General features: G+C 34.1%; 1 protein-coding gene, 1 long non-coding RNA gene and 1 pseudogene across 2 annotated transcripts; 2 read left to right on the forward strand and 1 right to left on the reverse strand.

Annotated features, from left to right (window-relative positions):
• Window positions 1–28,541: 28,541 nt before the first annotated feature.
• Window positions 28,542–47,593, reverse strand: LOC149532396 (spermidine copper dependent amine oxidase 2-like; annotated as a pseudogene).
• Window positions 47,426–56,209, forward strand: LOC149532397 (Ubiquitin-associated/translation elongation factor EF1B protein). The gene is made up of 2 exons (XM_089807149.1): window positions 47,426–47,608; window positions 53,867–56,209. The coding sequence occupies exon 2, from the start codon at window positions 53,912–53,914 to the stop codon at window positions 56,000–56,002; it is 2,091 nt and encodes a 696-aa protein (XP_089663275.1). The 5' UTR covers window positions 47,426–47,608; window positions 53,867–53,911; the 3' UTR covers window positions 56,003–56,209.
• Window positions 47,617–53,858, forward strand: LOC149532398 (uncharacterized). Its single transcript, XR_016357994.1, has 2 exons — window positions 47,617–50,524; window positions 53,255–53,858. It is a non-coding gene; the product is annotated as an uncharacterized LOC149532398 (long non-coding RNA).
• Window positions 56,210–72,089: the final 15,880 nt, after the last annotated feature.

The raw sequence follows: 72,089 nt of genomic DNA on the forward strand, positions 1-72,089 counted from the left end.
AAATAATGAAAGAAGATGGCATACCTTAACATATGTGTCATTGCTATGTTGCATAAACCATTTCTAACCTTCAAGTTCACTAACAGCAATACAGTAGCAAGAATAGTTGTTTTGGAGCCTTCATATAGGGACTATTGTGCCTTCTCAAGTAAAGGTACATCAAGCTCTGTGTCAACATCATCATCATCTTGATCATCGTGATCATTTTGATCATCGTGATCTTCATCATCCTGGTCTTCTTCCATGGTATCATTACCTTCTACTTCAATATTCACACCTCCATGTTCCCTTGTTTGAAAATCCGCATTCTCTGAATTGTCATGGTCCATAACATGAAACTCAGGGACGTTGACCTACATGAAAATGATGACCTTATATTAACCATGACCATGATTTCATCATCAAATCATGTCTTATGTAATTTATAAACTATTAAAATACATACCAATGGGTGATATTTGTTTCCCCCTTCAATGTGACCATGTTGCCTACAATGTTGCTTAGCTGTTGTGATTAGATATCTTCGAGTCTTTAAGCCCTTACACATTTTGCAAGGACAATAACATTTTCCATCACCTTTTCTTTTTAAGTTAGACCACAGTCTAGCAATTGTCTCCCTATTTTTTTGTGCGTTGATATTGTCAGACATGGTATTTCTTGAATGGAATTACTCATTGGTGGAAGAAGGATGATTTGTTTGCAACCTATAGATGGAGTAGTAAGAGGAAGACACATATAGAAAGGAGTTAGGTCTGTGAACCAAGTAGGAGTTAGGACATGCTAGAGTGGGGTCAGCCCAAGATATTTTAGAATCTTGAAGAACCTAGTAAAGGGTATCTTGAAAGGTGAAAATAAACAAGTATTTTTATAGCTACAAAGGAGGAATCGAGAGCATTATAAATAATGAAGAAGAAACTTAAATCCATACAGCTTCACCTCTATTTACAATTTGACCTTTCTGCATGTGAAATAGGACAATATACAAAATTTCCAGTCACATTTTCACTTTAAAAAGAACACCAAATATACCTTTGCTACAATATCTTATTCAAATTCTTTGCTATCAGATTCTTTAGAACTGCAAGCTCCTATGTAGAAAAAAGATGAGATGTAGTAAGTAATTTTTGATGGGAAATATTTAAACAAATCAACTATCAAAAAAACAATTTATGAAATTCAGTTGCTTTATTATGTACTGAAGACTTGGCAAGATGTTCCCACGTCTATCTATAGAATGCCTATCTACATGGTTGTTTGCAAATAGTCTAGTATGGTGCCGCTTTTGAACAACAACAAATGTCACTGGGGCTAGTAATTTGGCTCAAGAGATGCAAAAGCCTGTTGACACCACAGAACTTTTAGTTTGTATAGCATTTAGTTGTCTTCTTTAACAAAATCCAAAGAGAATACAAACAAACTAATGAGCTGTATCTATCTCAATTGAATAACAAGTACTATAGTTCATAAAGTAGAACTTGGTAAAACTATCCTTCACTTACACCATCACCTCAAAACCAACTTGTATCGAGAATAAATGATCAAACTTGGATCACCTCAATGTGAAAATTCATTTAAGATATGGTGATTAAAAGTTAGGTTTTAATCTCAAAATCGTTGCAACTCAGAGGACCAAATCTTTGCTAATTAGTTTAACATAGATTGGTGAACAGAAAATTCATAATAAAAATCTGATTTTTTTCCACACTTGTTCAAACCATATAATGAATGACAAAAAATGAATTGTATATGAGTCACTCCAAATCCTTAGCTTTTAATACACTTCACAGATGAGATTGCATTATATGATTTGAACAAAATGTGGAAAAAAATGAAATGGCATAGATATAAGCATTCTCACACCATGAGTGAAGCACCAATTGCACAAAGCTTTATTGCAAAAAAATTGTCAATATTATTTACATTGTACATACTTGTTTATATAATGCTTCAATTCCTAAACTAAGAAACTATAGCTAGTGTTCTAACCATGCATAAAAATAAAATTACAGTGCAGATGTATGAAATTATATGCATAACTACTCCTATACTAGTTTATAACTACTATGCACATATTTTTATCCATTTACAAAGTGCATCTAGGTGTTACAACTCAAAAATCTATCAAAAAATAGAAGAAAATGGATTGCACAACAAAAATTGGTCTCCAACTTGAGCTCAGTTTGATCTTCTAAAAATATCTCTCAACATGTGCCCATGAAGCCTCTAATTGAATGCAACTAATTGAATTACCAACACAAACAAAATGCACATAAAGCAGAAGAAGCAAATACAGAATGCAAATGATGGACCTAGAACTTCTCGATTTTATGATTTTTTTTCTATCCCCATATCATCATAAGCTCCCTTCCCCTGTTGATCAACTCTCTTAGCTTGGGGAAGAAAGTTGAAACACATCCTGAAACTATAGTAATTTGCCACACAAACAGTTATCCATGTACAGATACATTTTGAAGAGATTTTTTTATTAAATGATCACTACTCTTCAATAGAATCTTATTATTACTCTTAAGTAAGTTTTAATCATTATTCTTATATTGTGAAGGGTGAAGTATTGGCGAGAGTTGTATCTAGACTTTGTGATATACTAAGAAGTACAATATTTTATCTAATTAGAGTGGACTTGATGTTGGCTTAATTTTTTAATAGAACAAGGATTATTATAGTTCTTAATCATCTTCTAAGTTCAGTTTGTTCATTGATAATATCAAGACAATGATTATCTAAGGAGATTTCTAAATATCTATCTCTTGAACATGCAAAGAAAGTACTCTGCCTACTTGCTTGGATGGAATGAGCATAAAGATTTGTATCAACCCAGCTTGCTCAGGTCATGATGGTAGATTTGGCAAATACAAATGTAACATCAATTTGAAGATCTCAAAGGATGAGTAAGCAACAAGCCTAGTTTATTTGACATACAATCATCAAAGAGATAATTTGAATCAAGGAGCTTGGGAGGGAGGAAGAGATTGGTGTGAATTTTAGGACAGATTTGTCTTATAAAAGGTTGTAGATTTAAATGAGACTATCTTGGATGAGTATTAAAGGATTCTGATGTGTGAAATTTCATACTGTCTTGGGATCAATTTCTTGTAAGCAAAGGAGATGATATTTAGAGGTTGTTCATGTCTAGAGATCTTAGATATCTCTGTGGCAACAAAAATCAAGGACAAGTTATGTGTAGAAGTTAAGATTTCAATTAAGATGATTATGGTCTTGCAAATCCAAGTAGCTTAATATTAATAATTTTCAAGTAGCCCAGTCCAGTGAGAATTGGCAGCTCTTCAAGCTCAAGACACTCACCAATGCACATGTTTATTAACTTTGTAAGATTGCCACTCCATTCACTGCAACTTTTTTGAGCCAAAAACAAGAAAAATTTATCCATGTCCATAAGAAGGGGAACCTTGCTAAAGGTCATCAATCTAGGTGACAGCAGTTTTTTCTTTTTCTAGACATCTGGCTATCCCATTCCCAGAGTAGTGGAAATACCATTAGGATACCAAGGCAACCCTAGTGCGGTTGAGGGAGGGTCAGAATGCCAAGGCACCCTTTGGCATTCCATAATGGAGAGGTCTCCACAGAAACATTCTCGAATTATGGGCATGTCCCATTTTTTGCCTTTTTGATGGGTGAAGCGAGAATGTTCTGTCCCCATCTTCAAGCTCCAAAAATTATAGACATATGGTTTCTATAATTCATAATGCTGAAATGCACGGAATCAATTTTAGAAGTTACATATTTCAGCTCCAAAAATGTTCCCATTACTCAAGAAAGGCTGGAAATTTACAAGAAAGACTATATCTATCTTAACATGTTGACATTAATAGCATAATAGTACAATAAAGGCTAAAAATTTCTACCTAATTGCTACATGTGCTTTATCTTTGGAATTATTATATTATATGAAGATAAGTTCTAAGGGAATAGATTCAATATTTGAAAAGTCAATCTTCAAAACAATACCGAATGGCAATCCATTGTCTTACAGGTGTCTCTGTTGAGGGCACATTCAAAGCTTCCATGCTGTCGCATAGATATCCATGTTCAAGATCACAACCCTGAAGATGTACATTCACCTTCCAGACTTCATCCTTTTGTGAATTTAATACATTCTGTGTACCATCAAAGACCTGCAAATTAGAAAAGTTGTGGAAAAACAACACCATTAGGCATTTATATTCCGTGGGGCTTAAATAACCCACCTCTTTGCTCCGATTTTCCATTTTGTTCCCTTTTTTCTTGGTTTCTTATGAAACTTTCACTATTTTCTTAAACTCCCTCTTCTTATTAAGATGGATAAGTAGTGATATGAAGAAATGTAATTTGTGATGAAGGGGGGAAATGAGGAAAATATATGGGAATTCTTTAGATCCTCCCAATATTGGGCATTAATATTTCTCACCTTTTTCAGAATTGGCAGTTGTAAACATTGCTTTGAAAACATTTTCTGTGTAGTTAAGTTGGATAGATGGATGCTTGCTAACAAAGTATACGTTGTCTACATTGAATTTGTGGACACATAACTACCATAAATTTAATTAGTCATGCTAGGTATCCAGACAAATCTTAATCTCTCTTCAAATTTTTGAAGGACCCTAAAGGGGAAAAGAGTGTTTGAGCTTCAACTTGAAGCTGCGTAGATAAATAGTAAGAAAAATAGGCAGCATTTTGTGTACCCATCTCATTCCCAATTCGGTGCAATTTTATTCCTTAGATACTCATATTTATTTACTTAAATTGTTACTAACCCTGAATGACCTAATTATATTGTTAAATGTTCTTTTAGGAAATAATAGTTTTTTACCTTTTAATTTTTTACTTTGGTCGTGAGTTTTTTCTAAACTTTTTGTGGTTAGTTATTTCTAATTTTGTATCATCATGGCATATATTTCTTTCTCGAATAATTTGAGGTTCCCATTCAAAATAGAGGAAGAATAACAAACTAACCATTGCAATTCATATCAATATTTTAACATACCACAATAGATAATCTAAGCGTGCACTACCAATAAAATGATGTGACTGATTGTATTGCTAAGAGGTTATAGCTGGATAGAGATGAGAAAAATATAAACAGTGAATTTGGTTCACATCTGTTATTTTTTACCTTCTTCATTCTGCTATTGGTTATTGTTATTGGAAGAGCAACCATTTCCCTCACTGATTTTTCATATAATTTTTGTGATGTCTTCTGCAATAAATGAATCCATTTGGCTATTGATTAAATTTGTATTTTACCAATTCGGATTATACAAAACCATCTTGTTAGGCATTTTTCAATTTCTAGAAATCGGTTTCAGCATTCCCTGTATTTTGTGTAGTGTAACCCATATAAGGTAGGACCAATATTTGGATTAAATGTTGTCAGCTATTGTTTAAATTATTTGAACTATAGTTCATTCTATTCTTTATGTAAACATGACAATAGACGTCGTAAGGATGGCCCCCACTCTACCAATATAGGGGCTACACAGACTAAACTAACCTAACTTGCAATCTAAGTTGCAGCTATAGTTGTTTAGCTCAGCTCCATGAAGCTATAATATAAAATGCTAGCTATTTAGTGGTCATGGTAGGTCGGCTATTTTGTTGTTTATCTTCTTGGTCCTATCTATAGCACTCTATTAGACTGGTAATATGGATATAGTATTCCAGTAAAGGAGAAAATTAATTATCTTCTCACAGAAAAACATTAAGGTCGATAATATTCTATGAGAGATTTCATATGAAAATAATTTATAGGAGAGATTTTTAACCATTTATTTGATGTCATATTATAGATATTACGAGATATAATTCGATTCAATTCTTCAAAAATCTGAAAGTAATTCCCAAGAGTCACGATGTTGCTGAGTATGTGATTAAATAGGCCATAGTACTGTAAAAGACCAATCGGAGGCCATTCCATTTTCATCCACAGAAAATATAGTGCAAGACAATGTCATCTGCTACATAAAGTGTGAAATCGGTCAAAGATGGCATATATACATATAATATCACGCATGGACCCTGCACAACAAGGGCTGCCGTGTTTTGCTTTCATAAGCTCCATATAGTGTTCATTTCTCAATTTTTTTTATCAAAATCCTCCAGTGTTAGAATTGGTCAAAGGTAGCCAGTAAAATGTAGCCCACATGTTTTGTATTTTATGTAGTCGGCACCTCTCCCCAATGTCAAGGGATGGACACTAGATGCCCCACAGTGTAGTCAGGTGCATTTTTGGATATATCTGCAGCATATGCAGTAGAAGTCCTATTCCCATCCTCGTCACTCATTTTTAAAATAAAAAAATATGACCAATCGTTTCCACATGTTCCAATTGTGTTCTACTGACATATGTTTTGGTGCATAAGAAAGACTAGGTTATTTTTGTTTCTAACACTTTTGTGACAAGTTTGCAAGAGTTTTATATTGTTCACCATGAAAGTAATGATGTTGCAGACATCTATGGACACATAGATATGAAGGATGCAAGAGTTTTTGCTTGGCACACATTGTTTGATTGCAGGGGCATGAAGCAAATGAACAAAGGATACTATTTGGTTGTAGGTCCTCAACAAGAAGTGGACAAAGATTGGAGGAAAAGAAAGAAACTCCCAATCCAAGGGAGTTGGATTGATTTTGATCCTTGGGAGTATGGTGCAGGGCACCTTGACAAAGACATGCAACGGGGTCACTTGAATGACTCATGAAGAATGAATGATTTAAAGATCAAAATATGAATGTAATTTGACTTGAAGTCAATTTTTTGAATTTGATGTAATGCAATGTAATAAGCCTAATGTGTAAAGGCCTAACAATGTTAATGAATGTAATAGGAGTGATATAGGCTTGAATTGTTTAACGGTTTCTAAATTTGACAATGGAATTGTCAACTTGGCAAACCAAATCCATGGATAAAGTTGTTAAAAACTAAGGATAGGACAATTTGAGGTAGTTTGGAGTTAGTAGTCAGTTCTAATCAATTTGTGGGTAGTTTCAAAGGTAGTTGGTTGGTTCCCATGGTTGGGACAATCATAAATACATTGTAAACAATTCCAAAAAAGGAGGGAGAGTCGAAGTAAGACAGTTTTGATATAATAAACTTGAGTTTCTTGTATATTACTCTTGCTGATAGTGATAACAGTCAAATCCATAGCATTCTTTTATGGTCTAAATGTCATGAACTTGAAAATCCATTGTCTGAATGTACTAATGTATTAAATTAGCATTGATTTTTTTTTTTGTGGCATATGTTTTCATTAGATATTAAAGAAGATATCAGTGTTTGAGTATAACTGTTCCAAACCCTTGTTTAGGGGAACCCCAGAGTACATAAGATGTAATAATTTTACTATCCATGTGTTCTAAGACCCCAAAACTAGGTATGAAGATGGGGCACTATGTATATTACATTTCTTTATATCTCCAGGCATCCATGCAATAGTTGGAAGTGTTTTGAAAGGAGGAAGATAATTAGTGGTTAAAGAATGAAGGAATGACTAGCATAGAAATTGCAGTCTCAGTATGAGGGAAGTATCTCCTAAACCAACTGTTGGATCTTTCTCAGATTTAAGTATGTTTGTGAGAACCTAATTACACCCATTCTCAATGGAGCGATTAAGAAGTTTGTGTCATCTTCAAAAGTTATACTTATTTGTGTGAGGGTCTATTCAGAGACAGCAAGGAAGCATATTTTTGGTGATTGGGCTAGTGAGCGCTTAGTAAGAGATAGTTACTTGGTTGAAGATACTGATGTATTTGAGGGACATTGGTGATGGTTATAAAATATGTAGAACCTATGGTGGCATAGAGACAAGGTGTGCACTCTGATAGGTTGTGGAGTTGGCTTGGATCAAGGAGAATGATCCTCATGAAGATGCTTGGTTGGTGTTGGAGAAACAGTATTGAAGTCCCTCTTTTATTTGTTAATTGCAAGTCCACCAAGGTCTCTGCATCACTTTTCTCCTATAAAGTGCTCCCACAATCATTAACCATTTAGGTGGCCCTCCTACTATCTAGGATACATGAAGTAGGATAAGCAAAAGACATATTTCCCTACCACCTTTCCTAATTCCTAATAAGGTAGCATCCACAATATTATAAATTATAACCCTTGAGGGCCTCGTTAGATATTATATTTTTTGGAATTAGACGTTTAAAGATCCAACCTAAGAGGGTTTCTCACTTAAGAGGAGGGTGGGTCAAAGTACTATAGGCTTCGAACAACTTACTCACCATCATTTAAAACAAGAACTGATCTGCCCCTACATTAGCTTAAAGGTCGTCAGGTGTTTAACATTCTTTGTAATAGTGAACAAAAAATATCTTCTCAAATCCCTCTCATAAATTGCAGGCCTCGAAAAGGTAATATTTAATCTTTCCAACTCAAAGTGTCGCCAAGCCCTGCACAATGACCAACATAGTTGCTCCTTAAATAGTGAGTTTCTTGCAATCCACTGAAATAGCTAATATTAGAGCGTAAAGAAAAACTTCATACTCTATCTCATTATTTGATTTATGGCATAGGAAAAGGAGCCAACTTTGATAAATGTACATAAAGGTTTTCTAAAAAGATACCCTGCTTCTGCCTGACAAAGATCCCTTAGTTTGCCCCATCACAATTAACATTCAAAAACCATTCTGGAGGACTTTCCCATACACTACTAATCTTGGCTTTTGAGTTCTAACTACCCCAATAATAGGGCTTATAGTATGCAAGAAATCTTTACAGCTTTTATACAACATTAGATAAGGTTTCATTTTGGTTGAAATGTCTGTTTGACCATGGTTTCTTTAAGTGGTACATTATCATATATTTTTGCATTCTGGATAAATTGGAACCATAGAACTAGTACATGTCTATGATTTTAAAGCTTTAATAAAATTGTTATATAGGAGGTAAATATTGCCATGTAATTGTTGTTCTTCAACTCTATGTTTTGTTTGAAACAAAAGAAGATGATATTTTGTTCAATTTGTAGGTAGTCTCAATTAACAGAGCGGTTATAGGGACATTCAAGAGCGTAGTCTTGTTGCTGCCTTAGCCTCGGCTAGGGCTTCTGGATCTCACCCTACTCCAAGGCTTCCTCCAAAGGGAAAAATGTTTGCACCACATATACCTCACAATAAAAAGAAAAAATGAAGGAGAATGCATAGTGCTCAACCTAGGGATAGTCCTGGTGTCAAGCCAAGTCACAATCTTCAAAATGGTGACTTTAATCAGTCCAATCATAATTCTTGGAATAATAACTGCAATAACAACTCTGCTTATCCAAGTTAGAGTTAGGAAACTACTATCAACATTGGCAAAGCTGCTAGAAAGAGTAAATATTAGAATCATCATATTTCTACTAATTGAAAGGAGTCTTGTGAAGCTATTTCCTCATCAGAAAGAGTTATGGACAAAAGAAGTTATAGTTGGCATTTAAAGAAATTAGTGCAAGACACGGTTGAGGAGGATAGTTCTATGGCTGAACAATAGATTTATTCTAATTTGGATACATTTTCTAGGCCGCATGATGTTACATCAAACAAAATGCATTTCAAGGGTCCAAGTGAGATTTTTTACTCTCATGGTCAGGATCACAACATTCAAGCTAATTGGGATAGCTGCTACAAGTTATGGAATATGTTAGATGTTGCATATGATGTTAGAGAAAGGTAAGGTGAGGAGGTTTAAAATTTCCTATAGTTAATGTCTTTCTTTGGCTTATATTTACATTATGTTGAAGGAAGATGAAACAATTTGGTCAGTATTTCTCTTTGATAGATTATCCTTGCTTGCCAGTGATGGTATTATGTTAACATACGTGTTCACAAGAAAGAAGGAGAGCATGCTAAGTGAGAACATGCTATTTGAACCCAAGAAGAGATGGTTACACATTGGAAGGCTCAGGCTCAAGCAAAAAGATTAGAAGCTGCCCATATGCAGCACGAAGCTTACGCACAATGGCTCAGATTAGAGGAAGAGGCATAAATGATCCCTTCACAGAAAAAAATATGCAACTTCTAAGGTGCACATATCCCAGTCTTCAGTCCAAAAGAAAATCTTTAAATAGGACATACTTTTACCTATTACAATGATCGCACATAATGTTGAGTCCTCTCTTCCAGAACCCCCCTTGAAAATATATGCCCTCATGCGAGTGAAATACTGGAAGTGAAGGAGTTGAAGTGCCCTCGGATTGATGTAGGCAGAACCATATCAAATCTCTGGAGAAACCATTAACTCACACTTCTCGCGAATACCCTAGAACCCCGACAACAAATGAAATGTATTTTTGCCCCCTTTTTTTTTTTTTTTAATGTTGTGGTGTGAGTTGCAATTGCGACAAAAATAATTGGTCGCAATTGTGACCAACACGAGCATGTTATTAAAATTTTAAAAAAAAAATTCTTTATAAATCGACCAACCAACCCATTTAAAATACTTAGTCAAAATTTTTGGTCGAAAATTAGGGCAAAATGCACTAGTGATTGTGCCCACTTCATGGAAATGGAAAATTGAAGATTGGGTGCGCTTTTCGTACTCAAAAATGGAATTTCCACCAAGCATCAAATCCATAATAGAGACATGGAAAAGAGCTCTTAATTGATTAAACAAAGAATGATAATCTCATAATGATTTATCACTTGAAGATTTGGACATCAACATGACATTAAATATGAAGTGGAAAATTCATTTTATGCTACACCTTTCACAGTCGGGTTAGAGTTTTCCACAAAAGGGAGAAGACACAAATTAGATTTTCACCAAGAATAAATTTGAGTGTTATGTAACTATTGACATGATAACAAAGAAGTATTACTTGTTAATTATTTTAAAGTGTAGCTGTTACTAGAATGTGCAAATTTCACCTACAACAAAGAAGCGAAAAACTAAGAACTTGGTGTGCTTTTCGACCTCCATTCGAGATTTTCCGCCACAAGAATTCTAGAGAATTACTCCCAAAATTCAGTAGAGAATCAACATGGTAAGCATGGAAGAACATATTGGCAAATTGATGACATTTGGGTTACAAAGCATGTGAAAGAAAAATGGTTGGAAACTTTATTTTATCAATTCTGATTTTGTAATAGTCATATAGGTCAACATTTAGTAGCTCATATCTTTTGACTCGGTCATTATTTTTCCGATCACTTTGGTCAGAATATAGAAAATTAGGTTTGGAAAAATATATCTTAAAATGAGCTCGATCCAATGGTGAAAGAAAAAGATATGCTCCTCAAAACATGACCTATTTTACAAGCAGCAGTATTTTTTTTTTTTGTCTGCCCAACAAAAGAAAGATTTTGATTTAACATATTTAAATGTCAATTGTTAAAATATAATTTAAATATGTTAAGATATATCATTATTAACTTTGAAATTAATAAGAATATTAGTTTTCAAAAAGGAAAAATATGAGAAGTCAAAGAGACAAGAGTCAGTTATAGAACTGAAAAGTCATTGGAAGAAACCAACTGGTTGTTGGAGAATGTATTTATTGTAAAACCTTTTCATTTGCAAAGGGTTCTTCTTTTTTATGAGAGATAGAGAGCTAGAGTAGGGGGAAGGAATTTAATTTAGTTTTTTGCATTTTCATTATGCATGTTAAGAGTTTGAGTTTTTGTAATAGATTTAGCATAAGCTGTGAGCAAATAAAATCTAAGCATTCTTATTTGTGATGTTCAAGGCAATAGGGGTTTTATTCTGAATCAGAGCATTTAGTTATTTCTCCTTTGATTACAATCAATCAGAGTATTGTTATTTTTAGTTTTGGGCATCATCTTGCATCTCATGTTGACTAATGAATGGGTTGTAGATCAGAATGGGTTGTAGATCAGAGCATTTGTAGACGTTCCTATTATAGGAATTGGGATTATTTAACTTTCTCTTTCATTTCATTTTACACTGCATTTGCATACATAGCATTCACATTGCATTACCAATGTTGAGGAGGCATAGGAAGTGTGAATTCCTAGGGTTGGCTAGGTGTAGAACTATATTCTCTGCCTGAGTTAGGTCTGTTTAGGGTTGGCTTGGTATTCCTCTTTCATTCTCAGGTTAAGAACACACCCAATTATTTTAGGAATAAAACAAGATTCATTGAATATCATTGATAAGGGATTTGTACCTTTTAATTCAGAGGAAATCTATCAACCTCATGATAGATTATCCAACTATTGGTATCAAATTGTTTCTCACAGGTTTGGGAATTTAAGAGTTACATTGGAAAGAACAATCTATTTACCAACAGATTTTTGGTGACTCTGCTGGGGAAGTGGAAAAGAAGATTAGTGTTGAAGATTGTTTCCTCAGTTATATTATTATCTCTGCTATCTAGAGATTGGCAACTCTGTTATTGATTCTTATAATTTTTGGTTGAGGAGTCTGATGTTTTCATTTTCAGAATTATTATTATCTCTATTTGCAATTTATTGGCAACTCTTTTATTACAAGACCATGCCCATTAAAGTTGTGAAAGGAGAAGGCCAGATCCTTCTTTGATTGAACTTCATCAAACACATGATCTAGTATTGCGTGATTTGTTTGATGCTTTTAGGGAAAGCATTACTCGTGGGAGAAAAATGAAATTGAGCATTGAAGAAGATTGTGCACCAATTCCTTTATGGAGAAGTGTTTGTTCCATATATCACAAGATGAAAGAGCTAGGGGTAAAAAAAAAATTATTGCAACATTGTGAGGAAAGGGTGTTGCAGCTAAGCAATGAATTAAAGGTGGATGATGAAGTGGTTTCAGAAGTCCCACCTAATTTTGTTTCCTAGAAGTACAACCAAGAAAGCAAATAAAAAGGAAACGCACATTTGAAGAAATAAATGTTGAGAGTGATCCTAACTTACAATTCCTTTGGACTGCATTTTAAAAAAGTATTACTGAAGCTGAAAGAAAAACATTAAATCCCTCAAAAGATGATCAATCCGCTTTGTTGTTAAAGTGTGTGATCCAAAGATACTTTAATGTTGAAGACCAAAAAAAAGGGAAGTATGTTTCAACAAGTTTACCTAAAGAAAAATTAGTAAATGAAGAACCAATATCAGTCAAATGCTCAGTTCTTGAAGAAGAAAAAATACAACAGTTTCTATTAGGATTAAACCATAGACAGAAATAACAATTACATACAAATATAACCAATAATAGAAAATAATAGATCACACAAAAAAGAACACAAGGCGCCAAGATTTAACATGGTTCACCCAATCCCTAGGCTACGTCCATCAAACAACAAGTTCAATATTATTATGATCCAGTGATAACAATCTGTAATCCCTTACAACTCAATACCACCACAAGAACCAATTTTCACATCACAACTATCAAACAATCCCAACCCTAAGCTCTTTTATACAAGTATTTTTACCGCTCTAGGGTTATAATTAATAATTACATGTCGGTCCAAAATCTCGATAAAATAGGGCCCAAATTTTTTTTTCCAAAAATTTATGAAGTATGTATTGTACTTTCCTGATTAGTCACCACAATCTAACAATCTCCCACTTGGAGACTAATCTTGTAGCTATGTTGCTACTCCATGAGGCTCCCACTAGATCAAACCACCCTGGACTCTGCTATTCTTTTATTCATGTTTAGTCTAGAAGACCAACTGAAGCTGAAGAGGAGTTCAACTTCTCCCTTGTTACTACCTTTGTCAACATATCTGCAAGATTTTCATTTGTATGTATCTTGGCCAGCTTTAACTATTCATCCTCCAAAACTGACCGAATGAAATGGTACCGCAATTGTATGTGTTTGGTCTTTGAATGCAGAGTTGAATTCTTTGCAAGATGAATGGCACTTTGACTATCTGTAAACAAATAATTATCCTTCTAAGGGTGTCCCAATTCTTCCAAGAAGAACTGAAGCCATATCATCTCCTTGGTTGCCTCTGTAGTAGCTACATACTCTGCCTCTATAGTAGATAAAGCATTAACCTTTTGTAACCTAGAAACCCAGCTCACGGCTGCCCCACCAATAGTAAAGACATAGCCTGTAGTACTCCACCTAATATTAATATCCCTTGCCAAATCTAAGTCAACATAGCCCTGTAAATCAATAGTAGAGCCCCCAAAGTGTAAACACTTAGTAGATGTTCCTCTTAAGCATCTGAGAATCCATTTGACAGCATTCCAGTGCTCAATTCTTGGATGACTCATATACCTGCTAACGACTCCCACTGCATGTGCAATATCTGGCCTAGTATATATCATAGCATACATCAAGCTTCCTATAGCTAAATCATAGGGTACCTTGGACATCTTATCCTCCTCTTCTTGTGTCTTAGGACACATCTCCTTAGTCAACTTCAAATGACCAAGTAAAGGTGTGCTGATAGCTTTAGCATTCTCCGTAGAGAAACGTTGCAACACCTTCTCAACATAATTAGCCTGAGATAGCGTCAATTTTCTATTTTTCCTATCTCTTCAAATCTTCATACCAAGGATTTGTTTTGTTGCCCCCAAATCCTTCATAGCAAATGCATGTGCTAACTGGGATTTTAACCCCCTAATATGATCCATGTTAGACCCAGCTACAAGCATATCATCAACATATAAACATAAAATAATGTATTTTTCATCATTCAACCTCTTAAAATAAACACAATGATCTAAATGACACTTGTTGTAGCCATGCTCATGCATAAAACTGTCAAATTTCAGATACTATTGCTAAGGTGCTTGCTTCAAGCCATATAAACTTTTCTTCAATTTGCACATTAAGTTCTCCTTACCTTTGACCACAAATCCCTATAGCTGAGCCATATATATCTCTTCATCCAAATCACCATGAAGGAAGGTTGTTTTAACATCAAGCTGCTCTAAATGCAAATCTTTAGTAGCCACAAGACTTAAAATAGTACGAATAGAAGTCATCTTAACAACAGGAGAAAATATTTCATCAAAATCAATGCCCTTTTTCTGTGCAAATCCTTTCACAACTAACCTGGCTTTAAATCTTTTCTTACCTCCTTCCTCTTCTTTCAACCTGTAAACCCACTTATTCTGTAAAGCTCTTTTACCTGTAGCCAACTTGCATAAATCCCATATCTTATTCTTCAACAAAGAGTCCATTTCATCTTTCATTGCAAACTTCCACTAAATCTTAGTATCCACCTACATAGCTTCATCATAATATTCAAGTTCACCAGCATTAGTAAGTAAAATTGAATATAAAGAGGGAGAGAATCTTTCTGGAGGTCTAATTTGCCTTGTTGGCTGTCTAACATTCACCAATGTGTGTGGTATTTGTTATTGCAGTTGTTGCACATCATGAGGAATGGCTGGAACGTCAACTTTTGGAGTACCATCTAGCACTACATAATCATCTTCTTTCTTCTCATGTTGCTGCAATAGATCTTTGTACAACACTTTCTCATTGAATATGACATCCTTGCTTCTTATAATTCTATGATTTTCAAAATCCCAAAGCCTATAACCAAATTCATTAATGCCATATCCAAAAAATACACATTTCTTTGACTTAGCTTCCAGCTTGATTCTATTTTCAAAATCTATGTGAGAAAATGCTTCATAGCCGAAGGTTTTGAGAAAAGAATAACTCACCTTCTTACCAGTCCATCCTTCCTCTGGAATACCATATCCCAAAGGAGTAGAGGGACCTCTATTAATCAAATATATAGCAGTATTGACAGCTTCCACCCACATGTGTAAGGGCAACCTAGCATGCAACCTCATGTTCCTTGTGCGCTCCATTAGTCTTGTTCATGCGTTCAGCCACTCCATTTTCCTGTGGAGTCCTTGGAATAGTTTTCTATCCACGAATATCATTAATGGAGCAATAATCTTCAAATTCATGACTGCAATACTCACCACCATTATCAGATCTAAGATATTTTAATTTCTTACCAGTCTCATTTTCAACCAAGCATTTTCATTTCTTAAAAGTTTGAAATACATCAAATTTATGTCTAAGGAAATAAACCCATACTTTTCTAGTCGCATCATCAATAAATGTAACATAATAATGAGAGCCACCAAGGGAAGATACCTGAGCTTGTCCCCATACATATGTATGCACAAGCTCTAATTTCTCTCTTTTGTTTTCTTTCCCAGTCTTTACAAAACTCACTCTCTTTTGTTTTCCATACACACAAATTTCACAGAAATCCATATTAACACATTTTAGACCTATTAATTTTTTTTTTGAATAAATTACTTTCATACTTTTCTCACTCATGTGCCCAAGTCTATTGTGCCACAACGTTGTATCAAAGTTTACAGCAATTATTTGTTCTCCCTGCTCAACTACAACAACTGTTCCTAAACATTCATTTTTCTCTGAAATAATTAAAGTAGAAGGAAAAATACAACTTGTACAAAGATATAAGGTGCCCACTTTCACACATTTTGCTACTACAAGGGAACCTTTTGAAACCTTCCAATATTTATCATTAAAAGTAACCACACAACTCTCATCACCGAGTTGTCCTACTGAAATTAAATTCCTACTCAGCCTTGGAACATGTCTTACCTCATGTAGTAGCCAATGATTCCCATTCTACAACTTAATCTTAACTTTTCCCTTTCCATAATCTGACAAGGTTCATTATCCCCCAAATAAACAAGTTCAAAATCCCCTTGGACATAATCAATGAAATAACCTCGATGAGTGTAGCATGAAATGAAGCACCAAAATCTAAAACCCATGAATCATCAACACTTTCTAAAGACAAAAGCAAAGCATCCTCTTCGGATTTGTTACTTGCCACATTTGCCTCCTTGTCTCCATCTAGTTTATCTCCTTCATTTTTCTTTCAATTCCAACAATCTTTCTTTTTATGACCTAGTTTCCCACAGTACCAGCAGTCATTTGATCCTCTCAATTGAGACCTCCTCCCCTTTGACTTTCCTCTTGATTCCCAATGATTTTCAAAATTATTTCCTCTCTTAGTCATTCTGCCCCTGCTTTGTGCATTCAAAGCACTTCCTCGTGTAGATCCACCTAAGGATTTCCTACGAGTTTCCTCACTCAAAATAACATCAATCAAATCATCATATTTTAGGGTGCTAGATCCAAGAATAGAATTACTCACAGCCATTACCAAGCCATTCTAGCTTTCAGGCAAAGAACACAAAATCAAGAGAGCCCTAATTTCTTCTTCAAAATTGATACCCACAGAAGAAAACTAACTAGTAATAGTATTAAACTCATTTAAATGATCTGCAACAAATCCACCTTTTGCCATTTTCATATTAAATAAATGCTTCATGAGAAATACCTTGGTTGAAGTGGAGGGCTTTTCATACAGTGTCACTAGGGTTTTCATCAACTCTTCTATTGTCTTCACTTTTGTAATATTAAATGCCACTGATGGTGCCAGGCATAATTGAATGCTTCCAAGTGCCTTTCTGTCCAAAAGATCCCATTCATCATTTGACATAGATCCCTAATTCTTGGCTTTACCTTCTAATAGCTTCCATAAATCCTTCTGGTAAAGATAGTCTTCCATTTGCATCTTCCATAACTGGAATTTCTACCCATTAAACCTATCAACCCTCAGCTTACCCTCATCTGCCATCGCTCTCACTCAATTGTGAGACTCCCACTCAACTATGAGACTTTCCTGCAAAGGATAACTAGAAAAAAAACCTTGCTCTGATACCACTTGTTAGGATTAAACCATAGATAGAGATAACAATTACATGCAAATATAACCAATAATAGAAAATAATAGATCACATGGAAAAGAACACAAGGCACCAATATTTAATGTGGTTCACCCAATCCCTGGGCTACATCCACCAAATAGCAAGTCCGATATTATTATGATCCAGTGATTACAATATGTAATTCCTTACAACTCAATACCACTGCAAGAACCAATTTTCTCATCACAACTATCAAACAATCCCTAACCCTAAGCTCTTTTATACAAGTATTTTTATCGCTTTAGGGTTATGATTAATAATTACATGTCAGCCCAAAATCCTGATAAAATAGGGCCCAAATTTTTTTTCCAAGAATTTATGATGTACAGTACTTTCCTGATCAGTCACCACAATCTAACAATTTTTGAAAGAAAAAATTTCCATGGAGAAAGGCATCCTTGACAATGGCAAGGAATTGGTAAGCACCGTAGAAAATGAAAAATTGACCATGCTTTATTTTGCTCCTAATAATGAAAGTGTAAGGACTACCCCTACAAAACCAATGCCACATCATCAATCTCCATAAAATGCAAAAAATTCAAGGAGAGTCAAAGTCCTTTGAATATTGACCAGTCAAAATTAGTTGACTAACTATCATCAACTTTAGCTAAAATAATGCATATACATATATACTCAAGTTTAAAAGAAATCAAAATTTCGTTACCAGATTACCAATACCATATACTAGATGGTCTAACCAAGATGACCAAATTGAAATGAGCTGTAGAACCTATCTAAGAACACAAGGGAAATAATATTATAGGAGTGCTTTACCACCCTACCACGAAGCTATTAAGCTTCCCTAAAATCTTTCTTGACATGAAAGACACCTAGCCCAATAGCGAGATAGTCTAAACAAGTAAAACTTAAAGGAGTAATGGAATTGTGTAGTAACAAAAGTCATATTCTAAAATTAATATACTACACAGGCATTCACAATAACCACATAATTAGGTTAGTATCCATCTTGTCATAATTAAAAGAATTTACCCTTATTTCCAACTTACATCATAATCATCATTTATGCATGTGAAATATGTAAAATAAGAATCATAAGCAAATCCATAATATGGCATCCTCAACTAGCCATGTAAAATCATCATAAAATCATTATACGACTTTATCAGCCTATCGTCTTCTATTTCATACATATAGAAACATTACACCAAAACTCTCATAACACAACATGATTCTCATTGGCATTCTATACATATAAAGGAATGTAAACATCCACTTAATTAACAAACATGTCAATTTCATAATACTTCCTTTATTTATTCATATAGTTTGATATGCCATTTACTTCAAGATCTCTAATTATGGAAAAACATAGTAATAATAAATTACTCACTCTTTTTGGCTAATGGTAACATCTATATTCAATATATAGCATGTACACTATGGAACAAAAAGCTTAAGGAAGCCCAAACATCCTCTTATTCTTTATTGACATATTAATGTTTTCCATACTTCAAAAGCATGTGATCCTTTCTTCTACTTTTCAAATATTAATAGTTGTGAATTATTTCCTTAAATAGTGTGTGTTTTTTCCCTACTCTCTTTAGTAATCATCTAAGAGTTCATAGAATTAAGCTATTCTTATTCCAACCATTCCACATAACTCGTGGGTCTCCAATTTTTATAGATTCTAACTTTATAGAGTTTGGTACTATAAGTTACATTTTTCTTGAAATTGCATTCGCCCTAGAATCTTGATTGACACCAGTGGGTTATGCATTTGATGACCATTAGAGGACCAAAATTTCATGATGTTATGTCTATATTTAAATATGTTTACCACTGCATAAGTTTTAAATGGAGCCTCTAAGCAGAAGGTGCTATAAGTCACAATAGGAAAGACAGTTTATGGAACAATGTGTTCTCAAATTTCATGATGGCATTCACACAAAATAATGAGTTGTGGCTCATTTGTTCTTAACAGCTCTTAACAACTTCTAAAAAGTGTTCTATGTAAATGAGATTTCCTTATGAAGACATTTGTTCCAAGCTTTTGAGTTAGTAATGGATGCATTTGATGGAGGGGTCATCATTAAATCATTATTTAACACAAGGGACTACTCTGCTATAATTACTAATGGTCTATGTACCTTGTCCATTTGATGGCTATTGTTTACTTAGTGGAATGTACAGGTCCGACCCCTACACAATCTAACCCATTTGCCTCATAGGTAACTAGCTAGGCCTTTTAAGTTACTAAGTTCATTTCCTTAAGAAGACAAAGCAATTATAATTCCAAGAAAATTTACAATAACAAGCTACTAACTTCTACCAACATAAACATTTCCATTCATTTCCACACACTCATAACTCTGAAATGAAGCACAATATCAAGCATTTGACAAAGAATTACTAGCAAAGAACCTGGGTTAACACTGGTCATCAATTTGTTGCTCCAATATTTTGCCAAAACCTTCTCCCTTTCTGGCCCCAATGTTTGTGTCCATTCCCTAGGTATCTAAGGGTTGCATTGATAGTGTGGCCCCTTTCTAACATTTTATTTTTTAACAAGAAAAACCAGTCCAATGGATCACTTCAGTTCTCTTCACACCAGCTAATATCTCATTCACCAACTCTCATAGTTTCCATTCTGTTGCAAAATAATACCAATTTTAACAATATAAGCAAGTGGTCAATTTTTTAATGTCTTTGTAACAGTTGGCCTTCTTCTCATGAATCTCTTGGTTAGAAATTAGACGAGGAGAATTGTCGGCCAATGCTTGAAAGTTGCACCAAAATAAAACAAGCACCAACAAAATGCAAATTAACTACAATCGACAACATTTTTTTGGTCATTGCCTTCAAATTTTAGGATATTTACTTACACTGATGTTGAGCCCAAAATTGAAATCAACATCAAAACACTGTTGATTCTCCCTTGGGAAAGTTTCAAAATTGACCCTTTTTAAAGTTCAGAATATAGCTACAACTCGTCAGGCTCTACTGTTAACAATAAAAAACACATTTGGGGTCAAAACAAAGTCATTGACACCATTTGATAGACAAATGCAGAGATTGATCCTATTTCTATAGGCCCCTCAAAACCCTAGCCATCTTCAAACCCTCCCCTGCTTCAAATCTCACCGCATGAGCCTGGTAAAACAAAATAAACAACAAACATCAAAATGCTCTTGTCGTATACGATGTTTTCAAGATGTAGTTGGGGAACTAAACTGATTGCTTTTGTTACCTCTATGAATACCAACAATGTTGCCCTTATTGGATTAGGTATACAGAAAACCACCCTCCCGGATGCGAATATCATTGCTATTTTATACATTTTTCCAATTTCATAACTAATCCGTTAACTGATTCAAGAAAGTTTTCAAGAGGAAGATTAGTGGTGTGAATTAATAGGTTTGAAATTAACTACTTTCATTTTAACATTAACAATCAACCACTAATGCCAATTTTAATTTTATAAACAATAAGCATCTTTAAGAATAAAATCCATGTGGATTAAGTTCACCAATTTTTTTGATTTGAGGGAAAAAAGGTTGTGATAGAAAGTTTCAAATTTGATGAAAATAGAGATAATCTTTTTCATGAGGTGTCTTTCAAAAATCATTCTATGATTAATGCACTTCTAAAATATGGAAAGTTCAATTTTGTTGAAGATTATGGCATAAATGATTTTCAATTTTCAAAAGATTGTAACAATCCTATATTAGAATCATTTTGTTTTGAAGACCATGCAAAGTTGAGTATTTTGGAAGAAATGTGTATTGATGGAAAAGCTAAAACATTTATTGATAATTCTTTCATTAAGTCTAGAATTTCAATTGAAGAAAAAGATGCAAGAACAGATTTTGTATAGGGATCTTTAGTGGCTAATGAAATGTTGCAGCACCATGAAGATGATTCTGAGCTAGATTATATTTTTCTTTCTCACGAAATGGAAGCTAATCAAATTTTGATGCCAGCCAAATGTAAGTCTTCTTCTACAATCGATTCAAGTATTGAAGTTTTAAATTCAAATAAAGATTTTTCAGACTTGATAGCTATAAAGGATGATAAAGTTGTTTCATTTTGGACTGAACCTACATGTGAAGAAGACTCATGCTATTCCAATCTTGATGTAGATTCTAAAATTTCTATATTAAATGATCAAGTTAGAAGTTATGAGTGTGAATATGTTGCAACATCTTTTCTAAAAGTTTGTGATTATTTTTCTCTTCAACAAAGAATGGCTAAATACATGAGAAGTAATGTGCAGATGAATTCTGATTGTTTGGGAAATATTTTTGGCTCACTAATTTCCAACACTATATTAGTATGGCATTCAAACATGAAGAGTTTTCTAGGAGGTCTTGGTTTTGGTTCAACCTTTCAAAACATAACCCACTTTATCAGAGAGGCTTATTCTTCTCTTGCCAATTAATGGTAATGCTTATATCAAGATTTTAGGTATTGATCAAATCTATATCTCTATTTTAAATGAAAGATTTTCAGATTTGATAAAAGAAAAGGGTGATGAAGTTATCTCAGTCGAGATTTATCCTTACCTTGAAGAAGCAAATTTGTATATTGAGAGCACCATGGATGCTAGAAATTCTTTTGATTATGGTAGTCTCAAGTGTTTGGATAATAAAGATGATATGATAGTTTCCTTGGAGATGTCTAAGTTTCAATTTGAGATTGGGAATAATTCTAAATCTTACATAATCAAAAATTTATGACAAAGCATGGTTACTTGGAAAATATTTTTGGGTCACATATTTTCACCATTATTCTAGATTCACTTTCAACAATGATGAAGTCATGGAAGGCAATGGTTTTGTTGTAGCTTGTTGGAGCACAAGTTTCTTTTTCAGAAAGGATCATACTTCTCCTTTTTGGTTAATGGTTATGTTTGAGTTTCTCCTTGCTCTCTTTCATTTTGGTGAGACCTCCTCACCTGTGTTTGTAAATAAGCTTTTGTTTCTACAGTTTTGGTGTGCTTAGCTTAGTATTTCCCACTTTCTCAGTTTTGGTTTTGCCTTGCTCCCCTCCATCCTCTCGGCAAGCAATTCTTTGATAGTCCTATTTGTGCTTAGACTCTATAGCCCAATGGATAGGCACTTGTCTTTTGCTAGAAACACTAGATTCTTTATGCACTTTGCAGCACATAATCCCCATTCAGAGCCAGCTGTAGGCAAACTAAAAGTACCCCAATTTTTAAAACTTTTAAATCACTACCCATGATAAATTTTTACTAACGTATTCCTTGATTCTAAGAAATTTTCTATGAAGGATTGAATTGTTTTTTAGTCCAGATATGCAGATGTGGAAGCAAAATGGAAGTCAAAGTTCATTTTTCCGCGATGGAGAAGCACTTCTTGAATTTTCTACAATGGAGTAATCGACTCAGGAATTTTTGCCAAAGGAAAAATGCGTAGCGAAAAAACTCATTTTTCACTATGCCTTTCATAGTCAAAGTTCAATTTTCCACATGAGGAGAGAAAAGGCAAATGTCAATCCATAATGAAGATATATGGGGTCTAGTATCAAGATCACTCCAGAAAAGTAATTTATGAATCAGTCTACATCAAAATTTTGTCCACTACATGGAAATGGTAAATTGAAGATTGGGTGCACTTTTCGCACTCAAAAATAGAATTTCCACCAAGCATCAAATCCATAATAGAGAGATGGAAAAGAGCTTTTAATTGATTAAACAAAGAATGATAATCTCATAATGATTTATCACTTGAAGATTTGGACATCAACATGACATTAAATATGAAGTGGAAAATTCATTTTATGATATGCCTTTCGTAGTCAGGTTGGAGTTTTCCATAAAAAGGAAGAAGACAAAAATTAGATTTCTGCCAAGAATAAATTTGAGTGTTATGTAACCAGTAACATGATAACAAAGAAGAAGTATTACTTGTTAATTATTTTCAAAGTGTAGCTATTACTAGAATGTGCAAATTTCACCTACAACAGAGAAGCAAAAAACTAAGAACTTGATACGCTTTTTGACCTCCATTTAGATTTTTCACCACAAGCATTCCAGAGATTTACTCCCAAAATTTAGTAGAGAATCAACATGGTAAGCATGGAAGAACATATTGGCAAATTGAAGACATCTAGGTTACAAAGCATGTGAAAAAAGAATGGCTGGAAACTTTATTTTATCAATTCTGATTTTGTAAGTCATATAGACTAGCATTTGGTAGCTCATATCTTTTCACTCGATGATTATTTTTCCAATTGCTTCAGTTAGAATGCAAAAAATTAAGTTTGGAAAAACATATCTTAAATTGAGCTCGATCCAACGGTGGAAGAAAAAGATATGCCCCCCGAAACATGGCCCATTTTTACAAGTAGTAGTATTTATTTTTCTGTCTACCCAACAAAGGAAAGATTTTGATTTAACATATTTAAATGTCAATTGTTAAAATATAATTTAAACATGTTAAGATATATCATTATTAACTTTAAAGTTAATAAGAATATCAGTTTTCAAAAGGAAAAATATGAGAAGTCAAAGAGACAAGAGTCAGTTATAGAACTAAAAAGCCACCAGAAGAAACCAAACAATTGTTGGAGAATGTATTTATTGTAAAACCTTTTCATTTTCAAAGGGTTCTTCTTTTCTACAAGAGACAGAGAGCTAGAGTAGGGGGAAGGCATTTAGTTTAGTTTTCTGCATTTTCATTATGCATGCTAAGAGTTTGAGTTTTTGTAATAAATTTAACATAAGCTGTGAGAAAATAAAATCTGAGCATTCTTATTTGTGATGTTCAAGGCAATAGGGGTTTTATTATGAATCAGAGCATTTAGTTATTTCTCCTTTAATTATAATCAATCAGAGTATTGTTATTTTCAGTTTTGGGCATCATCTTGCATCTTGTGTTGAATAATGAATGGGTTGTAGATCGGACTATATGCAGACATTCCTATTACAAGAATTGGGATTAATTAAATTTCTCTTTCATTTCATTTTGCACTGCATTTGCATACATAGCATTCACATTGCATTCCCAATGTTAGAGAGTCATAGGAAGTGCAAATTCCCAGGGTTGGCTAGGTGGAGAACTGAATTCTCTACCTGAGTTAGTTCTGTCTAGGGTTGGCTTGGTTTTCCTCTTTCGTTCTCAGGTTAAGAATGTACTTAGTTATTTTAGGAATAAAACAAGATTCATTGAATATCATTGATAAGGGAGATGTACCTTTTAATTCAGAGGAAATCTATCAACCTCATGATAGATTATCCAACTGTTGGTATTAAATTATTTCTCATAGGTTCGGGCATTTAGGAGTTACATTGGAAAGAACAATCTATTTACCAACAAGTATGTCCTTTCTTACCACAATTATGACAAGTAGGTTTTGAGTTCTTACCTTTGTTACTTCTTTCTTTAGCACTTTTGGATGATTCTGCTTCTTCAGTACTTTTGTATCCTAGTCCAGATGTATCGTTGTTAGATCTAGGGGATCTCATCAATTGTTCAAAGTACTTGATAGCTTCACTTGGTTTATTGAAACTTTTAGCAAACTCCTTTTCCCTTTTTAGATCATTGCTCAACTGTTCATTATGCAACTTTAGTGTTGTTATCTCAATGTCTTTACTATTTATTTCATGATTAACAATCATGACTTAATTCATTGTTTCCAATTGCATGTGAGCAATCTTGTTTATTTTTGATGATTTCTCTTCCAATCTGTTGGTCAAAACTATTTTATCATCTTCAATCATGACTTTGTCTTCTATAGCTTTCTTTTTTTGTTCGGTCACCTCACATAGTAATAAGGCTTGTTATTCTTGTTCTATCTTAAGATTTATGATTTCTTTAGCTAGGGTTCTATTCTTTTCCATTAGATTTTCAACTTCCACATCAAAATATTAGAGTTTCCATTTGCAAATAGCTTAGTAGTGTCCATCTCTTGGTATTGTGTGTCATTTTCTTCAATAGCAATTTCTTTCCTTCTTCTCAATGATTTCTTCAGATCTTCTCTTGCTTCATTCAACTGATGTAGAATGAGTTGTATTTCAATCTCCTAGTTCTCAATAACTTTTTCCAACTTGTAGACTTCCATTTCCAAAATCTTTCCTCAAAGCTGTTAGGCTTCACTTTTAGAGAACTAGGCTCTAATACCAATTGTTGGAATTACAATAGGAAAGGTAAACTCTAAAGGTGGGGGGGAGGAGGTTAAGTCAGTGCTTTAAACTTTAACCCATAAAATATTCACCACACATCCATCTCACATATTCAATAAGTAAACTGAAATACCATGTAAAGCATATACATCTAAAGTATGTAAACAAGTAAGCATTCACACATATATGACACAAGATATCATTACCCAGAAACCCTCCAATGAGAAGATAAAACTGGGGTGGGATGACACCTACAAATCTTCACTACTGTAGTAATAAAGTGTATCTAATGAAGGTTACAATGTTTGATCATGAAACATGATCTACCCTATGAAAGGTTTGCCCTATTAAAAGCTTACAAAGACTATTAGCTCTTACCCTGTTAAAGGATTTCAACACCCTGTTAGAAGTGTGCTTGATTAAAGGACTTTAACTCATAATTAAGCACCTTGTTAGAGGATTTCAATATGGCTTATTAGGATTACTTTGTTAAGAGATTTAACTTATTCACCTATTAGAATGTCTCAACAATGATCTTACGATTAGTACTCTATTGCTTGATGGTAGATCACCTCTATACTGATGTATACTTGATCCTTCTTGATCAAATGTCTCACTGTTGTTCACTATTTCCTTGCTTTTTTCTCCTTTAATTGATTGTGCGATGCAATTCAGATCATAATACCTTGATCACCATGAATATCCTAGTTTGTGCATGCAAAACTCTCCTTGATCATCCATTTATTCCTTCTTTTTTTATATTAAGTTTAGGGTTTGTTCTCCTTAATAAGACCTAGGTGACTTAGGGTTAGGTATGAATCAATGGTTGTGATTCATCCATATTGTCGTTTAAACCTTCCCTTTACCTAATTGGGTGCATGTAATACATAGGGATTCTCAATTAAGATTCATCCTTATCAACAAAATATCATAATTTAATCCTTAAGTCAGCCCAAAAATGGTTTTCATAGTAGTTTGTGCCAATACAAACAACTATGGCAAAACCATGTTACTCGACATTTGAAGTCCCTGATGCTCAGCATCAACTGTGACTTCAATATTGTCACTTGGCATCTAAATAACTTGGCATACACTACCTTCTCGACTCCTAAATCACTCGACACATGATGTATACTCGACACTTGAGTGACTTGACACTCATTGTTCACTCGACATGCTCTAACTTATGTTACTTGTTCGACATGAACTAAGTAAATGACTTAAGTGTATAGAAACTCACTTGTCAAAACACTAGTACATTTGGGCTCATTTTTTGACCATTATTGGTCAAAATTTTGACCCAAGTTGGTCAAAATTTGGACCAACCAATTGGTAAAAAAATTTCTTGTTGAAATTTTGACCAATACGTTGGTTGAAAACTTTCAAAATTGTTGGCACAATTTCTGGCAAGCATTGGTTGAAATTTTGACCAATGCTAGTAGAAAATTGCATAGCATTGGTCAAAATTTCAACCAATGCTTGGTGGAAAACTACCAAGTAATGGTCAAAATTTTGACCAATGCTTGGTAGAAAAATGCCAAGCATTGATTGAAATTTCAACCAATGCTTGGTAGAAAACTGCCAAGCATTGGTCAAAATTTCGACCAATGCTTGGTTGAAATTTTTTTGAGGCATTCCATAAAATAGTTCACATGCCTTGCCTATGATTTGACATTTTGTATGCATCCTGCACTCTCTCATCCTGATGATGGATTATAGAGAGTGATCTGAAATGATGATGCTAAAAAACACACACAGTCAAATCCAAAATGAACTTGCATTACAAATGGATTGTGGAAATCTGATATTGTTAATTTTGCATGCATGTCTACCAGGACAATCATAGGTAAGGCATGTGAACTATTTTATAGAATGCCTCAAAGAAATGTGGTCTCTTTGCAAGCCATGCTTGCAGGATACACAAAAAATGGATTAAGAACTCCTCCTTGTCACTAATTAACTTGCACTCATAGATTGATTGTCTTCATCTTTGTTGTGGGCTCCTATCCCCTATGGGCATTTATCTCGGCCATGAAATTCTCCAGGGTAGCCTCAAAGGGAGTATGTTGATACGAGTAAAGCAAGGTTCTTCATGAAGATCTCTACACTTATTATGTCCATCACTCTCTTCCCATCTACACCCCTGCTCGGATGGTCCCAGTTCTAGTTTGTGATCCTCTAGTCTAGGCAAGGTAGCTCCCCCTTCCTTATTTTGTTTCATCTTAATGTGCATTACATGGAACTTGAAGTTCATGTATAAATGCTACAGAGCCTTTAGAAGGTCTTTTTCTTGGAGAAAAATGTCCACATGACACCTATGCTCAACACTATTATCTAATTTTCCATCAAAATGGAATATTTATAGCCTTTCCATTTGTGAGTTATTTAAAGTTTTACTACTTTTGGAGAGTGTGTGTGTATATCCTTATAGTGGACAATGATTCTGCTACTACATATTATGCCCCTTAATGGATGAATGACTAGATAATATTCATCTTGCTATATACACACCACATCACATGAAGCACTCGAGGATAGGCCCATACCACTACCTATCATGCATGTCCATCTTAAATTATTAACATGGTTATTGTTAAAAATGAGTCCAAAGGAAAAGTGGTACTTGACCATGAGAGAAAAGGCATAAGATAGTCATAGCTAAAGCAATGAATCAATAAAGTATGTTGAACCAAGAGAAATTTTTTTTTAAAATCTTTTAAACAACTTGCTCCAAGTATTTCCAAGGGTGCAGAGCTCTCACAATCTAGCTGTGTGCAATCAATGGATTACAGTCTCGCTGGGCTTGCAGTTATGTTCTCCTCTTTGGCATAGAATGCATTGCTATGAATGTTATTGGCACCAAGTTTTTCAACTTCAACATTCATCTCTACAACCTACATAAAAATTTTAAATTATTAATATAACCACCAAAAAGCATCACTGTACAATACATAATGAACAAATTATTTTATTTTTCGAAAATGTCCCAACTGTGGAAGTCTACCACTAAAATATTGACCCCAGGAAACCTAAATATATTTGCAGCCACTAAAACTATCATTAGTTGAGATGGTAAAATCTCTTAGTATAGTAAATGACACAATATCATAAGAAGGGCCCCCAATCCTTCATATACCAAAAAACTATATTCAACAAATAGAACACTCAACCTGATTCACTGCTTCACCAAGTTTGTAGTCTATAGCCATGTCCATACAAGCAACAAAAAAGTGTTGGTGCACAGGTGCATATAAACGAGGAGCAATCCTTGTTCCATACTTCCTTGTTTCACCTTGCTATAGTGTCCCTAGACTAAGAATCCCCGTAAGTTTAACTTCTACTTCTATTTTACCATCCTGCATTTAGAATAATAAAGAGAAATCAGCTCCAAAAATAATAAATTATAAATTACTCATGTACATACAATAATAAGCATAAAGATTCTATGTTCAATCAAAAGAACAAAAACTCTACTTTTTGCAGTGTTTGATTAATTTTCTTGCAGACTTCAAGGTCGAAACCTGACTGGCACTTTTTTCTCAATTCATCAGTGTTCCTATTAATTACATGTATTAAATACCATTTTACCTTTTTCAATTAGATTATATCATTACAAAGTATGAGCCAAAACAAACTGGATTAAATTCTTGTCATCCATTCTCTATCATTTCAACTTTACATTTTTAGGTTTGCAAATTCTCAATCTTATTGAGAATGCTTGATTCTTATGTCTGAATATCGAAATAGTAGCAACATGAGTGTGAAATCAAAACTTGATAAAAGTTATAGACCAAACAACATTTGTTCCTAATAAAAGTGCCAAAAGAAGCCGCATTCATATTTTGCAACAGTACAGATAAAGGACACTGTTAGATGCCTAGATCTGCGAACTTCTGCTAAGCCTGTCCTCCAATCTTGATGTTTCCAAAGAATCCCATGATCTTCCTCATGCAAGCAGACACTATTCTCAATAGTTTTGACTCCTCCAATGAAATTTTTGAAGTGTGCATCAAAATATTTGATATAACCCAAACAATCAGACCCCTAATACAGGCAATATTGTTTGTCATTAAGAGTTTTTTGTGCTTATTTGAGAAAACATCTAATTTCTCACACTTGTTATTAAACAAATGCATTTATACAAAATTTATAACTCCTGCAACATTTTAGAGAAGATTAAAACAATTTGATACATTATTCATATACGTTTTTGAAATACTACCTTCTTTAAAGAATGAGCATTTTTACCCAGACCATCCTCTCCGGCATCAAACACATTTTTCCTATAATGTGGCTCATTTGGATCCCCATAAGGAATAACCATCTCCACAAAACTTAGCCTTTGGGCAATAGATCTCTGACCTCTACTACCATCATCATATGCAACATAGTGAATTACCAGCCCCTCCCTTGGGGTAAAACCTACCCAAAAATTCCACTGAATGTGACAAGAGGTACACAATGTCAGCATTGAATTTTTTAATAATTGTGACATAATAAATATCATGTATCTTAACACTTAGTCAAAATGAAAGAAGAAAAAAATGCAACCTTCTGCCACACTACATGGAAGTCATTGACATGAAAACTTGGTCCTTCTGATTGCACAATCTATATAGGCTTGAGATCACTTCGATCCACTCCTCCATGAGTTTCTCCTACAATATAGTTTCTAAGGGGATCCAAAGGTGGCAAAGGAATTAATATTCGATCTTCAAACTCTATAACCATCATTTTTTGCATATCAACCAAAACATGTATGCCCTCGAATGGTCGAGCATATCCATTCTCCATTGGGCAATCACTTTCAGTTCTACATAATATAAGTGGTCAAGCTAGCCTTTGGCTTGGGGCATCATCTTCACTATGATATCCACCACACCTGAAAAGATGGTGTCATGGTGATTTAAAAAAGTGACATTTATTCAATGGAAGATGCTAAAAGTGTGCATTGCAGTTAACATATAAGGAAAACATTTACTATGAACATGAAATTGTAAATAGTGTAGAAAAATAATAGACAACTTACCATGGATCCACCATTACTAGATCCATATCTTCAATACCTCTCTTCTTCATTGCTTCCTTGAAAGGGGTGTAATCTTTGACAATAGATTCACAATCAGCATACTCCATTCCATCCTGGACCAAATCCAAGAGATTTAAAAAAAACACTCATTATCCATCAAAGCTATAATGCAACATGCTTTGCCATGAAGTTCTCATTCTATAAAAAAATAATAAATTCTTCTGTGCTAAACACAGTGGAAACATATTTCTAATACAAAGAATAAACAAACAACAATTTAAAAAAAAAGTAATATCAAAATTGAAAAAGAGGCAATACAATGTAAGAGACGCTCCACTTATTGGCTCTAATAATAAATTAATAATGATGAACAAAAACTAAGAGGTATAACACAAGTTCCATCTTTTCAAAAGCTCTGAACATTAGAACTAGTATGCCAAACATGAAATCATAACCCAATAAGAAAATACAATGAAGAAAAGAAGATTTTCATCACCAGTACATCCTCAAAACTTAAAAGTACTATAATATCAGATCAAGAAATAGGATTTCTCATATTTCATTTATGTTATTCAGACAAGAAGACAAACTGAAATGGTGTAGAAATTTGGTTTTCAATTAGAATAAAAAAGGAGAACTAGAACAGAGCATAAAAGAGATTGAAATGCCAATAGGGTTGCAATGTAATTGTAATGGGAAAGTATCATAAAAGTGGTCCCGACTTCCAATCTCCCTCATCGCAATACAATGGCACATCAACTAAGAATTGTCTTTGCAAGATTGTCTGTGGAAGATTGTGACATAAGTAACATTGGGTATAAGCACATATGATCCAAGTACAAAATCTTAAGAAAGCTTCTCACAATCGACGTTGATTAAGGTGGGACACAAAATCACCTAAGATTTTCATTAAGAAAAAAGTAAAGGATCAAAAAAGTAAATGTGATGACAGGAAAATTGACACAAAGAAATCTACTTCGGAGTTACTCCCAAGTCCCGTTAATGCTCAAATTATGGAAGCAAAAATACAATAGAATAAAAACAAGAAGATACAAATCATAGGAGAGCTTACACTCATTCTTTGTGGTGTGTAAAAGCTCACTTTAGAGGTGATTTGAATTCCTGCTAATATTTAGACAGTAAACATACCTAGTCAACTGATTATTCAATGAGCTACAAGCCAAAAGTGTTTTCTAGTATATGAGGCAAGTTATGAATACCAATTGAAAAGCATAAGAGTCTAAGGGATTTAATATCCACCTGCTTCCCAATCATGAAGCTATGTACAAGCTTATTGTATAATTCAGCTCAATTTCATAAGAACAAGGGGGGGGGGGGGGGGGGGGAAGTACTTAGCTGTATTATTCCAATGAAAAATGATATCAATAAATTCCCAAAGATTTTTCTTTATGCCATTTATGATATATTACTTTGGCCACCAATGACCAATTACCTAAATATTACAGGAAGTCATTATATGCATTGACCTTTAACATAAAGTGACTAAAAGTGCAAGAATGTTTATTTTGATTCTGCCCTTGCAATATACGTGAGGTGAATGAAAATTGAAAATTATACCTTCTCAGATCATTCAACCATCATGTGTACAAGCTGTAGAGCTACATTGGCAGAAGCATTTAGAATTGTAAAGTATATACAAAGTGGAAATGTGGCTAATGGTTATTATTCACTCTTAACAAATTAGTGTGAAATTTCATTTGAAACTTTCTACATACAAATTTAGAGGCAGTCAAAGATATCCTACGCAATTAATTCCTAACCAAATCATCACTATCCTAAAGGATGTTCAGCTTCACAACCTCTTTTCAATTGGAAATAATGTATGATTTGCTCAACATGTTAGCAATTCTTGAGAAGATCAATGAAGATGTATTGACCTTAAAACAAAAAATCTCAAAACTTAAAAAAAGGTACTTAACAATATGATAATTCAAGGATGCCAACCACTATACACTTTATTGTAAAAAGTCTTAAGGTCAATCCACAACATGGACACCTGTTACTTGCAGCCATTTGTATAATCCAACCTGTATTACAAAAACTACGAAGTCAAGAAGTAAAAATAGACAAAGGAAAGAAGAATGTGAAGTAAACAAACTACTTGCACTACTTAAGCATAAGAAATAATTTTTGGAACATCACATACCACCATCACAACACTAGAACTTAAGTTCCATAAACATTAGTTGATATGGTGGCATGTGTCTATTAAAAATGTTGTCACTAAAACCCTAGCCATGAAGAACTAAAGATGCATTTAAAAAAAGCATGTTAACTGGGATAAATTTAGTAACATCAAGACATACATCTAAAACTCAGATCAGGTTATGGCTTAGCTATGTAACCATGTGATACTTTACTAACATCAAGACATACCTCTTCAAACTCAAATTAGGGAATGCTTAGCAACCAAAATGCAAAAGGTTTAGCCATATCTCAGAGAGTGATCTAAAATGATGATGCTAAAAAACAAACTCAGGAGTTTCCCCCGTTGCTTTGACGGTTGTAACTGCCACAACAATTTCAACTATAGATAATGGATCTAGAGGATGTTTTGTTTCAGCTCGCATCATTTGCACTCCTGTACCTACATAATAGAATTTGAGTAAAAGCACATTAGTTGCCACACTAAATTATGGTAATGATCAAGTGTTGGCACAACTGGTCTATGAAGGACAAGTGGCCAATCAAGTAGGAAAACATGTAAAGCAATGATGTATTACCTTCTTAGTCATCTTCTACATGTTACAGAGTACCCAAAAGTGTTGAAAGCCAAAATGTAACAAAAAATAAAAATTTAGCTCTTTTTGTTTTTGCTCATCCAAAAACCAGAAGACATACATCATGATCTAGATCCTTTTGATGATTGATGATGTTTGAAGATAATCATTTGAATCATGACCCTATACATGTATGATATATATAATTACTTATTTGGCATGACATACTATTGAAATTTGAAATTCTGAACTATCAATTGCCATTTAATATTTAAATTTATCTTTATTGCTACAATTCAAGCATTTTCAATTGACCCATGATGTAGCATCATACTATCAAATGTAATCAATTTCATAATTTTGTATATTTCTTTCAATTTTTTTTTTACTTGTGTATATCCTGTACCCTACCAGCAACTTAGACAATCTTACCTCTATACTACTTAATAATATTTTTTTTCAAGAATTTGATCGTATGTATTTAAGTGGATCACAATCACCACTTGTATTTACTTAAAGTCATTCTCACATCTATATTAGCCAGCAAACACTTCATTGCTAGGAATTGAATGGAGGCAACAAGTTCTAAAACAATTTTCTGAAGAACAATAGTCAAACAGAAAGGCACCACACAGACAAACAATACAAAACATCAATATTATAACTCATCCAGCTGGGGCAAGCACCAAGTAATATTATAATTGATTATATACTTTCTACTAGAATTTTTGTCTTACAAATATGTCTTTTCAATTTTGTAAAATTTCATACAGAGTTGGGGTAGTTCTTTCTATTTGTTATTATCTCCTACCATATTTACATGAACTGTGTTTGTACTCCTGATTCAACATTTTTAGTATCTATTTTTAGAGTGCTAAGTTATTTATGTTACTCTTGATTCTACATTTTTAACATCTAATTTTAGAGTGCTAAATTTATACATTTTGCCAGATGGTTCTAGGTCAGCAATTTCTAACGAGAAGTTTTGGTGGGAGTTTCATCAAATCTTCAAGAACCAGATAAATTCTGTGCACAAAGACCTACAAGTTTCTATTACTATTCAGAAATTGGGCAAAGGGGTGCCCTCATAGGACCAACCATTGTTGTTGAAGGAACCTCTTCACCTAATTTGATTAAAGAGAAAAGACATTAATCTCCTTTGGATAAGGATGCTTCACAATCAAAAGATGGTATCCCATCTTCATTGCCTCGAAAGAATTTCCAAGATATCATATAAGATCTTCCCTATGATCTATGAAGGAACATTGTAACTCTTCATGACATGTTGAATATAAGTTATGATGGACATATGGGATGGCTTATGTGGTGGATGCACTATGAGAGTGCATGAGTCTAAGGATGACTCATGTTGGCAGTCATGTATATAGATGAGCATTATGCATTGGAAGGACATATTAGATCATGAAATTTCTTTTTAGGTATGAATGGTAGGATACCATCTTTTAGTCTTGAAGCATCTTCATCAAACATTGGGGATCCATGTGCTTTCTCTCTTTATTGGAATCAAGTGTGCAGAAGTTGTGTTTCTTTGTTTCAATATACCACTCAATTATGCAGTGTACCCAATTGATGCAACACAACCTCTGCACCCAATTCAATTGAAGAGAAAGGACATTGATCCCCTTGGATAAGGATGCTTCACAACCAAAAGATGGTTTTTGTACCCATAGTTCACTATATTTAAGGTGACAATCACATTTATTCTCCAACCTAAGGGTTTGCCAATGAACAATGATCACTTATTTCTCCGTTAAAACTAATTGAAAACCAATGCTACCAAACCAAGATGCTTTTGATTTACTACCTTAACATATTCAAGATAATGGATCTTAGAATCACCAGTGCATAGAATAGATACAACAAAGTTAACTATCAAAAAATATAAATATGACTTATTTCAACGTATTTAAAGCATTGTTTACATAATCTCTTTATAATATATTTGACTTATTTCTGAAGATTCATTTTCATAGCATGAAAGAGAATTGAGTACTCGCTGTTGTGGTTTTTGTGGGATTAGATTTCATTAATAATGAGGAAGATAACTATGTTTTGTGTAAGATTTTTGAAACCCTCGCTAGGTAACTAGTAAAAAAATTTAATATTATGGAATTTGATAGTAAACTCAGTAATCTTTCATTTGGTTTTGAATTTGCATTGAGAAGTGGTTCCATGTGAGAATGTCATGATGCCCTAGTGGCTTAAAATAGTAAGATCCATGTATTCTAGTTGTAACAAGTCTTATTAATCAAAAGAATACTATATAAGGGTTTGTGAAAAATGACAATAGATTAATAAGGAAGAGGAAAATTTAATGGGTGCTCTATACTCTTGGGTGGATGTTCCAATGAAGATAAACAATATAATTTGCATGAAAAATTCAACTTAGTTGTCTAAATATTGACAATAATTTTGGACCATTATTCTTTTGTGAAGTTTGATTCACCAATTCGTTAAGGATTATGAATTGGAAGGACTAAGGTTTCCTTATGTTGAAGATTCCAAAAGTTGAGATTAAATGAAATCTCATTAACATACTTCGAATGTTAACAGTGAATATATATTCCTTGTTACAAGTAATAGACAATATTATGTTATTGTACTTCACTGTTGATTTCTCAAAGATATTGTAAGAGTTTGATAGTGCTTGATGCCCAAAGATATCTAATTCAACATTGGAGGTATTATATAATGAAGATTATAATGTCATTATGATAATGAGTTCACTAATTGGTTTTTGACAAAAATGTAAGAATCTTATTTGTTAGAATGGGTATTTGGACAAGGTATGTTAATAATGAAACTTGGCAATAGAGTAAAGGTTTTGTGTGTGTAGGTTATAAGGAAATTGGACAAGGATCTTGGATTGATAAATATGTTTGAAACCTTGAATGGAAAGAATGAGATTTTATTGATAATGTAAGATTTATTGATGATTAAGTTGATGACCCTTTAAACTAATGCTCTTGAGAAACATTACAACATAGTGAATGACAATCTTGTGAATATGGTGATTGAATAAGGGTAATAAACCTTGAAGGTTATCGATTGAGTAAGGATAGGGTTTGGGGACTTATCATAAGTGTCTTGAACTAAATGATTTCATGATGTCGCCTCTAGAATAATGATTTTATATGATGAAATTATGTATGGAACAACAAGATCCTAGTATGATGTTGGTTGTTACAGATACAAAAATGCAATCAACAAGGAATATTATAGCATTAGTAATCAAGTACCAGCTATAATGAGCACCAAATATCTTATATCTTATGCATAGCATTAGTATTTGGTTAAAGTCAAGATACTATTGTTTGTTATATGTGGGAATTGAGAGAGTTAAAATGTACTGTATTCATCAAAGAGGAAACTTTCATGAAAAAAATCCATGAAGGCATCAATCTAATCAACAAGTAAGTGCAAAAATAATGTACTCACAAGTTCAAATATGATCGAGATCATTAATATATAACATAGAACAAGAGAGAAGAACATAATCAAATGAACAAGGGCATCTGATTCTAGTAAGGCAATAAGTAATGACAATCCTTTCTATTGTTGCATTGGATTTTAATGGTTGTATGTACGCAAGATAAAACAATATTTCTTTTGTTTCCAAAGACTATTTGTTCACCCGCTTTTGATTTCATCCAAAACATATATATTAAATGTGTAAGTTCATCCAACTATACAAGTTGTAACTATCTTGCTGACCATAAATAGTTAAAATTCTTTCTTAACCACACAAGACTAATTCCATTATTGATGACCTGTATGTATGCTTGTTAGTCTGATAACCCAATCTAAATCACTATAAATAAACCAAACATGCCATCAAAGACTAGGATTATAAGTTGGCATTTTGGCTGACAGGTATCTTGCATATGCAATGTAATTTCATTCTCTCTTTGTTTGTATAGAAGATAAAAAATATGTTAACCGTCACTTCTTATTAAACCTACTAACTTTTATCATGGGTATAAGAAATTTCTAGCCACCACATGAATATTATGGTTTTGTGTATTTAACTTGTTTACATCAATACGACACCATGAATATTGATGGTCTCTACATATTTAAATTTGGCCTGACAAACAACAATAATATTTTATATTGGTACACTTGACTTCTAATGGGCTAGTAGATAGGCAGATTAGTCTTTATCAAGTATAGAAGAAAAAGTGAAGAAGAAGGTATAGACAGAATAATTAATGAAGATTTGGCAAAAGCCCTTTGTCTCATACGAAGAGTATTTTTGCTTGTCTGCACTGGCCCAGTAGGTGGGTGAAGTGATCAAATCTCATTTTAAGGCCAAGTGAAGCATATATGATTAGATGCATATGATTAAAGGGTTGGTCTGATGTTCAACTCCTATAAGAGGGTATTTCTTCTCAGGCCATGGGTTGCTTTCATGAAATAGGTAACACTTCAAAATCTTAGGTGGGTCTAACACATTTTCATCTAAACAATGAATTCTTGAACTTAGAAACTAAAAACTCACTTGGAGAAGAAAGCTTGTAATGTCCCTATTAGGCTACTGGAAAAACCCATCTGCTCGAACCCCAACCAGTAGGAGATTTCTTCATTCGGCTAGTCAAACTTGTCCTGGCTCAGCCTAGGTAGTAGGAGCTCCTATCCCCATCTTTGTTCATGAGTTCCATACCCCTTTCACCTATCCCTCCTCCCCAATCAGCAATAGCAAACACTCAAATAGGGTGGGTGAATGTGTAGAGGGTGGGTTTTGGCAGGTGAATGTGCAGAGGGTAGGTTTCGACGAGTGAATGCGCAGAGGGTAGGTTTCAATGAGTGAATGCAGACAAAAGCACACCGAGTGTCTTTGAAGCATTATCTTTATTTCTCGCTCAGTGCCACTACAAAAATTTAGTGTTCAAACATTTTACCTCTAAAAGCTCCCGCGAAAATTTTCTCCTTTTTTTTGTTATGAACTCGCGTTGGTTGAAATTTTGACCAATTTGGGCATAAAACCCTAATTTGGTTGAAATTTCAACCAACATGGGGTTAAAAACTTAAAAAAAAACATGAAATGATAGGCCAATATGGCCTTTGGTCAAAAATTTTGGTTGAAAATGACCCCCAAATGTACTAGTGAAACCAATTTGAGATTAACACAGGCATGTTTTCATACTCATCATCCACATATTTCTCTTCCTTCTCATCCATCTCTCCTTCTCCCTTGTTGAGATCTTCCTCAATCTTCTTTGTAGTTTTCTCTACTACTCCCATCTTGTTTTCTAGTTGTTATAGCCTCTCTTTCAATTGCTTATTCTCATCTTTCCATTATTCAAGTTCTTTGGCCAATTTTGCATTTGTGACATCTTGCCTATCCTTAATGTAGAACACTGATAAGGTGCAAATATCCAATCCACAAGCTCCAAGCTAAGCTCTGATACCACTTATGATGCAAGTAATGAGTGTCAATTACTAAGTTATCCCCCAAAATCCTTCCTATAACTTCTACTAAGTTCAATCAATACCTATTCCCTTCTTTAGGACCTACTCAAGACTAGAATGGTGGTGAAGGGCTTCCAAAACTTTCCCACTTCACCTCCCAATACCATCTCTATCTTCAAAGTATCCTTAAGCCTTCAAAAAGGCAACCGAATCTTCTCCACACCTCACTTCGATGCACCCTCCAAGATCTTGGACTCTACTACACTTCTTAGTACTCTTTTCCATCATTTCACCAAGTTTGATAACCATCTCATTGATTTTGGGCTCCCTTCTAAGCCAAAATGGCAAGTTCCTATAGGAGACCTAATAGGGGCTCTTTCCTAGTAGCCCTATCCAACCAATTGATTCATCAAACTCCCAAAACTTCCAAAGAACTCACCAAAACAATTATATAATCTCTAATGGCATATGAAAACCTAACAAACCCCAAAATATCTGTTCTAGGTCGACTCTCCTTACCTTTTAACTCCCAAGCCCTAGTTTAGGACTAAATAGGACTAATACCACTGTTTGGGCTAACAGACCATCAACACTGAAACCCATAACATAAATACCTCTATCAACACTTAGGAAATCCTTCCACATTATCATCTACCAAACCTCAAGTGCCCATGATCTTCGTTATGCCTTCTGCAGTGTGATTTATGATTGTCTGTATGCTAAGCACATGGAGATGCTTAGCTCAAATATTGTTAGAATACTCCAAGTAGGTGGGCGGTGGTAAAATAAGAAGTAGAAAAATCATCTCCATCCTATACCCCTTCTATACAACAAAAAATAGGGTTTTCCTCTATGGGGATTAGGAAGGAGACTCCATTTCAATTAAAACCCTAAGCACAAATTAGGGTAACCAACATACACAAAATAAATCAAATCAATTTTAAACTAATCCTATTTGACACAACCTAATTAGTACCTTTAATAGGAAGCAAAAACATAGATTTTCACCATAAACACATGTACATACTCTAATACCACAAGGAGATCTCAATATTGTACTTGTTGTCTACACATCTTTTCCCACCAAAACTTGCTTTATTGATTCAAAATCTGTATATATCCACTCCAACCATTTCCTATGTTGAAGAACATTTATTTATAGGCCAAGCCTCTTGACCTTACATATTCATTCCTTCATGCTCGATCAAATATAACTCTAACTGCTCACCTTCCAAATTTGCAAGAAAAGTTGCTCAACAACAATTTTTTGTTGCCTGACACCTTTTTGTCATTGCAACTTTTCAATATTTCCAAACAAATGTCTCCAAATGCCTACCAAAACTTGATAAATCAAACAAGAATACTAAAAAACTTCAAATTGAAGATTTTTGGTCAACTCATAGTGTTGACCAATGTTGACTAACCTATAACTTGCCCATAGGCCTTATTACAATATGAATGAAAATTTGCCTAAATGCATTCTAGGGATGCTTGAGATTAACCTATTGCCTTGTGTCAACTTGGACACTTATTAACCACCTAATCTATCCAAAATTGATGTTTGACCACCTTGTTTAGGACCTTGCCCCTTGCACCAATAACATAGCAGCAACAACCCCTCAAATTACAGTTGGTACAAATATAGTGAACATAGATAGCACAAGCATCACTGTAAATACAACAAAAGATCCTTTTTAGGATTATGGCCCCTTAATTGTTGAAAATTTTGTAGGGTACACCTACTCTAAAAATGAAGAAGGTGATGAAGAAGAAAACAAGGATGAGGAAAGAGTTGAAGATAAGAAAGAGGAAGAAAAGAAGAAGGATGATGCTTTGACCACCTTAGCAGAAGAGCTTAAGAAAGTGGATAAGATGCTACAAAGTGATTGGAAGCTAATTACTCATGAAACCTCTCACTTAAAGCCTCTATTAACTCATGTTGTGACTCAAAGAGAAGAAGCCCTTGCGCATCCAGAGGAAAAAGAGAAAGGAAAAGACAAATCAATAACAGAGGAAACTAAGAAAAGCATAGATGATAGAAAAATCATGCAATTGGTCATACCAATAAGGACACCTAGTTCCAATACCTTGAGCACACGCACTGCAAAGAATCCAATGAAGTTGTTGTTGACAAACATGACTGAAAGTGATGAAGGGTGCTTCCCTTAATACCACAACACATAGTAGAAATACATAAACAACACAAATTGATAGAACAAAATATGGGCTTCTTATTATTGCCACAAATGTGGAATTACATAATTACAATATGTAAATCCACATGAGTGCCTTACAACAATCTACAAGACAAAGTTGTGACTATCACCCATAATTGCCCTAGACAACCTACGGGTCTTCCTTATATAGACACTTTTAATTGTTCAAGAAGGTTCTAGACATTAAGCCCTAACCCTTGAGGCCAACCAACCTCATATTATATTATTCCATTACACTTTATTACATATGATTGACTCAAGACAATTTGCTAATTATATTTTTGGATGGGTCCACTTTTGGAGACCATAACTACCAAATCGTTGACCCAATGGGCTATTATAACTCCATTTTGAAATCCTGGGCTAGCGATCTACATTGACTTAATGTGCAAGCGACCATCACGTATGGTTTTGCCTCATTTCATAGCCATTTAGGCCTTCATCGCTAGACTTGAAGTTTGGATAGCCAAAATTCATACTGAAAATTTGTAATGACTGCACCAATACATATGATATGACAATAAAACTCAACCAGTAAGATGAACATCTACATATGACATTAGAACAATTTGAGCACTAATACCAACTTACTAAAATTAGCAAGCTCCCTCAAATAACAATTCTATACAGGAATAACCCTTATTAAAAATTGGAAATAGAAATATTTTTGGGTGATGCAAGATTTTCCTTACACCCAAGATGCCCCTACATCAAAAAGTGCATCATTAGCCCCCATTGGTGATCTAGAGATAGACATATGTAGTTAGTTAGATCACAATGCTAACAACTAGCATAATTATGCAGAAGACTAAGAGCATAAAGAGGACACAAGGAGTCCTTGAAAAAATGATAAGTAAGCTGGAGGATATTATTCAGGTAAAGATTACTGATCCAAATCTAGAGAAGAATGCAGAAGAAGTGATCAAAATGTTTGACAACTAGTTCAGTACTCTTGAGAAAGTTGTATCTAAAAAGGCATAGGTAAAACATGATGCATGAATGTTTGAGACAATATGTAAGAATATCATAAGTGACTTAGCAAGTCTTGACTCTTGCATAAAAGAGTTAAGAAGGTGTTTATCTTAAGGAAAGACTTTGTTTGGACAATGCACTCTGGCATACAAATTTATTAATGATATTTCTGAAGAATTGAAAGGAAAGAAAGCAAAGCTACAAGGCATGGTCAATGAACTACAATTGCCAAATGTGCAGATTGAAGACCTAGAAAGCATAATTGCAAAAGTATGTGATGAGATTATCTTAATAGAGCTAAAGAGAGAAAGAGTAGTTAAGAGGTTCTCATTGTTGAGAGAGAATTTTACTTCAAAGATTAGTCATACTCATAAGTAGTTAGATAAATGCCTCAAGGCCAAGGCGTCTTATGAGAAGTTTGTATATTCATATTTGAGTGCAGTTGAAGTTTCATCTTATGGATTGTGTACACTTATCAACACATAAAAGGCAGTCCAAGACATATGGGACAAAGATTTTAGAATATGAAAACCCTTCATCACTGTCAAAGGGGGAGAGTTAGTATATGGAAAATTGTATGTAATATGTAAAGGGAGAAATAAGTTAGAGTACAGTCAAAGGGGGAGTACTATTGTAATTAGAAGATATACAAATGGAAGATGGTATAAGTAGAAAGTGATCCATATTTTGTAATTTTGTAATGGCCATGTGAAGAAGAGAAATTCACAAGTTTTGAGATTTTGCTTTTTGGGACTTAGCCCATTTTTCCATATGTTGCCATCAATGCCAAAGGGGGAGACTATTGGCAATTTGTTTAGGGTATATAGTATAGAGTTGTCACGTATGGCCACATATACTTAGTATGAAGTGAGCAAAGTATGGAGATAAAGTTTTGGCAATTAGACTTAGAAAATTGCATAAGTATTATGCAATTTATCTGGTTGTACAATTAGATTTTTTCTTGGCACGTTTCATAGAGACATTATTGGCACATGCACGGTTACTTGATGATAGTACAATATGCCAGGATATCATACCTAAGAGCATGAGGTAGTACAAATAGATTTATCATAGTCTTTCTAGTTGTAGTATTGAGCTGACATAACATGATAAAGATAAGGAATTGAATATCTTATCCAAAATAATTACTTGACTAATTAGGGATGACATCCTAGATGTTAACCCTTAGTGGGAAAAGTATAATTTTGTATTTTGTGATACATATGGAAGCATGAAGGCCGACAATGCAGAATATTATGATATAATAGATAGTTTTGGAAATGCGAAGTTGAGTAGTGAGCATGTGATATGATCTAATATGTTTGTGATATCTATGCTATTTTTTTGTGATGCAAACTTTGTGATCAGAGCTATAAGAGGTAGCATATCCAAAGTTGGTACAATGAACTACAAAGATAATATCGCATATTGATGATGTTAGCAATGTTAAAGAGGTTTTTGTATCTATACTTTTGTATATTGAATATCATTGTATATTGCATGTTTGGGCAGTGGGCTTATCTTGCATACGTTTTGTGATTGTAATAATAACTCCTAACAGGATTGAGGCTTCTAACAAGGACCAAGAAACTATAGAGATGTAATAGAATCCTAATAGGGTAAATATCTTCCACAAGATGCTTTTGATTAGTGGATCATTTTGTGGGTACCATCCCCACCGAGGTTTTCCCTAGTTAACAAAATATGATGTTTTGTGTTGCATTGCTTTATGTTTGTGTTTATTGTTTAGCTTAATTAGTTTATTCATTTATGCAATTTATAAGATTGTTAATGATATCCATAGTTGGATAAAAGTTTGTGAAATACCAATTCACCCCTCCTCTTAGTATTTCCTATTTATAACATGTAGATCTCATATACTAGAGGATACTTTCTATTTATTTGGATCTTTGTACTGGTCGTAACCTAAAAGGCCTCACAATCAGACATACATGATGAAATATGATGAATAAATGAAAGATTCTTGTTTCTTTCTTCTTTCGGTGTTGTCTTTTATGAACTAGTTCCATTGTGTAACTCAATGAGGGTTGGTTGATTATTGGGCGAGCCTTTGGCCCTACCTTTCGACTATCTCCTTGCATCACTTGGTGAAGGTTTTGCAAATAAGGTTGCAAGCATCCTGGGTATAACCATGGAGAAAAATTTATAGTTAAGCACACTCAAGTTGGAGTAGTATAGGATGGGTGACCTCTCGGGAAGTCCCGATAATTCACCTTTGTGAGCATCACCTAGATCCAATGAGTGTCGTGTGTTCCATTTATTCTCATGAGAGATGGATTCGTGTGAATCATTACTCATGAAATACGGGTCAACAAGTTTGACTCAAAAATGACATAGTTAAATCCTAATAGCAATATCACAAGCCTTGCAATGTCATGACAAACATAAAATTTAACCACTCACACACTCATTATCACTAAATGCGAATACATACTTCATGTTGTGAGGGCATGGAAAACATAAAACAAGACTAATGCTTGAGCCTTGACTTGCAAAAACAAACTAATATAACAAAAAGGCACATATGATATTAACCCAAAGTGACCAAACCTTTTAGGGAAAACCCTATCTATTAACAAACATCGACGTTCATGGGAAAAAATGAAATAGGAATGCGAGTTTTTTTTAAACACAACCAAATCCTACCAAAGATACGATAGAGGACAAGGGAAAGTCAAAATAATTAACTTTTTTTTTTTTAAAGGTTCCACCATAAGCAACACAATCTTTTATTTCATTAAGAATGTTAAAATGAATTTTTGAAGTAGGATCACCCTATTAGTCTACTGGTAGATTGTTGTTTTGTGAAATGAAAATATATTTTAAAGCGACTTTATAACTCAAATTAGGCATTGATTTGTTTTTCATTTCCCATAACCTCATATTTGGTATTCAAAATGATAAATCATGAACCAAAATTTTATATGTTACATGTTATATTGTTTATATCCTCATATTTATACTAGAGTATCTTTTATGACATGATTCGTAACTCCTCAAAAGTATACGAGAGTCAGTCTATAAACCATTGGGTGATAGAGTTGTTGTTCATTTACATCTAGTATCATAAAGAGAAACCCACCTAGGTTAGTATAGTTTGAAGTGTAGTAAAAAATATATTTGAAAATGTTTGCATTTGCCAACCCTACTTCCAAAAGCTTTAAACATCATATAAGGTTATTCTTTAGGAGTTACTTGAATAAAAGTCGGGGAACCAACACAATTTACATAAGAGGCACTTGATAAACATCCATATTCCCCAATAATTTAAATAAGCAAATACATTCTATGCAAACAATTAGTGATAAAACATGTAAGGACATGTCACCAATCAATAAAAGAAACATGTAAGGACATGCAATACCAATGTTTTACATTCAATTAATAAAATATGCAAGGACATATGATAATTAAAATACCAATATTTTATATTCACACATTGTATTGATAATCATGATTATTGTCAAATTACTAATTTATGTCATTGGAGTTGAAGTTGCTCCAAGTTTAATTTTCTAACCAAGCTATTTCAAACAAAGGTGGGGAATAAACTAGATATATATTCATATGTGTCTCATTAATAACATTTGCATGGTCTCATGTTTGTAAAGATTGATTTGCACATTATTCATATAGTTCACATCCATGTGACAAAAGTGGGGCTAAAATATAAGGATAAAGGTGCATGCTTCATTTTCCCACTTCCACTTTACACTCATTTTTACATTATCTTGAATACATCTTCCCATACTTATTTTATGCATAACCTGACCATGAACCTGACTATTACCTCTTTTATTATCTTGATCCTAGGAACCTTAGAACTTTGCCTCCACAATTTGACACTAACTCCAATATAAATAACAAAACAAAGTAAAGACACACAAATTTAAATATATTGAATACAATAATTATATAATAAAATAAAACCATCTTAAGTGAATAAAGAGTAATTTTATATTTTTACTTTCTTATCTTAAATATATGTTTGAACAATATTAGAGATATTAACTTATTCATTCCAAATAAGAAGTTTATTATAAATATTTCTCAAAAATTTTCAATAAATATATTTAAAATATTCATACCAATTAGTTTATTTTGTCAAATAATTCAAAGACTTTTAAAGTGCATTTAAAATAATTATACTAATAAAATCTTTATGTCCCACAATTAGTTATATGCAAATACCATTTGCTATTTTTTCCCCGTAAATAAATAAAATAACTTTCTTTTACATAGAGATATATGTGCATACATAGACACATGCATGTAAATGTAGATGTACATATACAAATTGAATGTCATAACTCGTGAGTTAAATATTTCAGTACAAGTTTTAAAAATATTTTTCGTATGAAAAACAAACACTATCAATTATAGACATCAATATTCCACAATCCATCGTGCAGTAATTAATAGTTTCTAGAAGTAATTGTGTTGGAATTTTTGCATCAAACTCCAACACAATCACTTCAAAAACTTTAATTACTACTATCAATTATAAATTACATGATAATAGTTTTAATAAGTATTTTAGTATTATTATTATAATAATAAAAATATTTCTTAGATATAATACATACACCAAGAAATAACAATGAAAATATATAAAAGATACAATAAAGATGGGTAAATTTTATTTAAAATAGATATGCTAATCTTTTTAAAATTAATCAATTTTTTTTCAATAGAGTCATTCTCTCTATAAAAATAAATTAAAAATTAGACAAATAAATAAAAACACAATTGAAATAGATTGATTTTTTTGAAAGATAGATATGTTAGTATTTTATAATATTTAAAATCAACTTATTTATTTAAGAGTTTTTAAAAATAAAAATAAAAAGTAAATAAAGAAAGAACAATGGATTTAAATTATATATATATATATAAAATTTTTGATCCATTTTTTTTTGATGTTATAGAATTAAGTCATATATATTTAAAAAAAAAACATGTGTTATTTTTTATTTTTTATATCAAGATTTCTCAAATATTGTAGATTAAATTATTTGTGTTGAAGGAGTCCTCGAGTCAATGTTATCTCCTGCCTATGAAAAACCAATGCGAGGCGAAGGGTGATAAAAGGGCTCCCCATCAAAGGGGGCTTACATTGTGGGGCTCGATTTTCCATTACGCTTTTCTCTGTTCACATTTAATACCTCATATTTTTTTGGGCGGACTCCAAGAGGAGATTTCTTTATAGTTAGGGGCGGACTCAACATGCTATTTCAATCGGACAAATTCGGAAGAGAAGACCGCAATTGCATTTGCATTTCCATCGATAGGGACTGCATTTTCCTCCAGATTTCTCACAGGCGAGGGCGAAAATAAAATTATTCATTTGTTATACCTTTCTACGCAGAATCGCTAAAACCTCACAAGGCGAAGGCCGGTGCATTTTGCACGCCACAAGGTATTTATCAACGTTAAATTTTACCCTTAAAAATTCCTCTTGTTTTCAGCCTTTGTTTTGTGCCTGCGGGGTTTCGATCCTGCGACCGCTGCGATGGCTTGCAGGCATTTTTTGGTATGTTCTCGTATGCCGTGTTTGGAGCTTTGTTGGAATTCTCGTATTGCAGAGGGGGTTTGTAGGGATCTGAGTTGCTGCTGTAGGGTTTGTAAGCATTTGCTTTTAATTCCCGCCGTTTGCTAAGCAGACATTTAACATGGATGTCGGACAAAATTTTACACAAAAAACCGGGGTTTAGAAGGTCAGGGTTTTATCAAAGAAATTTAGTAGGCTTTGCCGGCGATTCGGTGAATAATCAAAATCTTGCCATTCGAATCTTCGCTATGGATTTTGGGCTTCTATTGGTTTTCGTTTTTGTTTTTCTTTGTAAATTTTCTTGTTTTGTAAACCCCGGTTGGATTATTGCCCCCTTTCTTGCTTGAAACCCTAAGATTGTTGTGAATCCTTTTACAGTCTGGGATTATGGGCAATTGTTGGATATTAGATTAGAAATGATATAGAACTGAATGCTACAAAATGAAGTTTATGGTTGCCGAATGCATTACGAGGCTTTTGTTAGAAAGTATTGTAATCGACGTTGGAGTATCCTTTGCTTGGCGGCCGAGAATTGACCATTAACCACGAAAGTTGATTTATACCATTAACCACGAAAGTTAGTTTATTAGGGCTGTGGACTTAATCTAGAGGTTTTGTTCCTTTGGTTGAAAATTAAGTCACATTCCATTTTATATAGGTAGCTCATTTCTGCTATTTTACATTGGTTTCTGATTTGGGTGTATTGTGTCGTTAGTGACTAGATCATCTCCCGGTGGGGCACTATCATGGTTTGTTTGATGGTTGAGGATATGCGAACATTTTTTATATTGCTCCTCTTACGAGAAGAGTGGACCTTACTTTTAATGGAATCTGTGGTAGAGTGGATTTTAAGAGATAGCTAGAAAAAGGTGTCAGAGGTAAAGTAGAACTGAAGAGATAGGGAGAAAACTTATCAATGATGGTGTGTCCATACATGAAGTTAGTGTTCTAATAAGTTACGATTGAAATGTAACGGGATTTTCATTGGAGAATTGTAGTAATGCTGTTATACTTTACTGTGGTAGGTTTACAGGACTGAGGGATATATGCTTCCGGCAACAGTTTCTGGAGCTCCCTAATTGTGGATGGCTACTCGGATATATTTGTCATGCTTTAATCTGGTCTTCGAAAATTATTGGTGTAGATTTCAATCAAAACAGGCAGGCTAAGCTGCTCCATGGATATTGAATAACTGTGCTGATATCTAGTAATAGTTGCAGTGATGGGAACAGTAAATATAAACCGGTGAACATCTAGAAATTGGAAAGACTTGAGATATCTGTGAGCTCAACAATTCAAAATAAAATTGGTCTACTAGCAAATGAAAGTCATTTTCTGTCAAGGGTTCAGTTCATCAATGCACTTAAAAGTGTTGCCAAGTTCATCAGGCCTTTACTGTAAATGTATCAATTCTGTTTGGTAGTCATTCTCACAACTCTCACCTTAGTGATGGGGCCAGTAGGTGCTATTATAATGACCTGGTCAACACTTCCAATCCATCTTTTTAATACATTGCACACTTCATTACCTGTTTAGAGAATAATTTTGCATAATCATTTGAAAAGTTGGTAATGATGTAGGTTCTCAATTATTGTAGGATATTGGATTTATAACCTAGTTTGAGTGCACCTCTTCCAACAATTCTTCACAAAGGTCTCAGAACTACTTCTTTACTTTTCTTTGGCAGAGATCTTAAAAGTCTATCCCTTTTAATGGTTCCTTTTAAATTTTCACCTATCTTAATGGCCACAGTTCTACTAACCCACTTATTTTTAACAGTATTCTCAAAGGCAATGGATTTTAGTATGAAATAAGACATTGAAAGATGTGAAGGCAGTGATCTTTAGATGTTGCGATCAACTCACTGGATTGAGTTAAGAGTGTGTATGGTGGAAGGAATTTCTCTGAAGTCAGCTATAGTTCCTTGTAGAAAAATCTGTAAATTTTAATGGTCAATGATTGAGCTATATAACACAGTATTCTGAAGGACTGATTCAGACTGAATCCCTTCACAAGCTAATTTTCTATTGTTCTTTCAGTTTTGAGGATGATACAAGCTTGTGGTGAGATTGATTCTTTTCACTGTAAGAATATTTCAGATGCAACAGTCAAGTTTTAAATTGCTATCAGTGGATATCCTGGGAAGTCACATTTGACATATTCCGTGGTTTCAATCTTCAATTCTTATCTTGTGCCATGGTTTGAGATGAAGTCAGAAAATGACAGAAGTTAAAGGATTTAATTTGAGCATCCATGGTCAATCAGAACTTGTCTTGGGGGTTATACAGTTTGTATTGTTTGGGGTAATTGATGACATATATTCAAATGCTGATTGCAAGACATATTAGCGTTAAGGAGATCTGTTAGAATTTAATGTTAAAAAAATTATGACACTTGATGGTAGTTGGGCATGAGTACTTTTTAAAAGGCTATCCCTGGCATTTTTGGGTCACTCATATGTGGCATTGCTACTGATGTTTGTAAGGTTTTATGTAGCAGTGTGAATGTGAAGAGGTGCAGCTGTGAAGGTTAGAGAACTTTAGGGTTTTACCTTATAAAATTGATGGCAAGAAGTGCATTCAAGTGTATGGTTGGATGGATAAAAATGTTTATAAATGGCTTCAACAGTAAAAAACTGCACCTTGAAGGGCATACTGAAATGCCAACTGTGGCATGGATTCTGGTCTGCAAGAGTTGTGTTCCAGGAAGTGGTTGTCTAACCAGTGGTGAAGCTTATGGCTCTTGTGGACATACAATTATGTTGCTGGTTATGGTTAATAGAAGGTAATGAAGATTGTGATTGTCTTCTTCAAGAACAACAAAGGAACAAATTAATGGAATATGTAATCAATGCTTTGAAGTAATTAAAGTGGAGATTGTCCTGAGGTTTCAGGTGATTGTTGCAAAAGTTCATATTATCTATCCTGCAAGATCAATTTTTTTAATATTGCTACTCCTTGGTGTGATACATTTTTAGATTGTTTTAGCTTCACTACTTTCTCTGCAGTTTTTGTTTTGGCAGGGATAGGATTTGGTTTCTGGATACTTTTTATATGATTGGCCTTTTAGGTATTTTTATTATACTTGAAAAACTTGATAGCATTCTCCATCTCTATGTTTTGGACTGTTACCCATCATTAGTGAATTGTATGGTTCCTTTACTTTTATTGCCCTTTGAACTGTAAGAATTTACATATCTGAAAACTCTTGTGCATGTCTGGAAAACAAATTTTATGCCATGTTTGGGCTAGAGTTATATTTGCTGTCATGCTTTGATACAATTCACTATAGATAGTGGTTTAGTGATATCCTTGGTACATATTAGTATTGTATAAACATGGTAAATCCTATTGGATGCCCATTTTAGCAGCTGCCAACTGAATACTTTACATTGTGTGTTGATGATACGTTTCATATTTGTAGTTGCACCATATTTATTATTTAGTGTAGTGGATTTCAAGGTTGAACTGGACTTGACCCAATGTTCATTATTACATGAGCTCAAAGACAATAATCACAGCCTGTCTGTTTCTTTCTATTTGTTTTAGTCAATTGTGAGGCTGAGTGAACCATTACTTGCCTTATTCTGATAGCAGTAACATTGGATTTGTGCTTGTCATTCAAATGAATTTTATGTGGGCCCAAACTTGTATTTTTCTGCTATAAATATACAGTCAGAAGGCGTATGGGTATTCACTTTGGTTGGTAGCTCTTCTGTGGATCGAACAGTTATATTTGTTTTATCAATTTTGTAGGAAGAAGCTCTTCTACATGGTTATAACTTATTGTGTTTGCAAGTATTTGGAATAATGCTAGCAGTCCTTAATTGCTGTTATTGACTACTGTTATTTTAGCTTTTGCATTTTTGAGAAGCTGAACTTATAAATTTTAGTTCCCCTCGCATGCTAAAATTATGTACACCTGTTCAGGGTTTGGTCTCCTTGTATGAACAGCTTTGGGTTAAGATGGCTGTTGGAATTCTCCCATCCAAGTGGATGATAAAATTAGAAGTTGACTGAAATACCACATCAATTCTGTATTAACACATCATTCTTAAGAGCTATATTTCTAAAAGTATGCAGACTCATTCATTTTGTCGTAGGGAAGATAAGAATAGGCTTGCTGCTTATATGAGCTGCAGACTTGCATTGTCTCAAGCTTTGTTGTTTGTTTGCCTGCACTTAGCAATGCCATCAAATTAATCCTCATATATTCTGGTGTCCACCTAAGTCACAGGGTTCGCCGTATTTCAACCATGAAGTTCGAAATTCAGCGAACTTCAAAACTCTGCTAAAAAATCGCAAAAAATCGTCGCGAAATTCGAGAGGGTACAGATTATTTAAATAAAATATATTAAAAAATCATTTGCGCAGGCCCTTTCATGTCAAGCAGTGCTGAAATGTTCATCGGCGAATACAAAAGGTTTCAATGTTGAACGGCACAATGCGAACGGCAGGAATGAGCATATCCACTGCCGACCAGAATAAATATTTCGCAACCCATTTCCATGTCGAATAAGTGTAAATGATAACCTGCACAGAAGCTCAAACTCCGTCCACGGAAATATTCAGGCATAAAACATCTGATTAATGATTTGGCTCCTTTCTGAAGTTTATAATCTTGCTCGATAGATTAAATGATCGTCGGCTTCCTTTTTGACTCTAAATATCTAAATTAAATTCAAAGTTCAAACATTTAGATTTAATTTAAATATTCAGTTTTAATTTTAAAGTTTTGTTTTCTTTTAAATTTGTTTTAAAATAAAAATTTAGCATCTTCCTATTAAATCTTTAATATATTTTAGAATTTAATATATGACCTGAATTATAATATTTAATATTTAAATATAAATTTATCTACCTTAATTATGTTTTAAATTATTAAAACATTTATTTGATTTGTATTTTATTAAATATATTAAAGTTTGATATTTTAAGTATTTAGATTATAATATATTTATATTAGTATAAAAAGTTCTAATATAACTCTTACAATATATTAGTAATATTTAAATTAAGTTTTTTAAATCTATATAATATGAATACGTTTTAATATTAACTCTTATCATTTACTAGTAATATTTAAATTAAGTTTTTAAAATCTTATAATAGGAATATGTTTTAAAACGTATTCATATTATATAGAAATTTAACATAATATTTTTTATTTTTTAGATTTAATATTTATATTTAAAAAAAAAGAAATTTATATAAGGCGAACTTTTTTCGAATTTTTTTGGCCTCACCGAACTTTTTTCGAATTTCATCGTTGTCGAACTCGAATTCGAATTCGAACCTTGTGACATAGGTGTCCACTATACTTATGTTGTATAGTTCTCTTCATACACATGAAAATGTAATTTTGTAGTTTCAAGATTAATTGCTATCTCAATAATGCATTTATAAAATTATAGGGATACTTTTTTGTATGCTTTAGTTGGGATTCTCATTGTAATTGACCTAGAAACGATTCCATGAGATGGTATATAAACTTTTAAGCAATGTTTTTAATCAGGTCATTGAGAATGGCATTAAGGGCGCCACAGTAGTTTAGATGTGCGTCTAGTTGCGTGATGTTCTACATGAGTGGGTGACAGTGGATGTGTATATTTTCCTTTGAAAACTAGTTGAGGGGAGAAACTGGACAGGAGAATCCATGTTATCGGTAGACCACACTGTCCAAGTGTAAATTTGCTGCATTACAAAGTACACAAATCAGATGGAGAAGACGTACGAGGATATTTATCCTCTTAAAAGATATTTTATGAGGTTGTAATTTATAACCTGTTCTGTTGTACTGTTTTGTTGCCATCGTAATTTTTCAACTCTTGGGTGTGTGAGCATGCCTACTTAGTATTTTGCTTCTCTTCAAGTTGGAGCAAATTTAGTATGTGTTGCGAATTGGGCAAAACTAGTATGTTGCATAAAAGCTTTGTATAAGTGCAATGAGAGGCATGTTGCTCTAGATTGTCTTCTTTAATGTATAAAATCAATTTATATAGTGAAGCTTGAAATTCTAAATTTATATTGTATATAATCCTTCTTTGGCTTAGTTGTATTAGAATTTAAGTTGAAACCAAACTAACTAAAAGTAATAATGTATTTTCTTTGTTTGTTAAACGACAAGGTTTTGGTGGAGAGTGGCAATTGCATTGAATTGGGTGCTGCAGCTATGTCACCATCAACTAGATCAAAGTCTAAGGAGAAGTCTGCAGGCAGGGATCAGAAGGTATCTCCTAAGCAAGCATCAACAAATGGTGGTACTTCTGCTAGCGCATACAATCCCGTGTCAGGCACATTTCATATGTTGGACTCAGTAACAGTTTATTCTGGGGGTTCATCACATAATGTGCGGTTTAAAAACATAGATGATGGTGATGAGAATTCTGGTTCTTTTGGCACTAATACAGATTCTGATACTATTTCCAACAATGGCAGTTGCTCTGGGGAATCAGAAGATCAAAAGGATAAAAATGGTACAGGCAGATTAGATAATCCACCAGGTTTGATAGGTGGAAATGATAAAAAAGACAAAATTCGTCAAAAGAATGAGAAGAAGCATCAGCGTCAGAAAGAGAAACGAGCACAAGAACTAAGAGATCGGTGCACAGGCTATCTAATGTCTAGGAAGTTGGAAGCACTTTCTCAGCAGCTTGGAGCAATGGGATTCTCATCAGAGCGTGCCACAATGGCGCTAATTTTGAATGAAGGCCGAGTCGAGGATTCAGTAAATTGGCTTCTTGAAGGAGGAGAAGGTGAAATCAAAGAAAGTACACCCGGCAATCTAAAAATAGATATATCTGAAGAACTTGCTCATATTGCAGGCATGGAAATAAGATTTAAATGTGCAAGGGCTGAGGTAGAAAGAACTGTAGTTGGGTGTGAAGGTGATTTACAGAAAGCAGCAGAATTGTTACGAAATCATCTTAAAGATGCCTCTCTTCTAAAGGATGAAGATAAAATTTCATCAGTAGGCACAAAGGTCACAAAAGATACTCATGGGAATTCAAATAGAATATCATCTATTCCTCCGCAAGCTTCATCTCAAAGACATGGTCAGAGTAAAAACCACAATTCAGCCTCTGGATCCCATTCTCAGAAGCGAGAAGCGAAAGATTATAATTATGCAAAAGGTAGACCTCAAACAATTCCCTTAAGAGTTCCAGTTGCAGAGGGAACCACAAAGAATATTCAGCCTCTGGGAAGAGTGCCAACAAAAGGTGACTGGCAAGGACTACAATCACAAGTAGATAAGAAACTGACAAGTCCTGTTTCATGGTCGCCTTCACCGTCAACTTCATCTGTTCCATATGCTGTGACCATCAATCCTCAGGTTGGAACACCCTCAAAAACATTACCAGCAGAAATGAGGCACCGCACGGTCAGTTTAGATTCCAAGCCTCTCCAGATTGGTCCAAGAGAACCTGTAGTCGTGATGCAGCGTCCCCAGTCATCTTACACAACACAGCTTCCTGTTGCTAGTGTAGGGGTTTCCTCTGCTCCTGCGTCATCAATATTATCTTCAGGTTGGAATGGAAATTATAGTGATTCATCCGTAGCATTGAATTATCAATATTCTAATGGATCTACAGGTTTGGAACACTTGAAGGCTACTGCAGGGAAAGTTCCAGCGGTAAGTTCTGCTAAAGGCATCACAGTTACAGATGTGCAGGGTCATTTTCAACCTTTCCTGCCAAGCCCAGCAGATTCCATTGCCTCTGGTTGGAGTTCAGGACAGATTGGATTTGACTCATTAGAGATTCCTTTGTCATCTTCAACTTTATTGAGTCCGATAGCTACAAATTGTCCCACTCCATCTTCTCTAGGGCTATTCTCAGGGTGGAGTTCGGGGCCTTCAGGATCATCTGTAGATTGGAGCATGGGGTCTATGGTAAATTGTGACTACACAAATATTGATTGGAGTGTTCAAGCATCACCAAGTAGCCAACCTGATGCCAGGTCAAATAGGTTTTCGCATGGCCTTCCATCCATGGAAAAGTTGGGAGATAACGTAAGTTCCCAAGGGAACCTGCAACATTTATCAGCAGCTTCCAGTCCATCAAGTGATAATAGTCTCTCTTATGATATATGGTTAGGATCTAAGCTGAGGGATAGTAATTCTGCAAATGGAGTGCAAGAGAATTCTATAAACGAGTCTGAAAATGCTACATCGTCCATCGGTGGTCATGAATGGACATCACCTTTTGCGGGCAAGGACTTATTTAGTTTACCACGACAGTTGGTCCCTACACCACCTCTGTAGAGAGGTTGAATTTATTTGTGGGGACTTATAACACAACATTGATCCTTAAGTGATTCTATTTGCTGTGCGTATGTGTGTATGTCGGCTTCTTGCCAGTTATGAAGGATTGTATGTGGCATGTTTTATTGGTTGGTTAGCTTTTGTGGAATAAGCATTACAGTGTCAATTGCATGGGATTTATTCATTTGATTGATGTTGGCAGACTTACTTTTTTTGCACATTACATTAAATGTTCTTAAGTAGGTGCATGCAATTCTTTTATAACAGGGAAAGTGTGTTAATGCTTCGAATAGTTCTCAAGTTGCACAAATGGGTATCGGTCCATTGGGTGAAAGTTGGGCGGCAGGTTTACCTGCAGCTTTGATTGCTAATTTAAAATTTTGACTTCATTAACCTAAAAACTATTTTGTGAAACATGAACCTATTCTTACTTATTTCCGGCAACTCTGATGCTATGGTCCCACGCGGCTGCTCACTTAGACTAGTCATGTAAATTTGAGTTGCAGAGGTGCAAGTTTTAAAAAAGAGGAAAAATATTTTCTAACAATTTTCCTAATTGTGGTTTAGCTCCACATTTTAAGGCTTTAAATTGCATTTTGAAAAATAGGGGGTCTGAATCTGTAAGCACTGGATATATCATATATGCTATGTGGCTGTAAATATTTCATTATCTTTCATTTTGCTTTATTACTATTTAATAATACAATTTTTTTTATTATGTTCATGTTTTTTTATTATGTCCATGTAGTTTTAAAGAAACAGTGAAAAAGACATGGGACCTCTGGCTCTCATATATTCTGGAACCGCCATGCAAAATAATCTAAAAATTCTTGCGGTGTGCTCGGAAGTTCATGACAAGTTTTTTGAATTTGTGTTTCAACGCTGTGGTGCCATGGACGGGACTTTGGCCGAATTATTTAAGAGCATTTTAGGTGGCCCCATGAATTTTGAGGTATGAGGTAACTTATAATTTTTAGCTTCTGGCGGTCTTACTAATTTTTCCGAACAAGAAAAGTTGGTTGCTAATAAGCTCTGTCGGTGCCCTCGTAATTGTTTGGGACTACAGCGAAGCATCAATTTTGAACAATTTTATTTATTTCTAAATAGTTTTATGTATATTTAATGGAGGAATTGAAATTTAACATGATTGTTTTTTGGAAATTGGCGAGAGATCTTCAGGCCATTCTAACTTTATCAAAAAGGTTACAGACTTTTCCGGTAACAGCCAGAGTCTCATGAAACCGAAAAACTGGGTATCATCAACTCGCTGCCTGAAAAGTGAGTAGACATTATAAGATGGAGACATTGAAATCGGTGTCGTAAAATCAAAATAATGTTAAGAATATTTAATATTATGAATAATGGGAGTCCTAAGGTTTTTAAGCTATAGACACTAGTTGAGGCAGATAAGATTCTATAGTTGAGGCAGATAAGCTAAATTCGGAAAGGTCGATATAATGTTGAAAGAGAATAGTTCCAATCATAGTAACATTCTCCCCTTCCTAATTAGCATTTTAAGTATGCTAACATTCTTGCTAACATTCTTCCCTTCCTAATTAGCATTTTAAGTGCAACCTTCGGTCTTTCCCCACCCCAGTTCCCCTACCGTCCTCAAATTAAGGTCCTGTTTCCCTATCCCGAAAACTTGTCCCCTCATTCCCTGTTCCCAGAGTGGTTCATTCCCTGTTCCCAGAGTGGTGTATCTATGGTTCCATCATGGTTCCAGTCCTTATCCTTAGTAATGTGGTTGTAATAACTATTTTACGGAGTAGTCATAAGGTATTGTCTATGTAAGGACCAAAATGTACTTTTATTAATTAATTTAAAAAATGACATATAACAGTTTTATGAATTTTAATTTATTAAAATATACAAAAATTAGTTATAGAGGTGCATTTTGACCCCTCTATAGCCAAAATCGTAGTGTCATGATGCTCTGTGTCGGGTGTATAAAAACTCTGTACAATGATGCTCTCACTGCTAGCTGGAAGTGCGTACGCATTGCTGTGGAGGAGCGAGAGGTATTGTTTTATGCATGAACATGATATATCCATCTTTACAAGATTTAAAATCTAATTACTAAAATTGGTGACATCCTTCCTCTAATTCCATTAACTAAATCTAATAGAGCCTTCACTAATTCAAACACTAAGATAAGCGAACTCACTCGATCAATTGAACACTTCTTAGGTGATTGCGTGCGCTTTCCAACACTCGAATCAGTTTTAGGATGTTAGGCTTTCTTTGTTCAATAATTTCTCTTCCTGCGTTGATGTCATCAATCTGAAACTTGCACAGACGAAAATAAAACTAACAGTTTAGTCCAGGTTGGCATTATAAAATGAATATAAAAAATTGAATATTCCTCAAATATTTTTCCCTATCCAAGATAATTTACATCAGTCATTACTTGAAATGCTATACTTTCAAACTTACTACAGCTTAAGCAGAAACAATTTCTGTATGCTTTCCTTAAATTCTGCCTTGCATTCATGCATATAAGCAAGAAAATTCTATCTTGCAGTAATGCTTTTGCAAGAAATCATTATACTAGATCACGACTAAACAGTTGCCGAAATGCTCACTGAAATGAAATTAGGTGACGGGATATAGATTCTGTACTCTAATCTGTACAGGAACGAAATTTTTAAATAACCTTTTAACGGTAAAAGACTCGGATGCACATTCAAATTAACACAAACAAATATACATGAAATCAAGTCAGCACAACGTACATTTGTGGAAACCCTTTGGACAAAAAGTTGCCACTTCAAATACCTCGCTCAATTTTAATAATTAATAGCACCAATAGTCACAATACAATCTTAGACATGTTCTTTAGAAGACTTCAGTTTTAATAATTGATATCAACAATAGTCACGATACAATCTCAGAGATGTTCTTTAAAAGACTTGTAAACTGTGACATGATTTCCAAATAATTTTAACAATATAATTTCTTTACATATACAAGAAAAAATTAACACTACAGTTTTACAACCACTGTAACATGAAGAACTTGAAGTGAAAAAAGGTTAATATAAAACTGAGCCTTGAAGTGAAAAAAAGGTCTAATATAAAACTGTGTAAAAACAACTTGACCCTTAAAGTGGAAAAAGTCTAATATAGTATGTTGTCAAAAAGACTTTAAACTGTGACATGATTTCCAAATAATTTTAACAATATAATTTCTTTACATATACAAGAAAAAATTAACACTACAGTTTTATAACCACTAACATGAAGAACTTGAAGTGAAAAAAGGTTAATATAAAACTGAGCCTTGAAGTGAAAAAAAGGTCTAATATAAAACTGTGTTAAAACAACTCGAGCCTTGAAGTGAAAAAAAGTATAATATAGTATGTTGTCAAAGTTAGGACTTAGATAAAACAATAATTTACCAAATCATGATTTATTACTTAAACCCAAAATTCAAACTGCTATATCAGAGTTCAATATATTATATTGTCAATGTTAGGACTTAGATAAAACAACAATTTACCAAATGATTACTTATTATCTAAACAAAGAGTTCAACCTGCTATGTCAAAAGAGTTCAATATAGTATGTTTTCAAGTTGGACTTGATAAAATGACGATTTACCAAATCATCACTTATTATGTAAACCAAAAATTCAACCTGCTAAGTCAAATCTACAAGCCTCACAACTAACTTGTGAGCTACTACTAAATTACAACTAGAATAGATAATGGAAATTGCAAACTAAAACTCTTTATTCAACAAAGGAAGTTGCCAAATCAATTTCAAATCCAAGATGGAATATATGACAATCTTTATAAAAAATTTGGCATCTTCCAAGAGGGTGCTAAGTGCCTAAAAAATATGAACCTTGTCATAATCATAACATGTCATCTAGGATGTTACCTCACCAATAGGACACAAAAGATGAATGACGATTGAAGAAGTTAATAACTTGGGTTATAAATAAATTTTCACCAATAATATTTTATTAAATAAAATAACCAATGTTAAGTTTCCAAGGATTTTAATCCCATAATTCTCTGACTTGTTGAGATCTATAAAAAGTCTACAATTTCAATCATTGAGGGTTTGAAGGCCCATGAGACTAGCACACCATTAAAACTTCTCATTACTTGTTGGCTTTGTCAATTTTTCGTTGACATTTGCCAATGCATCAATCATTTTGAATTTCATCTATCCATCTTCTACCATATCATGAATACAATGCAAAGTAGGATTCTTAAGTTAATGACACTATGATTATGATGAAGGGCACTCCCCTACAAACACAACACATGCTTTGATATCACTTGTGAAGAGCCACTCCATTTACAAACTCTAATACATAATAGAATGAGACAACTATAATGCTTGAGGATGATTACAAATCTTCATATGCTTTGCTAATGTAGGCAAGAGTTAAGGAAGTAAGTACATCTACATTTGATCTGCAACCAAATTCACAATGCAATATAATAAATGCCTAAAGCAAATACTAAATTACAAGCCATCATCTATCTTCTAGAGTGCCACCTAACATGAGGTTTATGAACTTTATTAAATGACAAGGTATAAAAAGTGACATCCTCACAACTGAACTTTATTAAGTGCAAAGTTACAAAAAATAGATTTATGGCAACTTGTGTCAACTAAGCCTAAGTAAGCTTCAAGTGCGCGACATTTAATTTCAAATGTAAATAATTTTTATTATTTTTTCCATTTTTATATATTTTCCTCCTCTTTTTACTACCACTACCACTACCATGACTACCATAACAACAACAACAACTACTACTTTTTTCTTCTCTCCCTTTTTTGGGAATACATGATTGCTTTTACACGCTAGAGACTCCTACATTAGACACATTGTATAAGACTTTCTCTTCTTCAACAATGGATTTCTACTACTACAACATCTTTTCCAACACTTACATTTTTTCCGCCTTCAAAAATAATGATTTTTGCTATAAACACTTTTATCTCTGTATTCAAAATATTATTAGCATAAACATCATGATATTCATAACTTTCAATTAGCACCTAACTATTAATCTTTTTATCTATTCTTCCAATAGGAGATCATCTTCACCAAAATTTAGTATGGAACCATTAAGTAACCCCTTATTCTCATGCTATTCTTCTTCTCAACCTCCAACTACCCTCTTATCTTCCAAAGGATTTACCATTGTAATATCCTTCTCCATTCCAATATTATCCTTCTCATTACAACAACAAAATTTTGTCTCATCCTTTTCTATTGTAATTTTTTTTCTTTCTTTCAATGTGAGCACTATTGTTGCAACTCACACCAAGATAATCTTCTTTCACTAACTCTCTTATGCACCATTAACCAAACAAATTGCATTTTATTCTTCTTAGGAGCTTTAGCTTGTGGAAAACTCCATCCTTGTTAAATACATAAGTGCTTACATTTCCATCATGTACTCCATTATGATTAAATTGTCATGATCCTCCCCCCCCCCCCACCCCAACAAAAATGTGACAAGCATTCATAGCCACGATGTCATAAAGGATCATCATGGTAATTCACAATTTTAATGTTTGATTGAATGATGCTCATTAACAAAAACATATGGTCATCCAACAACTTTGTGATTCATTATGGATGTGGGTGTCTACTTGTCTGTAACTTTGACTTGCTAATTATCTCAATTGACACAAGTTTGTGAGTGCCACCACCATCAATGATGACATTACAAACTTTTCCTAGTAGATTATCCATACTTCTAATATTCATTTCAGCCTCCATAAGATTGTTTGCCAATCCTTCCATTGCAACATTTTCCATTTTCTTGCTCTCAAATATGTTGTTTGGATTCTTTTTAACCTTCAAAGTGAATATGCATATTCAATGCTAGATATTCTTACCAAACTCAACCCTTCTTGAATATTGGAAAAGGTCATGATGGAAGGTGTTATTGAAATGGAGTCTGATCAATCTCCGAGTGGGAGATTGTTGTTATTTGGAACCCAATTAGACTCAGAGGTTAAATTTTCCCCACTTCATCCAGCGTGGTTTCCCTCTAGATCTTTCTATAGGGGTTTGGGGTTAGCGCCCTTTGCAAGGTCTTGGGTCAGTGGCCTATCTGCGCTCCCTGTCATGATACAAGGTAGGGTTGAGGGGCAACACCCCCAAAGCCAAAAATGAATTTACTATTGTAAAAGACTTTGAGAGTTAACTTTCTATTGGTTAGAATATTCTAGCCCTAATTTTGTAAGCGACAAAAAACATGTATAAAATGACTTAGGGTTAGGGATTTTATGATGTATGAGGATTTAGTAGCTTCTTGCAGTGGTATTGAGCTACAAGGGATTGTAGATTGTAATCATTGAGTAATAAGAATATTGGACTTGGTGTTGGTGTTGGTCGATGTAGCCTAGGGATTGGGTGAACCATGTTAAAGTGTCTTAGTTTTCTTTTGTGTGTTTTATTGTTTTATGATATTGGTTATATTTGCATGTAATAGTTATTTTTGTCCCTTTAATCCTAACAAGTGGTATCAAAGTGAGGTTTTTTCAGTTATCCTTTGTAGGAAAGTCTCACAATTGAGTGAGAGCAATGATAGATGCAGGTAAAATGAAGGTTGAGAAGTTTAATGGACATAACTTTCAGTTATGGAAAATGCAAATAGAGGTTTTTCTTTATCAGAAGGATTTATTGTAGCCATTGGAAGGAAAATCCAAGAAAGAGGTGAGTATGTCAGATGTGGACTAGGATATTTTTGACAGGAAGGCACTTGGAAGTATTGGTTTATGTGTGGCACAATTAGTGGCATTTAATGTTATGAAAGTGAAGATGACATAAGATTTGATGCAAACCCTAGCAAAATTGTATAAAAGCCTTGCACTCCAAACAAGGTATTTCTCATGAAACATTTTTTTAATATGAAGATGGTAGAAGGTGAATTTGTTACTAATCATTTAAATGAGTTTAATATAATTACCAGTCATTTATCTTCTATAAATGTCAATCTTGATTGATGAAGAAATTAGGACACTCTTGATTTTGTGTTCATTGCCTGAAAATTGGAATGGCTTGTTCATAGTTGTGAGTAACTATGTTTTGGGTTCTAATACCCTCGGTCCCCTATACCGACTTTGGGAATAGAGCTAAGTAACACTCTTAGCATGTTAATCGTTAGGGACATTGGTCTCCTTGTTGAATACATAAGTGCTTACATTTCTATCATGTACTCCATTACGATTAAATTGCCATGACCCCCCCCCAAAAAAAAAATGTGACAAACATTCATAGCCATGATGTCATAAAGGATTATCATGGTAATTCATAATTTTAATGTTTGATTGAATGATGCTCATTAACAAAAATATATGGTCATCCAACAACCTTGTGATTCATTATGGGTGTGGGTGTCTATTTCTTTGTAACTTTGACTTGCTAATTATCTCAGTTGACATAAGGTTATGAGTGCCACCACCATCAATGATGACATTACAAACTTTTCCTAGTAGATTATCCACACTTCTAATATTCATTTTAGCCTCCATAAGATTGTCTGGCAATCCTTCCATTGCAACATTTTCCATTTTCTTGCTCTCAAATATTTTGTTTGGATTCTTTTTAACCTTCAAAGTGAATATGCATATTCAATGCTAGATATTCTTACCAAACTCAACCCTTCTTGACTATTGGAAAAGGTCATGGTGGAAGGTGTTATTGAAATGGACTCTAATCAATCTCCAAGTGGGAGATTGTTGTTATTTGGAACCCAATCAAAATCAAAGGTTAATTTTTCCCCACTTTGTCCAACTTGGTTTCCCTCTAGATCTTTCTATAGGGGTTTGGGGTCAGCGCCCCTTGCGAGGTCCTAGGTCAGTGGCCCAGGTGCGCTCCCTATCGTGATATAGGGTGGGGTTGAGGGGCAACACCCCCAAAGCCAAAAATGAATTTACTATTGTAAAAGGCTTTAAAAGTTAATTTTCTATTGGTTAGAATATTCTAGCCCTAATTTTGTAAGCGACGAAAAACATGTATAAAATGACTTAGGGTTAGGGATTTTATGATGTATGAGGATTTAGTAGCTTCTTGTAGTGGTATTGAGCTACAAGGGATTGTAGATTGTAATCATTGAGTAATAAGATTATTGGACTTGGTTTGGTGTTAGTCGATGCAGCCTAGGGATTGGGTGAACCATGTTAAAGTGTCGTATGTTTTCTTCTGTGTGTTTTATTGTTTTATGATATTGGTTATATTTGCATGTAATAGTTATTTTTGTCCCTTTAATCCTAACAAGTGGTATCAAAGTGAGTTTTTTTTAGTTATTCTTTGTAGGAAGGTCTCATAGTTGAGTGAAAGCAATGATAGACACAGGTAAAATGAAGGTTGAGAAGTTTAATGGACATAACTTTCAGTTATGGAAAATGCAAATAGAGGTCTGTCTTTATCAGAAGGATTTATTGTAGCCATTGGAAGGAAAATCCAAGAAAGAGGTGATTATGTTAGATGTGGACTAGGATATTTTTGACAAGAAGGCACTTGGAAGCATTGGTTTATGTGTGGCACAATTAGTGGCATTTAATATTATGAACGTGAAGATGACATAAGAGTTGATGCAAACCCTAGCAAAGTTGTATAAAAGCCTTGCACTCCAAACAAGGTATTTCTCATGAAACATTTTTTTAATATGAAGATGGTAGAAGGTGAATCTGTTACTAATCATTTAAATGAGTTTAATATAATTACCAGTCATTTATCTTCTATAAATGTCAATCTTGATTGATGAAGAAATTAGGACACTCTTGCTTTTGTGTTCTTTGCCTGAAAATTGGAATGGCTTGTTCATAGTTGTGAGTAACTATGTTTCTGGTTCTAATACCCTAAAATTTGATGAAGGGAGGATAGAAGCTAGAAGCAGCCATGTGTGAGGGTTTTAGGAGCTTGTTTTGCTGTAGCTGGGCTGTGCATGCATAGGGAGATCGTCCCATTACTCTACAATCTGGTGTGACCCTTCGTTGATTCAATATTCTAGATGATTATTGTTGAGCAGGGTTTGAGAATATTGTGGAAAACAGATTTTTAGAGCTTTTTCAACATCTATATTCCAAAGTTTGTTTGCCTGGCTCTTATGGTTGCAAGTAGGGTCTCCAGAAGTCTCATTCTTGTTGGAGCCTCTGGTTGTGATGGATCTTCTCCCAGGGCGACGTCATAGGAGAAGGAGCCATTTTACGTTAGCGAGCGCCAAAAGTTAAATAAAGTTAATGATTTCTTTTCACGTAGTCAGGATCGGCCTGTGCTGGTTATTCCTCTAGAAGCAATAATGTAGGATATAAACTATTTGGCCACACATGCATTGATATGCAAGTTTCTTGGTATCCAGATTTCCCTGTCGGCTCTGGAAGCTTGGATTCGCTGTTCATGGCAGGTGGAAGGTGATATGGATATTATGTTGGTTGGTAACAGCTACTTTTCGGTGAATTTCTCTTGCATGTTAGATCAGAATTGGGTCTTTGAGGAAGGCCCATATTTTTATGATAGTGTAGGTCTTTTTGTCAAACCCTAGCATCCGAGGTTCAATTCCACTAAGGATCTTCCTTTGAGAGTTCCTATTTGGGTCCGCTTGCCGCAGATTCCTTTGGAGTTTTGGCGCGAGGATATCTTGGGACAAATTGCTGCTATGCTTAGAAAGCCGACTGCTATAGCACATCAATCTCTGGATAAAAGGTCATTTCTTATGCCCATATTTGTGTTGAAATTGATTTAAATAATCCTTTGCTAGATTCTTTAGAAATTTGTCTAGGCTCTTCTTCTTGGATCCAATAGCTAGACTATGAATCTATTCCCTTTCGTTGCTGCATTTGTCATGTGTACGGTCATTTACAATGCCAATGCCCTCAAGCCTCCAAAGGAAATGGTACCCCTACTGGGTTTTATGGCCCAAGGATGGCTAATGATGGTAAGGGGAATGGTCAAAATGTTAGTTTTGGAAAGGGAAATGTTTAGATTGATAGTACAAGTAAAGGGAAAGCTCAAATGAACACTTCAAGTCAGGGGCAAGGGCCATCCAATACTATTGGTCTTGATAAGGATGGTTTTATCTCGATTCGAAACCATGCTAAGGGGTAGGGATAGAAGCGATCTCATCTAGATCGGCAAGTGGACTCAAGGTTCAATCGTTTTGAGGTTCTTGACAACGTGGTTATAGAACAAAGTATTCTTGTAGAGGCTCAGTGTGCAACTACTAGTTCAGAGGGGATAATTTCTATTCTTAGTGGCAACCAGGATGTTGTAGCTCAACAGATGCCGAAGACTTCTATTGGCCTTGAGTCTGGTGCCCTTGTGGTTTCTCTTGCTCCATAGGAAAAGGATGTTCTTCTGGCATATTTGGTTAAATATGTGTTTGCCTTTGGTAAAGGAAAGGGATCTTCTCTTGCTTTGGGCCTGATGCAAAGACCATTTAAGAAAGTCTCTTTTGCTACTCCTTCAAGAGTTGGGTGAAAGCAGGATCAGGAAAAAATTAAACTTACAAGAGATTTATTGGTAGAGTCTGGGGTTGTTAGGACCTTGGATGAGAATTTCCCCCACTCTACTCAATGATTATTCTCTCATGGAATATGAGCGGGTTGAATAGCATCCCAAGACAAAAAGCTATTCACGAGTTGGTGGTTGAACATTCTTCGAACATCCTTTTTATCTAGGAGACCAAGCTTTTAGTGGACTCCATGTTTAGATGTGCTCCTAACATTTGGTTTCTAGGCCAATGTCAGTGTGTTGGTGCTTTGGGGAGCTTTGGTAGTCTTACCATTTGCTGGGATCCAAGGAAAGTTACACCACTTTACTGGGTCTCTTGCCTCTCGGCTCTCTCAATGGTTGCTTCCTCTCTAGAAACTGGAGAGATGATTCTTGTTACTAATGTGTATGCTCCTATTGATCTCCTTGGCAAGTTTAAGCTCAAGGATCATATTAGGCATGTCAGAAGCTGTCATCCTTTCTTGCCTTGGATTTTGGCTGGAGACTTCAACTCTATTCTCAGTCTGGAGGAGAAGAGGGGTGGAATGGCTTGCTTGGGTCCTTCTTCTAAGCTTCTTCGACAAAATATTGATCTTTTACATCTCTCTGATGTCAAACCTCTCAATGGGCTCTTTACTTGGAACAATCAAAGAGTTGGAAATGATGCTATCTCAGAACACTTGGACAGGTTACTTGTTTCTTGCTTTTGGAATTTTGGCTCTCTTTCACTCTCTTCTAAAATTCTTGATTGGAGAGGTTCTGACCACTGGCTTATTAAGCTCACAGCTAGTTATGTTGCTATCTCGAAGAAGCCTCCCTTTAAGTTCCAGCTGATGTGGCTTTGAGACTCTTCTCTTCATGACTTAATGGCTCACTGGTAGAGATAGGGAGGCCCTGCCTATGTCACTGCTATGTTCTCCTTCTCTAAAAAACTTCAATATGTTAAAAGGAAGTTGAAGCATTGGAACATGAATTGTTTTGGTAATCTCCATATTACAAAGAAGAGGGGTTAGGATCGTCTTGATGTTACTACCGGGCAAATTCGAGATCTGGGTTTTTTAGAAGCTCTTGGCATAGCAAAATCTTGAGCTTCTATTGATTTAGCTGAGTGGGATCTTAGAGAAAAAATTTATTGGAAACAAAAGGCTCGAGTTGACTAGCTTCAGGAAGGGGACAAGAACATCGCTTTTTCCCATAAATTTGTGCAAGCTTGACGTAACAAGAGTTACATTTCTTCTCTTGTTACTTCTGATGGGACACGTGTGACCTCCTCTCAAGCTATTTCTAGGGAAGCTATTCAGTTATACTCTGCTCTCTTTTTAGATGATTTAGCTCTAGCAGAGATTGAGGAGAATACTATCTTGTCTTGTATTCCCTCTATTGTGACTAGGGAGATGAATGATTCTCTTATGAGGCCAATTAGTATGTTTGAGTTGGAGGGGGTGATCTTCAGCTTGCAAAAGGGCAAAGCTCTAGGGCTTGATGGCTTCCTTGTTGAATTCTTTCAAGAATTTTGGGATATTATCAATCATGACCTTTTGGATGTGGTTTAGGAGTCCTATTCCAACAAAGAAATGCTTCAGGCCTTGAATGCTACTTTCTTAGTCCTTATTTCGAAGAAGGAAGAGGCTAATCAACTGCAAGGATAACTTTAAGAAACCCCTCCCGAAAAAAAAGCCTAAAATGCTGACGAATTCAACATCTTGCGGGCAGGAAAATTTTAATATCGAGGGCAATTTTTTTGTTCCATATAAGGAAATAAAATATTATATGTTGGTGATTTTTTTCTTTCCCTAGGAAAAATTATTTTAAAGGTGGCGAATTAATGTTTTTTTTTCACTGATGGATATATAGATGATGGCTATTTTTTCCCTTGCCAAAAATGAATTAATAATGTCAAAGGTGAATTACTTGTTTTGTAGGAAAATGAATAATAATGGTCTTGGCTAATCTTCAGTGGTAAACTAAAAAATTGTTTAATTTGAAAGCGAAATTTGCACATTTATTGCCTAGTGACTGTACTGACTGCTGAGTAGTCACTTTCAAGTTTCAACTTGTGTACTATCTTAGGTGTGTTATTAATAATGTAGTAGCATCGTTACGTTAGTGTCACAATTGCCAAGTCGACTATCATCACTTTAGTTATGTTAATAGTAAATACAATAGTTTTATTGATTGTTGATTAGTTAGAGATCAATGATAGTAGATGCATCTTGGGGCCACTCACTTGAAAAGACTTGGAGTCGCACGTAATTCTTCAGAATGGAGACACGTGGAAAAGTTTGCATGGAAATCATTAATCATGTTAGGTACTATTGACTATCCGACATTAATGTCAGCACATTTTGGCATTTCACACACTTGAAAATTAATAAGAATACGAAAAAATAAGATATGGAAGATCGCGAATGCCAAAGAATTAGATGCAACTGCAGTCTGCCATTAAATAGGCTCTTCAATTCCTCTTTCAATATCATTTCTCATATTCTAATTTCTTCAATCTGAATTTGGTTTGTAGTTGCACTTTGCGAAGTTTTTAGTTTCTTGAATCATAGTCATGGATACGCCAATTTGCCTAAAATGCACTAATATTGCTCTGCAAAAGCCCTTTCTGGGAGAAATTCCCGATGATGTCCTTGCCATGGTTTGCAAGGTAGATGGTTGAAGTCCTTTTATCCGCCATGCTATATGCATGGTACTCAGCCATGAATTCTTGAGAAATGATAAGAGGTATCATGTGTCCATGGATATTACCTCCCGCTTCCTCGCGTCTCTTCTCAACCTTGGAGGTAGGCAAATAGACATGCTGATGCTTCTATGTAACATTTTTAGAAGATGATATCAAAATTATTGTATTGGCCGAGCAGGTACCAAGGCCAAGTATTGGCATCCCTTTTGCAGATGTAGTAAACAAGTGTTGGGAGGAAGGCATAGGGTGCATTATACATAAGCATCCTTTCTTGCTCGACATGAACGAATGGTAACTGACTCGCCATCGAAAGTGGGCGCAGCTCGAAAGGGATTTTCTAAAGAAATGGTTGTTGTTGGACGATGATGTCAACGAGATGAACTTCACATGGCTGGATGAGTTCAGTGACATCATCTTCTCCAATAGATTCCTTGCGGACAGAATTGAAGACCTTTCTGATTAAAAGCTTCAATCCCTCGGCCCCTCAACCCACTCATGCTTCTAGCCTCATTGGTTCTCTGGTTCCCTGTTCCCTTGGCCCTTTAGGGCAAAAAAATGTTTTGATTAGGGCAAAAGTTTGCCAAAAAAGTGTTTTCAAGATATATGTATTTTTCTTTGGATTGGGCCCTACCCTTTTTTGTAAATTACGAAATAGTAAAACCAGGCTGATTAGTGATTTAATCAGCTATTTTGAATATGTAACCTATGAATCAGTATTATGTACATTGTATAGTCTAAAATATTATCAATGAAAACAATAGTTTTTGGCTTCTCAAATCGTTGTTCTTCTTAGTCTACGACTTTGTAAGTTTTTTTTGGGAACTTGTTTCTCAAATTATGCACTGTTGAAATGTTACTGTTAGTCTGCAACTTAGTTAAAAATAGTGAACTGTTAATAATTAACTATTTTTCTTTAATCTGATTGGTTAAAAGTTAACAAATGGAGTTTCAAGGAAAACTAAAGATTAATAGATTATAACCTTAACAAAGTTAAATATAATTTTGATAATTTATGTGTCAAATTTTTATTTCATACCTATCTTGTCACCTATTCCTAACTTTATTTTCATTATGAAATCTTTTAAATGATGAAGAATAGTTTATAAACAATTATCACAATTTTCAATATATGTTAAATTTTAATAATTTATAGATATTATAACTATATTATATTTTAATTTTGAAACTAAATAATAAATATGAATAAAAATAGAGCATTTGCAATTATATTTTTAAATTGTAATTATAACCATATCATATACATATAATATAATTATTTATACTGTAATATAATATAATATAATTACAACCATATGATATAATCATAACCATATAATATAATATAATTATATTCATAATGATATGATATAATAATAATCATAACCATATAATATAATATATAATTATAATTTATAACTATATAATATTTATATAATATAATAATAATAATAATAATGACCATCTCAATCTGATAGATCGACGGCTCGGGATGAATTTTGGGCCGATTTGGGGAATCTTTTCCCATCTGCCCAGATTCATCCAGAATCGTGACATATTTTATTAAATTTATTATTATTATTATATTATATCATATTATATAATATTACATGTTTATATTTATATTTTATTATATGGTTATGATTTTATCATATGGCTATAATTATATTATATTATATTATAGTATAAATAGTTATATTATATGTTCTATTATATAATAAATAATTATAAATAAAAATAATATAGAAAGCTCTAAGGAGCACATTGACTTGGATAAACTAGCTCAGGCTTATGACAAGCTGGAAAGAAGTTTTCAAGATTCATATATTAAGGGTTTAATACCCTTAGAGTCCACTACTAGTGTTACACTAGACAAAGACCATAAGCCTTTTTATCAGTATGATATTTTTGTGCCATGGGTTCATAATACTATTTCTTTATTATCATTTTGTCTAGGATTGGACAGTAACAAGGAAGTGGGGGCCAGTGTTCTTGAAATGATTTATAATATCCATTGTCAAGTTCAGTTAGTTGACAATGTAGCAGTAAGATATGATTTTTTTCGATACATTATTAAATCTATGCAACAAAAATTACTAATGATTAAACAAAGTACAACTGTAGGAAAGTCGAAGACATTTAGGTTCACAAGTTACTTGTGCTACCTTCTTTTAGCATAGCATCGCCCAATATTTGAGACAGAGAACAACAAGCTTGATATTGAGTGTTAGAATTCTTTAGAATAACTGAGAGGGGGGGTGAATCAGTTATTCAAGGTCCAAATGCCCTATTAATACTTTTTCACTATTTTTTATGAATCCATACACTTTTCATCCATCCAAACTTTTAAATCAACCATATTAGCAAGTTACAGTAAATCAACATGCAAAGATAAAACATGCAAGATCAACACATGACACAATGATTTACGTGGAAACCCAATTTGAGAAAAACCACCAGTAACATGCTACTTGATTCTCACTCTTCTGAAGTGATGCCCTGTTAAAAGCCTGCCCTGTTAAAGGCTTACAACACACTGTTAAATGTGACCTTGTTAGAGGATTTCACCAAACTGTTAGGAATGGGCTTGGTTAAAGGACTTTAGAACATTCACTTGAAATGTCACCCTGTTAAAGGATTTATCTCATGGCTATTAAACCAACCTAAGTCCATAGGATTTAAAATTTATTGTTACAATTGCTAGAAAGTAACGATAATGATCTTTTGATCTGATATAACTTACAACATACTTTGCAGATTTCAGATCACACTTTCAATTCAATCCTAATGCTTGGCTTCAAACACTTCAGCTCTGACTGCTTGACTTCTTCTCAAGCTTCGTCTCCTTGAGTCTTCTAACTCATTGTACCAATGCATCCATATCAGGGGTCTTCTTACTGAAACAAAGTCTCTATGCTCTCTTATCTCCTT

Source organism: Cupressus sempervirens, chromosome 10, assembly GCF_028749045.1.
Source record: "Cupressus sempervirens isolate cs-2001-9-10 chromosome 10, ASM2874904v1, whole genome shotgun sequence".
Taxonomy (NCBI): Eukaryota; Viridiplantae; Streptophyta; class Pinopsida; order Cupressales; family Cupressaceae; genus Cupressus; species Cupressus sempervirens.

Excerpts from the sequence above, each read along its gene's own strand:
- LOC149532397 (XM_089807149.1), top strand. The coding sequence starts at position 53,912 with ATGTCACCATCAACTAGATCAAAGTCTAAGGAGAAGTCTGCAGGCAGG.